At 44.3% G+C, this 72,089-nt stretch overlaps 4 protein-coding genes across 4 annotated transcripts in view; 2 read left to right on the top strand and 2 right to left on the bottom strand.

Moving 5' to 3' along the window:
- LOC134448099 (peptidyl-prolyl cis-trans isomerase FKBP8-like) overlaps positions 1 to 11,822 on the top strand; it is a 31,108-nt gene extending 19,286 nt beyond the window's left edge. Inside the window, exons 4-7 of the mRNA XM_063197856.1 lie at positions 3,462 to 3,640; positions 4,855 to 4,932; positions 10,402 to 10,539; positions 11,016 to 11,822. Of these exons, the coding sequence (XP_063053926.1) occupies positions 3,462 to 3,640; positions 4,855 to 4,932; positions 10,402 to 10,539; positions 11,016 to 11,102 (482 nt within the window). The 3' untranslated portion in view covers positions 11,103 to 11,822. The remainder of the gene's footprint in view (positions 1 to 3,461; positions 3,641 to 4,854; positions 4,933 to 10,401; positions 10,540 to 11,015) is intronic.
- Positions 11,823 to 17,984: 6,162 nt separating this feature from the next.
- LOC134448098 (apelin receptor B-like) lies at positions 17,985 to 19,243 on the bottom strand. Its single transcript, XM_063197854.1, has one exon. The coding sequence runs from the start codon at positions 19,125 to 19,127 to the stop codon at positions 17,985 to 17,987; it is 1,143 nt and encodes a 380-aa protein (XP_063053924.1). The 5' UTR covers positions 19,128 to 19,243.
- A 4,885-nt stretch (positions 19,244 to 24,128) lies between these two features.
- On the bottom strand, positions 24,129 to 25,482 carry LOC134447834 (apelin receptor B-like). Its single transcript, XM_063197506.1, has one exon. It carries the CDS (start codon positions 25,324 to 25,326, stop codon positions 24,217 to 24,219), a length of 1,110 nt encoding a protein of 369 aa, XP_063053576.1. The 5' UTR covers positions 25,327 to 25,482; the 3' UTR covers positions 24,129 to 24,216.
- Positions 25,483 to 32,038: 6,556 nt separating this feature from the next.
- On the top strand, positions 32,039 to 63,910 carry LOC134447832 (calcium-independent phospholipase A2-gamma-like). Its single transcript, XM_063197503.1, has 10 exons — positions 32,039 to 32,146; positions 32,758 to 34,048; positions 35,411 to 35,560; positions 37,839 to 37,990; positions 38,366 to 38,460; positions 41,167 to 41,338; positions 41,894 to 41,951; positions 42,250 to 42,444; positions 54,586 to 54,781; positions 61,224 to 63,910. Exons 2-10 carry the CDS (start codon positions 32,852 to 32,854, stop codon positions 61,493 to 61,495), a joined length of 2,487 nt encoding a protein of 828 aa, XP_063053573.1. The 5' UTR covers positions 32,039 to 32,146; positions 32,758 to 32,851; the 3' UTR covers positions 61,496 to 63,910.
- Positions 63,911 to 72,089: the final 8,179 nt, after the last annotated feature.

Genomic DNA, 72,089 nt, shown 5'->3' with positions numbered 1-72,089 from the left:
CCTTGGCCAGGCCCTTCCTCGTCCCTCTCGCCCAACTCGCTTCTTGTCTCTCCTCCGCTGTCCTGTCTGATAAAGCCAATATAGACTTGAAAAGCCCCAAAAACACTTGAAAAATCATGACACTTAAGCGGATGTGTGATTTTGGACGCACATAACTGGCCAACAGATCCAATTCAGCTATTAGGTCTGTGCAACAGTTTTCTGATTAGTTAGGAACATTCTCCTCACAGACGCTCCTTGGGTTTCTTTTTACTGCACGTGTGTGTGTGTGTGTGTGTGTGTGTGTGTGTGTGTGTGTGTGTGTGTGTGTGTGTGTGTGTGTGTGTGTGTGTGTTAGACCTATGATTTTTGGCCCAGGCCCGAGCCCGAACCCGAACCCGAGCCAATTTCGGGTCGGGTCGGGCCTGAAATGTCACTCATTACGTTCGGGTAGGGTCGGGTTCGGCTTCTCTATCGTTGACAGTTTTTTTTTTTTTTTTTTTTTTTTTTTAAATAAATAAATAGGCTATGTAGGCTGTGCGTTAATAATATTCCACGTCAGTTGATAATCCAGCAGTGCAGTGCCTGCTGCTAGAATGCACGCGCTTTCCCTCGCCTCTCCCTCCCATCACAGTGCGCTGAGGCATTTCGGCCGTGTATTGGCCACGAGAGACGCGTGGTCTGCAAAAAACAGAGGTCGCCTCATCAACCCGACACATACTGTAGCCTAATAAACTCTTGCAATGGCAATTCAAGAACTCCTTCATTCCTGTTCTGCTGCTCGCGTCGTTGTTCTTCTTTGTCTCGCTGTCTCTCTCTGTGAAAGTGCAGCGCTAGATTTTTAAGGTCGTACTGCTGCTGTGGCTTATGGCCCAATGATCAGCCGGTCAAAATGACGGACGCCCTTAAAATTTTCCGCCAACTCTTAAAAAAAGCGTCAATGATGGATTATCGCTTAATGTAACCTCTGTGCACTGCAGTGCAGCATACACAGAAATATAAAAGATGGCCTGCATGTTTATACAGTCTATTTAACTTAGATTTCGTAACAAAATACTTTAATGGCTTTAATTTAAGGGCTTTGATTTGTTATCATAGATCACCCCTCCTTATAAATAAAATTTGAAATTTCGGGCTTCCCTCGGGCTCGGGCCTACACATCCAATAATTAGTCGGCCTCGGGCCGGGCCCGGCCCAATTCCCATGGGCCCATGTCGGTTCGGGCTTGGATTTTTTTACCCGTTCTTACCTCTGGTGTGTGTGTGTGTGTGTGTGTGTGTGTGTGTGTGTGTGTGTGTGTGTGTGTGTGTGTGTGTGTGTGAAATGTCTTATTTATATGTTTAGTTTAACTGCACATTGGAGACTGGTCAAAAACAAATTTTCAAACTTCTGTGCTAACCTTGTTACATAACTATTTTGCAATAAAGTACACTTGACACTTGATTTGGCTTGAAAGTACACTTGACTTAATACAGGGAAGCTTATGGAAATGCTGTGGAGAGCTTATCAAAATTCTTTATCGTCTTACAAAAGTCTTTATTGTGACAATTTTCCAGTGTGAGAAATAGACTGTGGAGTGAGAAATAGACTGTGGAGTGAGAAAGTGAGAAAACTAAGTGGTAAACTAAGCCCCTCCATCAGCATAAGATAAAGTGACCATAATATGTCCCCAGCATGTTGCGCTCGGTCCCCAACAAACCATTTTTAAGTGAAAATGTATACTGATGTCCCAATTTCCCCATGGAACAATGGGACGTTTCCAATTTGCATCTGTGGTCTGTTCACTTTAGTATATAAGACCACCCATGCTATCTCGTATTGAGTCTTTTAAACAGCTTTGTGTTCGGCTGTAAAAGACATTATTCTGCCCCTGTCCAGACGTAAAGAGGGTCATTTAGGAAGTGTCCTAAACATCCTGTATAGGGGTGTCTGACAGCATAGCAACGTCACTCGCACTTCAGGAGCACTCCTCTCAGGCAGCTGCTAACGACTCCCTCCCATCCAGAGGCCTGTCACAACCGGGCAACAAAAGCAATTGCTTAGGGCCCCCAGCTGAAAAGGGCCCTCCTGGCAATGACCGCATATGTACTTGTATTTACAGAGCTTAAATGTCAGCAATGACAACTTTGAGAGTGCGCCAGCACCTCCCTAATATCAATGACCAAAAAGTGATGTGTAACAATCAACTTCTTTCTCGAGGGGGGGCCTCCCCAGTAGCTTTAAGAGGAAGAAAATGGCTTCCAAGTCCCTCTTTGCCTTGGGCCCTCAAATCCCTTGAAACGGCCCCTGGTTCGCCACTCTGCAATGCGAGAGAGGCATCTCCTCATCCCCTCCATGCTGGTTAAGGAAGAGTTTTAACCACGTCTCACCTCCTCAAAGGTGTGAAGACTTGACTGGAGGATAATGGCTTTATTGTGGATGATCTTCTTTTCCACGGTGGCAAACACACAGTTGTCACAACTACCACCTGCAAAACCCCAAACACTATGTTACATTGCTTCCTTCCCCTGGTAGCCTTTTCCTCTGTGTGTGTGTGTGTGTGTGTGTGTGTGTGTGTGTGTGTGTGTGTGTGTGTGTGTGTGTGTGTGTGTGTGTGTGTGTGTGTGTGTGTGTGTGTGTGTGTGTGTGTGTGTGTGTGTGTGTGTGTGTGTGTGTGTGTGTGTGTGTGTGTGTGTGTGTGTGTGTGTGTCACTTGCACCTCTAAAGACTAGACAGTGGAAGTTGAGTTACTCCACAACATTTTAGTGTTTTGTAAGATGTCATTTCTCTTTCACCCCCCCCCCCTCCATACCCCACTCTAACCCCAACCTCTACCCCTGTGCCTCACCCTTAAACCCCCACCCCAACCTGCCTGTTCTCGTCACCCTTCCCCATTCCCCCTCAATCTCCCGCACTGCTCTCATACCCCCGATCCCTACATTCAAACCCCACCACCACCACCACCTCAATCTCCTCCACCTGCCCTCTCACTCCCCTAAACACCCCTCAACTACCCCCAATTCCCATAACCCTCTCTTCCAACAATACCCCTTCATCTCTCCGCTCCCACCCATACTCATACACCCATACCACCCCCTCTACCCAAAATACCTCCACCATAACCCTCAATCTCCTCCACGCCACCTCTCTCCTATCCCCACACCACCCTCTATTGAAACTACCCCGCCGCCATACTCCTCAATCTCCCCTGCCCGACCTCTCTCCCGCACCCCCCTCTTCCAAAACCACCCCACCCGTCAGTGTTGCCAGATTGGGCTGGTTCCCGCCCAATTGGGCTGCTTAGGATGGTCGTTTGCGGGTAAAAATGGCATCTATCAGAAAAACCTGCCCACTTTTTGCCATAGAAATCAATAGAATTGGGCGGGATTTTGTGCTTCTAGGCGGATTTTGAACATTTTTTGGGCTGGAAATCATCAGCCTCATCTGGCAACCCTGCCACCCGTCTCGTACTTCCTCACATTCTCCCTCCTCTCTGTCCCCAGATGAGGGTGGCTGTTTGCCGGGAGAGGAGGAGGAGGTGAATGACCAGCGTGTCAAGTGTCTGAACAACCTGGCCACGGCGCAGCTGAAGCTGGAGCAGTTTCACGAGGCGCTGCACACCAGCCGAGACGTCCTCTTCATCGACCCCAGCAACGTCAAGGCCCTCTTCAGGACCGGCAAGGTCAGTTGGGTAGAGCTTCAGGCAGGGAAGCAGACAGAGGGTGGACAAAGGGGTCGGTTGTTTTCAGATTACTTTGTCCGGGGCCCGACAAAAGTGCAAAACACACACCAGAAAAGGAGGTGCTGGCAACCTGTTTGTGCTGGAACTTGTTTTGGTAACACTTGACTTGACGCCGGCGTCATACATATGACATAACAGTGTCATAGCATTGTCATAATGCAGTCATACATGTGTGTCATAAACATTATGTCAATGGCATAAGCATGTTATGACTTTGTCTTAAAGTAAAATTCGGTTATGGCAAAGACAGGCCTAACAATGTCAACTTTTCATGGCCATAAAACATTTATGACATTGATATTATGTTCATTACACTGTCAAGTCATACGTATGACGCCGTCGTCAGGTAAAGTGTTTCCCTTGTTTTTAGTCATAGTACGCACTGTCATGGGATTCCGAGAGTAGTACATGAAATAGCCTGTTACAGGAAAAAGACGAGGTCTCCATCTCCCGCCAAAGCCTGCGGTCTTTCTTTTCAGCGCTTCCCGGGTATCTTAACCAAACAGGTTAGAGGGTGTGGAAGTACTAGTGTATAGTACACGTGCACGATGTTGTGGAGCTTTCGGCTGCATGCCTTACTAGGCTATAGAGCCTATACGTTATAGGAACATTATTATCACATGCATTAGATTGTCAAGCATTTGTAGATGATCATGTCAACATAGACTAAACAGTTAAAAAAAAAAAAAAGACTTTTCAGAAAACACCTTTTTTGTCCAATGGGGCAAAGGGGCAGGTGCTTTAGCACCACTTTGTCCCTATCGGACACAACATACTCACCTATTCACCTTTATTCATGGGCACTAACACGCACTACATGTCATAGGTCCTCCACTACTTTTCTGCTCTCTATTCTAGGGCTACATTACTTGTATGCCAGTATGTTCTGTGTGCTGTGAAGTGCTGCGTTGCAATGACAATGTGGGAGTTGGAGTTTCCCAGTTGGGCTTTTAAAAGGCTTTATACTGCTGTACTCTGTACTGACCCCTTCCTCTGTACTTGCTTGAATGTGCTCCTTGTACTGTAAGTCGCTTTGGTCAAAAGTGTCTGCTAAATGTAATGTAATGTAATGTAATGTAATGTAATGTAATGTAATCTATGCACGCCTGTGGCGCTGACGCTGTGTCCCACTGTGTGTGTTTTGTTGCTGGCAGCTCCTGTCGGACCGGGGTGAGTATGAGGAGGCCATGGACCTGCTGAAGAAAGCCCTGAAACTGGAGCCCACAACCAAGGTGAGAGCGGGGACAGCTGCCGACATGCACACTCACCCACTCTCTCACTCACTGGCTAGCTAACTGTTTCCCAAACCTTTTCTGCTAGGAGCCCCATTTTGGGCTTCATAATATTTTCTGCAGTCCCCACCTCCCACCTCCAATATCCCAAACACCAACCATTTCTTGGTCTCTTAATATTGCTACATTTTAATATGAAATTCACAGGAAAAGTAAGCATTTGTTAACCACACAGGTGAACCATAGCTGTACTTCTGTGCCCCCAACCTAGGGGTCCCGACCCCCAAGTTTGGGAACCACCGCTAACTGACTGGCTAACTCACTCACCGACTGACCCTTTAAATTCTTCCACATCTGGTTTGTCAGGCGGCCTGGAATTTTCTCTCGCGGTTGCCAACACACACATTTGCCCGGGTCGTTCCACTAATGCCTAGTAAAACATTTAATTAGCATGCTGCAGTAATGTGTGGCAAGTCTCATTTTTTGTGTGCAGAAATTATTGCGAGTGCAGTAACCCTAAACGCGTACTTATAACAACAACTAAAAATATTTTGTAACCCTCAACGTTAACTTTTTCATTTGTTTCCTTGCTTCGTGTCTGTGTAAATGTTAAGGTAATTGAGAGACGTATCTGGACCTCAACTGCGCTGTTTTCATAAGTCGAGCAGTGGCAATTTTCTTTCGGAGAGGACATTGGTTTCTTGCAGGCGTTCCCTCATTTTGGTCGGGTCACATGATTTGTTTACCTTACAGAGTCCCAGAATTCTGTGTGGGTCTTTGTGGAAAATTCATTTTTAACCCTGTTTGCGAGACGCGCATGAACTTCTGTGTTTGCGTGTGTGCGCGTGTGTGTGTGTGTGTGTGTGTGTGTGTGTGTGTGTGTGTGTGTGTGTGTGTGTGTGCTTGTCTGTGTGTGTGTGTGTGTGTGTGTGTGTGTGTGTGTGTGTGTGTGTGTGTGTGTGTGTGTGTGTGTGTGTGTGTGTGTGTGTGTGTGTGTGTGTGTGTGTGTGTGTGTGTGTGTGTGTGTGTGTGTGTGTGTGTGTGTGTGATGGAGAAACACAGTTACGAGCTTCTATTTTAGTCATCCACATGGCTGCCCCTGTCACTGCATGCAAGTCTGGGGGGAAAACACGGGGACTACGATTTGCTTTTTCAAGAGCAAAACTCTTGATAGGTTCAGGTTCAGGTTACTTTATTGGTAGGCCTACCCATTGGTGTACTTCAAAAGAGAGATGGGTGTCCATACATGTATGGCACCAAGCTCATAGCACATCTACATGGAATCTAAGACGTGCAATATAAACAGTCATAAATAGTACAGACAGTACTACTGACATATAACGCATATACATGCAGAAAGTTGGGGCATGCAGCAGTACTATTTCATCTTGATGTGCCTAATCACACCTCCAGTAAGCCCAGAGGAACATGTGTTTCTCATGATGTAGCATGGTATCAACTCCAGACTTCTCATGATACACCATGGTATCAAACCCAGACGCTGGCGCCGGCACGGCCGTGGTATTGTTTGTTGGGCTGCTTGCCTGCTTGCCTGCCTGCCTCTCCAGTCTCCTCTCACTGCTGCTGTGCTGACTGGGCCAAAACCTGTATGGTCATGCCCTGTTTTAAACAGACGCCTGCCTGCCACAGTGTCTGCAGCACACCCAGTAAGACTCCAGCTCTACTACCACAGCATGTCTGCCTTAACAACAACAACCCTGCAGGCCATCATACGTACGACGTGTATGTCTTTTTTAGTGCATTTCAAGAAAATGTGATGATAATATGTCTCATTTAATACAGACTTGATGAATTGTTCAATTCAGTTTTATAAAGGGCCATGCACCTTGAGAGTCTGTAGGCAGGTGCACCTCTTCAAAGGTTTCATAGTTTGTAATGTAGAAGAAGAGTGCAGTACTACTACTGCTGCGTTACGACATCAACCTTTTCTTGGTGTGCACAACTTGATGAAACGTGATGATGATGATGATGATGATGATGATGATGATGATGATGATGATGATCTTTATTAGTCAAATACAAAGTATTCCGGACACAAAGTATTCGAAATTGTAGACCTGTCAACCCAATTGCTCATTAGGTATATATGCACAATACAGTGAGACAGGGGAAGGGTGGGGGTGGATAGACATGGACCAGGCAGGCAGACAGGTAGCGTTGAGGAAGAAAAGAGTACAGCAGTAATAATACAGGGAAAGTGGACTTCTTGAGTGATGCAGAAGTGAAGTAATCTAGTCGTCGTGCTGTTCTGCTCCTGCCCTTGGTGCCCTTCTGTGTGAGCGGTGTTTGGCAGTTATACGGCTCTAAGAATATGATTGTCAGCACCAGACTTACAGTGAATGTAATAAAAATAGCAATGGCAAGGTCAACCGCTCGCCTTGACGAGACGAGAGGAGACGAGGAGGGATCTGCTTTGATCACAAGGCCATTTGAGGCCTTCTGGGGAACATGGCCCATACACCCAGGGCCATCACATCAGTGAATTGGCACAAGACGCATCTCAGACAGGCACTTTGATTTTGCATTCGTCTTGTCCTTGTCCAAAGCACTCTTCCCAAAAAACACAGTAAGCGAATGCAAATAAAAACGAAAGAAAAGCAAAAATAACGAATTGTCAGAAACCACACAGAGTTGTGCCTTAAAAGACCGCAACTATGAATAGTCGTGTCGTGAGTATTTGGCTGTTTGACTGCTTGGCACGTGTGTGTGTGTGTGTGTGTGTGTGTGTGTGTGTGTGTGTGTGTGTGTGTGTGTGTGTGTGTGTGTGTGTGTGTGTGTGTGTGTGTGTGTGTGTGTGTGTGTGTGTGTGTGCGCGTGTGCGTGCGTGCGTGCGTGCGTGCGTGCGTGCGTGCGTGCGTGTGTGTGTCAATGAGGGAGTGAGTGAGACTCTGAGCGACCTCATCTACCCTCTCCTCCTGAGATGACCTACACACACACACACACACACACACACACACACACACACACACACACACACACACACACACACACACACACACACACACACACACACACACACACACACACACACACACACACACACACACACACACACTGCAAGTGGTGAAGTAGCGTCGTCTAGACTAAACTAAAATATCTCCTGTTGTTGTAATGACAGCCTTGTCTCCAGTGGCTCAGCACAGGAGAAAAAAAATAGAAAAATAGGCCTAGTTCTACATTCGCTCAAGACAAACTCTTTTTTCACGTTTTTTTCACGAAAAGAGGAGAAATGTTTTTCACCTTCATATAGGATTTTTATTCAATATTTAAAACCAACCATCTTACACCCTTCCTGCCTCTATACTCAGCCAAGAACTGAGGCAGAAGCTCAGAAGTCTACAATGTTAAATAAACAGTGTGTTGATGAAAAACAGGCTGAAGGTATTGTACAGTATATGGAAGGTGAAAAAGTGGATCGCACTCGGGTTCTTCTTTTCTTCTTTTTTATTTTTTATTTACATAGCAGCAGAAGTGTAGACAAACGTTTCGGCTCTTGCCTTCGTCAGTGTCTCATTGTACAGTATATGCCCATGGCTTAACAAAGACAAAGACATAACTTGAAAATCATTGGTCAATAAAGTCAGAGTGTTTTTAAGCAGCAGCAAAAAGTGCAGTTTAAGTGGCGTCAAATGACTTTTTCCTACAGGATAATTCTGGTGCAGCCCAACAACTTGACATGATTTACTACCACTGAGTGCAAACTGTATTTCGAGACTCTGCACGGTCTTTTAGGGGCTTCACGAGCAACACAATATAGCAACGAAACTGTAATAAATATTTGGTTTGAACCTCCTTCGTAGATATTGTTCTCTTTCTTTCCACAAAAAGACAAATAAAACAAAGTAGATAGAGAATCCCTTGTCCCCACAGCAACCACTATGTTGTAAAGCAGATCTCTTAAAACATGAGTCTGTTTTTTAATACAGCACTCATTTCACCATGCCGTTCCCATGTGCACAGATGGACATTGAGGAATAAACCAATAAAATATTCAGTCATTCACCTGTATCTGTATACACCCGTATGAAGGGTATACACCCATATCAATCAGTACTCAAATAAAGGGCCAGACTGTGTTTACATTATGGCAGGGTAAAGTCTGAGTAAAGAGAACATCTATCAACCCGACAAGTTCATAAAATACACACAAAAAAATGAGGAACATTGGCCCAGCCGTGGCTCAAACGACTGGGCTCTCGACTGCTACACCGGCGATGTATGTTCGATTCAGTTCTGGGTCATTTGCCGCAACTCCCCCACTTGCTTCCTGTCTCTCCCAACTATCATGTCACAAAAAGCCCCAAAAATATTTACAATAAAAAAATGAGGAACACACTGAACCTCTCTGATGATGAAACAGCAACTGTGTTTGGAGCCTCTGCCTTTGAAACAAATTGTGGCAATTCACACTATTTTAGCATGTTTTGTGTGCTACATTCGATTAGATGAAGGCTGAACTTAGTTTAAGTGCGGACACATACACAAGAAGCTGTGTGCTATGTTGCGCAATCTTTGTCAAGCTGGGGCATGCGTTCAGCTCGCCGGTGCTCCTATATGCAGTATGATGCTGCCATCTACTGGTGGAAACAAATGCATGTAAATACACAACGGAGAGCATGGGTTGATTACATGGTTTTTCATGTTTGTTATGTGTTCTGTTGCTTTCCTCTGTATATACTGTATGCTAAATTTCAAAAGGGACAAGGTAAAACCTTCTTGTTCACTTTTTTGTTAGTGCTATTTTCCAATCTGTGACCAAAGTTTGATCAGACAGTACAATGCTTCACATTATCACCAAAGCACCACCAGCATTTTTATGAAGGGCAGTCATGGGTGAGCGGTTAGGGCGTCAGACTGGCATCCCAGAGGTTGCCGGTTCGACTCCCGACCCGCCAGGTTGGTGGGGGGAGTAATCAACCAGTGCTCTCCCCCATCCTCCTCCATGACTGAGGTACCCTGAGCATGGTACCGTCCCACCGCACTGCTCCCCATGGGGCGCCACTGAGGGCTGCCCCCTTGCACGGGTGAGGCATGAATGCAATTTTGTTGTGTGCAGTGTTCACTTGTGTGCTGTGGAGTGCTGTGTCACAATGACAATGGGAGTTGGAGTTTCCCAATGGGCTTTCACTTTTTCACTTTCACTTTCTGATTTTCCCATGTATTGGCACTACTGTATGCTGTGAGGCAGTGGTATCCAAACTGGGGAATCGGGGGGACGCAGGAGGGTCACAGATAGAAGGGACTTAGCATAAATGCGGCAAAACCACATGTTAACAGTTAACAATATAATAATCTACAAATAGCATCTATGAATTACTTGTATTCACTTCTATGATTAATACATGCTTTCAGAATTGTGGTTGTAGGAAAAGGTTTGGAGCCACTAATTGAAAGTAACTGTGACACTGTGACATCTCACATGTTTGTTTGCTCTCTCGTTTGTCACAGGCCATCCATGCAGAGCTGTCCAAGCTTGTGACACGACAGTCAGGCGGAGACAACACACCCAAGTGGAAAGTGAAACCGGCTCAGGTGCTAGGGGAAAATGTGGCTCCCTTCGTGATTACCCCTAAAACGAAGCCCTCAGTAAGTGACGAATAAGCACCACACGTGGGCGCCACAGAGGACACGGGGGTCACCTTTATGGGCCTTTTGCGCGTGACGTCACACACCTTCGAAAGCATTTCGAAGCAAGGATAAGTGGCATCTGGTGGCATTGGCATATATACATACTGTGTACACGCCACTTTTTTTCTGCCTTATACATGGGTTTACCGTTTGTAAACAATCCCTGGCTGCGCGACCCTGGCTGGGCACTGTTCAACCTGTGATTGTTGGAAACTGCTGTCTGTCAAAAAATGAGCTCACGTGGTTGGCTGCTTAGCATCTTGCCCCATTCCTCACAACACGAATGTTTGTAAACGAAAAACCTATGTACACCTGCTTCGCTTCAAAGCGGAACTTGTTTGACGTCATGGCAAGAAAGGCCAATTGCCAAACAACATTGAAGCCTCTATATCTCTTGTCTTGTGTGTGTGTGTGTGTGTTTTTTGTTGTTGCAGGGAATGTCTTGGAAGTTTCTGCTTGGTGCTCTGGTGGTGGCCTTGGGCAGTTTAGTCACCTCAGTGGTCCTGACTGCAAGAAATTAACTCCCGTTCTGTACCATAAACTTCTCTCAAAACTCATCTGAGCCACTCTCTCACTCACCTCTAAAACTACACTTCCTTCTGTACCAAGCCCAGCACATCTGGCAACAGAGAGAAAGTGCACACCGTTGTATTGTCTGTCTGTGTCCTATTAACTTGTCATGTTGGCTGACTCGCATGCACCGACACATGCAACATATAGAATGTACTGTACTGACTGCACTCGTAGAGGCACAAACCAAACGTCGGGGAGCTACAGGCTTTCTGACAAGATTTTTTTTTGTTTAGTTTCTGTGCTGCCATCTTCAGTCACAAGTATGGTAGCTCATACTCACAGCTGGCAAGACACCATGTTTTTCATTCCCATCATGTTATGCAACTTCCCTTTCAAAACATTCCACTGTAGCCCGTGTCCTGTAGTAGTCTACGCAATAGAAAGCCCAGGTATGAAGATGGTCGATATAGGCAAGATGATACTTCAAAATAGCTTGCAATTGGCAAGGACCAAACAAAAGGAAATGTCAAAGTATAATTTATTGTGTTTTTTTTCTATCTGACATGTTAGATAAAGAAAACGAATCCATATAGTCTACTAAAATGAAATGTGTGTAATATTTTTTTTTTCCCAAAATTGTTTTGCTACATGTTCTCTGGACCACAATTGTGAGAATTCTGTTCTGAAATATTCTTAATAAAGTCTGGTAGATGCAATTCATATTTTAAATAAACATCACTGATGGACGTTTGTTTTGGCCATAGGTCTACTCTGTCTTCTTTTGTTCTTCCTCATTGATGAGTCTAGTAGTATAGGCCTTAGTATAGTAGTATAGTGAAGTGAAGCATACGTAGTGTAGTATACCGGTAGTCCTACAGTAAATAGCCTAAAAATACAAGCTGCCTAATAGGCCTAGCTAGAGTAGAGTAGAGTAGACTAGAGTAGAGTATCGTTTATTGATCCCAGGGGGAAATTAAGGTGTCAAGTAGCATACACACATAAATAAAGACAAAGACATTGTCCACAAGACATATCCCACATATTTACACTTAAAATAATCATATCTATACATATAACATACACTGTTGCATGCTTTTGCCAAAGGCATCTCTCACACAACACACACACACACACACTCACGCATGCACACACATACACACACACACACACACACACACACACACAAACACACACACACACACACACACACACACACACACACACACACACACACACACACACACACACACACACACACACACACACACACCAAAAATATAAAGTGTAAAGTGTCCACAGTGTTCACATGTGCCTTAGCTAAGTGGCACATAGAAGCCAAGACAAAGTGGCCATAAAGTGTCCAGGAGTGTCCANGATGTCAGCATGTTGATGAAAGACATTTCACCGAATCCAATGATTACTCTTTCAACTAGGCCTACCACTTTCAAGAATAGGCATATTGTCTAATAGCCAACTGAGATGGACAGCAAACACAACAAACAATAAAATGTTGATGCTGATGGAATTAAATTACGCATACATGTGCGACCGAGTGCACATTTGCTTCGACCGGAGCACCCTGCACTGGATGCATTATCCAGGGGGCAAATAGCCAATGGGGCTATCCATTGTTTAACTCTACCACAACCTCAACATGGTGGTTTGGATGATCCCTACTTGTGGTTTTGTCAATATTGTATGGAAAGTCAAATCTGCCAGAAATGTGTTACACGTCAAATAAGCTTAGAGCAGTGTTAAACACCTCTTCCCTCCCTCCCACACCAGCCAAAGAAGACACCCGAGGACTCCTGCAATAACATCTTCTGGTAACACTTCATTTTAATGGTTCACTATTACAGTTGTCCAGTGTAACAATATTTAATACCGTGTAATACCAGTGTAACACCATGTACCAATTTTGTACTTACATCATGTTTTTATGTGCAACTACATGGAGTAATTACAATACTTTGCCAAAGCGCTGAATACTTCCTGGTAGGCAATGGGGCTGGACTGACGCCCAGACACCTTATGCTGGACAGTGGATGAATCAATTACACTGTTACACTGGTTATTGCACTGTACCTAATGTGGTAGATCCACTGCAATAATGAACCATTAAAATAAGGTGTTACCCATCCTTTTCCAGCAGATGGATAGCTCCATTGTGCTGAAACTTACTGGAATGGAATAGGCCTACAATGGCTACGTCTATATGAGACATTTAATTCAGAATTAATTCCATTTAATTCTGAATAAAGCTTAATTCCGCTTTGAAAGCGTCATGTAAACACCTCTTAATTTCGGAATTAAAGGAAAGATCAAAGTAAACTCGATGGAACTATTTAATTCCGAATGATTAATTCCGAATTAAAAACATCATGTAAACGTAGTGATTGATGAAGTGTAGCCTGGAACCATGCCGTGTGACATGGTTCATGGTTCCAGTGATCCATATCCTTGGTCTATTCATCTCTCTTGAGACCAAGATAAATACATTTGCTTTAGACGGTATCAAGCATGTGTGGTGGTAAACAAGTGAGTTTAACAAAAACATTGTATCATCTGGAAAGTCAAGCATGGTAGTGCATGAATGCCATCAACATTGGAAATATGAATTTCACCATGTCAGCATGCACTGTGACCACTGAAGCAGATCATGATACTCTCCATAGAATTTCATTCAAATCTCACACCCATCTATTTCAGCCAGGTGCAGACTCAAAATGTAAAAGTTCAATGTAAGGCAAGGTTGAAACGCACACAGATGACCTCCCTTTTAATCCCTTTTCATTTTGAGACGTTTCGGGCCAACACAGCCCTTTCTCAGACACTCTCTACATTTTAACCTGGAGTGTACTCACTTTTGTGTGTTGTGAAACCTTAAGGGCTGTAATTTGATTTTTTGTAACAAGAAATTTTAGCGGTTATATATGTTGCTAATTGGTCACTAATCATTGTGTCAAAGTGATATTTCTTTAATGTTGTCCTGAAGAGATATAGCCTACTTACAAATCTGCAAAAATGTGAAGGGTGTACTCACTTATGAGACATACTGTACCACATCAGCATCAACTTGAAACTTCTCATGTTGAACAACTTGCATGCTTCCCATTTTAAAATGGAAATAAATTGACAGCATGCAAAAATGTACCATTTGAGTTTCTGTTTGTGATTCATTAAAAAAAGAAATACATAGGCCTAACTGAAGTATTGAAGATCACAGAACAGTCCTTACCCTTACTTGTAAGATACAGCATGTTAAAATACCATAGAATTTATTGGTAGCTGGCAGCGTTTGGTGGGTCAGTCAACAATAATTTCAGAATGTACTGTACCAATGGATCATTCAATTGCATTTTTACACATTTCTGTCCCATGCCTGATACCTTTCATTCACCACATAAGTTAACTGTGTGTGTGTGATTGTGTGTGTGTGTGTGTGCGTGCGTGCGTGCGTGCGTGCGTGTGTGTGTGTGTGTAGGACCGCTGATAGCCATGATCGGGCCTGGGATCAAAATCATCTGAAAGGGCCCCCAACATAATCCATAATAATGGAGTCTCAATTCTGGACCCCCCTTCTCCTTGGCCTGGGACAACTTACCCATTTGCCCCCATCGACGGTGTGTGTGTGTGTGTGTGTGTGTGTGTGTGTGTGTGTGTGTGTGTGTGTGTGTGTGTGTGTGTGTGTGTGTGTGTGTGTGTGTGTGTTATCAGTCAGGTCAAGTCAAGTGAACTTTATTGCCAAAAAATCTATGTAACAGGGTTAACACAGAAGTTTGAGATTGCGTTTGACCAGTCTCCAATATGCAAAACAAAACTAGAACATATAAATAAGACATTGACAATAATCTCTCTCTCACACACATACACACACCAACACACATACACAACAAACATAGCCTACTCATACAAGAATTTACAGTCTCAATCTCATTCTCAATCATACAATCTCTCTCTCAGACACATTCTCTCACAACACACACTCACACATGCGCAGTATTCAAACACAAACATTATGTAGCCTACGTATATATATTGTATATTGAGATGCCGGGCGTGGGTCCCTGCCTTTAATCCACTGTGTGGTGTGTGCGTGGGTCCTAAAAAGAGGGCATGCTTGCTGTGTGTGTGTGCATGGTTGTATGGGTTCAACTGAAATTTAACACATCTCCAGGAAGTAGCCTATCTCTAGGATATCAGGCTGTTGCGAAGGGTTTCTGGCAGAGATCATACGACAACAATTACACAACGACAATATTTACACTACAGGTCAAATGTGCAAAATGTTATGACAGCATCACATTGGATGCACAGTAACAGTCCAACATTTCTACAATAACTTATTTTGTCACTTGAAAAAGATCATATGAACATTAATATGAAAGTAAATTGAACCAAATTGTTCACACTATATTCTGAGCTTTCTGGGCATTTTCTGAGCAAACCAAAAGGGGAAAAAAAGTACATTCATGACAGATCACATTGAGGTGACAGATCAGAACAGTCACACCATATGAGCTTTTATTATTTTGGCACTACATTGTGAATAAATGTAAGATAATGTCATAACTTATTTACATGGGCATATACAACGGCACAATCCGAACAATATAACCACAGTTTTGGCCATTTTTCATATAAATGACTTACTTTGGTAAAAAAAAAAAGTCCATGTCATCATGTCAACCACCCATCATTGGTTGATGTCTTGCTTAATTATATAACATTTTGTAATAGTAATATTTAGAAATAGTGATCAACAGTGCTTGAATACATGTTATGTCTCCTTAATTAATTAATCAATTAATTAACTAATTAGAGCTGATGATAGACATGTATATTCAAACAGAAACAAATATATACACCTATGTAACATTTGACGTGGGCCTACAGGATGAGCACATCATTTGACAATATTCTGAATATAAATGCGCACAGCTGTATAAAAAAATACAAGGGCAAATATTTAATCTGGCACAAACTAATATAATCACACCCTCAACCCTGTGTCTCAATCCACGCACTTGTACACTTCGGGCACTGTGTTTCAGTGCCTAGGGTGCGCACGCTGAAAACTTTGGTTGAGTCAGTGCACTTAAAGTGCCCGGATGCCCATCCCCCAACAATGGTGGAAAATGCAGTGCTTGAATGATGGACACTGCACGCACTAAACGGCCACCATGTTGACAATAAAACAGAGGAAATGTGGTGTTCAGTTCAGTAGAAGACTTTGGTCAACAGTCTCCTAATTCTGTAAGTAATGTTGCTGAGACACCAACCTTTTGCCCTTTAGGGTGAAGGAAATGTAAATACAAGCACAAGATGCTGTGCATTGTAAACAGTAGCCAACCGATATTTTGGCGAGCTAATGCCATGCTCAGCCGTCACTTCCAGCGAGGGCACAGTGCATAGCGCTCACAGTTTGGTTAGTAAATATTAGTGCACTGACACAAGTGCGTGGAATGAGACATAGGGTCTTTCTCTCTCACACGTAGGCCTACTCAATAGGCCCTTTTTCTTCACCTTCAGTCCCCATCATGGCTACAGGGGACCTGGAGAATGACACACTACAGATTAGCTGTTAGAGCAGTCAAATGTAGTAGTCATGGGTGAGCGGTTAGGGCGTCAGACTTGCATCCCAGAAGTTGCCGGTTCGACTCCCGACCCGCCAGGTTGGTGGGGGGAGTAATCAACCAGTGCTCTCCCCCATCCTCCTCCATGACTGAGGTACCCTGAGCATGGTACCGTCCCACTGCACTGCTCCCCATGGGGCGCCACTGAGGGCTGCCCCCTTGCACGGGTGAGGCATAAATGCAATTTCGTTGTGTGCAGTGTGCAGTGTTCACTTGTGTGCTGTGGAGTGCTGTGTCACAATGACAATGGGAGTTGGAGTTTCCCAATGGGCTCTCGCTTTTCGCTTTCGCTTAGTACAAGAAGTAAAACTGCCAGAGTTTCCTTCCAATACAGTAACTACTGAGCACAGTACAGTAAAGTAACTCACTAAATAACTAGTCTACGGTGTAAGTGTACGGTACAATCAGCTGAGTCTGAGCTGGTTCGATCAAAGGGTTTTCTTTTCGGGTAACCTGTAGCCTCATAATGCACACTGTTCCGCAAGTGGAAGACTGTATAAGCACTTACTATTTTTACATACAGTATAGGCCAAAAGTTTGGACACTTTCTCATTGAATGCATTCTCTTAATTTCCGTGGCTATTTGGTACATTGTACATTTTTACAGAGGGCATCAAAACTGTGCATGAACACATATCAATTGTCAATTCTTTATTTATATCAGACACATATGCATGGTCCATATCAATAATTATGGACTTAAAAATGTGAATTCTAGCAGTTGTCCAACAGCAATGTACCTAAAACTAGGTTCAAAACGTCTAGTTCTACAAATTCTAGTGAGTTATTGGATGGCTACTGCGTTCAATTAAGATTGATCTGGCTGACTGGGTGTTTTTAATTTAAAATAGACAAATGGATAGACAGGTGGATAGACTGCTGACATCACTATGTTAGAACTACTGCTAGAATTTATATTTTTCACATATTTCTATATGTGTGCAAAAATCTGCAATGTACTGCAAATAGCCACAACAATAAAGAGAATGCATGGAATGAGAAGGTGTGTCCAAACTTTTGGCCTATACTGGATAATACTCCACAGGGTCTTTAATAACACATTCCAATTTGATCATTGCCATTTTGGTAACAGCAAAATGGCAACAGTGGCCATGTCCTAATGGGTTAATTTAAGGGATCACTGTTACTATGACTATCTACCTCATTTAGGTACTGTGGAATAGCTATTTAATACAATGCACTGGTGTACATACACATCATGGGTTTACGTCTACTGTATGTTTGACACCTCAGCTACTTGTTGCCCCTTTCCTTCCCCTGTAGTGCAATGCCATGGTTGCCAGACCTGGAGACTGGAACACCTTGCACCCCCCTTTCCTCTCCATTGCTAGTGGACCCTGAGATTGGCACACCTACTTGTTGCCTCTTCTCTCCATCTTTAGTGCCCCCATGGCTGCTGGACCCGGACACTGGAGCCTTCCTCAGGTGGACCAGAGCAAGGCACTGCGAGCGGAAGTGCGGGTCACAAAAGGCGTATAGGAAGGGGTTCATGCAGCTGTTGGCATAGGCCAGGCACTCAATGTACGGATACACTGCGCCATGGATGCTGTAGGAAAACGTGTCCATGTGGCCGAGGCGGGAGAGGGAGAACAGTAGCGTAGCCACGTGATAGGGCATCCAGCAGAGGGCAAAGACCAGCACCAGCAGAGAGATGGTCTTCAGCAGGCGCCGCATGCGCCGGACTTCCCTGGGCTCACCGTGGAAGTGGCGCGCCAGTGTGTAGGCGATGCAGCCGTAGCAGACAATCAGGGCCAGCAGTGGCACGGCAAACCCCACCACTGAGTTCATGATGTCCAGGCCGGCGTCCCACAGTAATTTAGATTTTTCGTCGGCCACCATGCTAAAATCCATGTCGCACTTGGTCCTGTTGTCCTCCTGGAAGGTGTTGTTGAACACCAGCTCAGGGATCGACAGCAGGCCAGCCAGCAGCCAGACGAAGACCAGTACGGTCTTTATACGGCGGGTGCACATCTGCAAACTGGCCCTGGAGTGTACAATGGCCAGGTAACGGTGCAAGCTCAAGCAGGCGAGGAAGAAGATGCTGGCGTACATGTTGACGAGCCACAGGTAGTTGCTGAGCTTGCACAGGGCTCTGCCAAAGACCCAGTGTTGTCCCAACGCTTCATATGTGGCCCACAGCGGCAAGTTTACAGAAAATATGAAATCGGCCACAGCCAGGCTAGCGATGTACAGGTCCAGAGCGCGCCACTTAGAGCGGGCACGCCAGACGATGAAGATGACTACACTGTTGCCCGAGAGACCCAGGATGCTGATGAGGACGTTCAGGAAGGTTAGCAGGATGCGAGATTGGGTCCATCCTTCAGGTTCATCACAGGACGAGGTCATAGTGTCGGCAGTGGTGTTGTTGGCCATCATCCTCGGTCGCTCAAGTCAGAGGTTGAGCAGTGTAAAACAGTGTAAAGGTACCGTACAAAACCAAAAAGGGTATCTGCGAGTCCACCAAAAAGAAGTACCCCCATACGGTTACCAAAGTGTCTGCGCTGGTTGCTTCCGAGTGGTCAAAGCAGCCTGATTCTGCAGAAACGATGTTGCCCCTCCCCCAGAAAGGACTAGATGACAGAGCAAGACCAGATGACATCTGTGATCTTATCTGAAATATATCCGGCATTGTGTCTGAAAGCAGGCTGTAGTGTTTAGTCAAGACTTCTCAAGCCAATTCACCAGTTAAAGGAGTAGTGTAAAGTCTTTGATAGTCTACGCCAGGAGAGTGACTACTTGTGTAACTCCATTTGATAGTTTGATAAGAAGCATCAGCTGTCATTTGTGGAGAAGCTGATGAACAGACAACTTCTGTATTCAGATTATTGCACCATAAGATAAAATAACATACTACAATAACCCATGCAGATGGGATCACCAGCAACAGGCATAAACTATGGAACAAATTAAGCAAATATTACTCTGAGGGACTTCTATGATAAATCAACACTGTGTATGCACAGTACACTTGTTACATATTTTGGCGATGCAGCCCTAGATGCACACAGGGTGAAAGGGGAAGTAAAACCTGACCCAATTAAGAGGCCTCAGGGGCTGTTTCTCAATGTGTAGTGTGCTTTGTCACGGCCCTATGTATTGCAGGGTTCCACTGGGACACTTGTCACTGTTGTTTTCTGCTGCTCAGTTTCCTTTTCCGGTGTTGCTGCTGATTTAGGGAATTGATTGCCTATCCGAGGCAGGTGGAGGCCAGCCTTTAAAAGCCCTGCTGTTTCCCTCTGTTTCTCCCTCCCTGTCTGCCCAGCTGTGAGAGCCAACCAGGGATCTACATTGTAGTCAGCTGTAGGTTTTGGCTGAGGCGGATCTGATCTGTTCTGGTCTGTTCTGTCCGTCTGTCCGACTCTGCCTGGGTTGGGAAGTTTGGGGTTAAAAATAAAACACTTCAACTGGCATCCTCTCGTCTGTCCCTTCTGTGTCATGGTCTAGACCCATGCTGTGACAGCTTGCCTTGATAGTGCCTCAGCCTTGAAGTCATGGAGTGCGTCTTAATATGCAACCTTGCCTCCTCCACTTGCCTCCTCCACTTGCTTCTGGTCATGATGACATCACAGCCAACAGCATTATATTTCAATATCTTGCAAAAGCTCAATTGTAGAGTCTTTTTCTCATTTGCAATTGGGATCGTGAATGAAAAACAGTCCCTCAAAGGTTGTTGTGGCTAGGCTGACAGCTGGGAAACGTTATCGTTTTCTCCACGGAGGAGGGGCCAGGAGGCGGGCGCAAGTGGAGGAGGCAAGGTTGCATATTAAGACGCACTCATAAACTCGTAAGAGAAAAAAAGCATAGCACCAGCTTGGAGACGTGAAGGATTCTGGGTATTTGTCACGGCAAGGATGCATCAAGACAGAGATAAGGCATTCTAGTCTATTTCTGGTATCCACTTTCTGTCGGGTGAACGCCCCTTAAGGAGACCTTCAGTTAGGAGACCTTCGGAGTCCTGAGGTTAAGAATAAATGGACTCCCCTTAGTGCTGTAGATGGCGGTAGCACTTCTCGTGCAAACACCTCAAAAATAGAAGAAGAAGGAGGGGACAACGCCCCCTTAGGAGACCCAACTTGAGCACACACTTTTGCATTGGGTGGGCGGGTTTCAAAGTCTCTTTATTACTCCACCCTCTTTGATCAAGTGTAGTCTTGGAAATTCTACAAATCAAGTGTGTGGGACTTCGTAGATTTTGAAGCATGCTTCACTTTGGAACTGAACTTGGCCAGTCGTGATGACGTCAAAATGGACGTTACCCATCAAGGCCAGGATCCTTCACATTGAGAAATAGCCAGGGTAACTGGATAATGAGGACGGGGGGTTGAGGTCTGTGGACATTTATTGCAGTTAGATGTACCATAATGGCCAGAATATGGTGCTTAGAATATGCGGGCCATTGTAACCTTGCTGATAAAATGCCATGTGTTAATTTGCCCCTTAATATAACATACATTCACCCACATGGTGAAATTGACCTGTGTGAAGTTGGCACCCCATATGTTGAAAATCTGAATAAAAGCATTTTCGCTCGTTTGTGCATCGTTTGTGCACGATTGTGCAGGCAAAATTAGCGTTTGTGCACAAACCCTCTTTAAGATATTTACATTATAAGAAGTTGGTGACCTTAGGTCACTCATCACCCCATTAACATCAAAATGACTCAAAAATGGTTGGAATTCAAAGGTAACATTAGTGAATGGGCAGGATGGATTCTGGAAATAAACAACTAAAAATCTCACACAGTGTACCTTTAACTTTTAATTTTTTGAAAGTAGGTCACTCAGCACCCCGTCAACATCTAAATGACTCAACAATGGTTGGAATCGTTTGTGCTTTGTTTGTGCACGTTTGTGCAGGAAAAATTAACATTTGTGCACAAACCATTTTTAAGATATTTAACTTTTAAGAGGTTGGTGACCTTAGGTCACTCAGCACCCCATTAACATCCAAATGACTCAAAAATGGTTGAAATCGTTTCTGCTTTGTTTGTGCACGTTTGTGCAGGCAAAATGAATGTTTGTGCAGGCAAAATTAATGTTTGTGCACAAACCATTTTTTTATTATTTAACTTTTAATTTTTTGAAAGTAGGTCACTCAGCACCCCATTAACATCCAAATGACTCGAAAATGGTTGGAATCGTTTGTGCACGTTTGTGCAGGCAAAATTAACGTTTGTGCACAAATCGTTTTTATGCTATTTAACTTTTAATTTTTTGAAAGTAGGTCACTCAGCCCCCCGTCAACATCTAAATGACTCAAAAATGGTTGGAATCGTTTGTACTTCGTTTGTGCTTCGTTTGTGCTTCGTTTGCGCACGTTTGTGCAGGAAAAATTAACGTTTGTGCACAAACCGTTTTTATGTTATTTAACTTTTAATTTTTTGAAAGTAGGTAACTCAGCAAGGTAATACTGGGTAATACTGCCAATTACACCATTTTTGAGGGAAAATTGTCACACCAAATAAGACACTAAGATGGAACTGTAACAGGACTCCCTGATGAACTTGACTTTTGTGACACCACGGAAAGAAATGTCACCTTGTGAGTTTTAATTTCTCTTCTTAAGTATTGTTTGAGGTTGAGGTTGGTCCTACAAAGAGAAGGAAGACATCGATTCTTCCAAGGTCTTCAAGAAATTTCCCATTTTAAAAATGGATATGGCATCACAACATATGATATCAAATTTTGGGACAAAATATTTCAGTTAATGGTGGCTTTGCTTAACCTTTCACTAAGTAGACTCAAAAATGCAGGTCTGGGTTATGATTACATGATTGAATAAACAGAAAAAGAGTACATTTTTCAGTCTTTATTCAAAATCAAGCATTGAGACAATTCATTGCACAATCAATTAATTGAAAATAGTCGAACATCGTGATTTAATCGTGATATCGAAATTGGTATTTCAATCGGGATTTAATCGTGGCAATAGTGACTTGCCTTCGAGCGTCCTTGAAGCCTTAACATACGTAAGTTTCATGCTATCGCCTTTACATAATCATTACGATTCAATTTTCTGATGAATTTTTCTGATGTTGACACAAATCAACGTGATTATCATTTTTTCCATAATCATGTAGCCCTATTGAGATGTGTGATGAGTCACACCATGTGAGCTTTTTATACTTCTCCACTTAATTGTGAAAACATGGAGGGATTTTTGTAAAAAAAAAATTGGCCTTACTATTTGAAACCAATAAGACATATTATGTGCAATGAAACAGAAAAAGTATGCACCTATACACAATTTGACATACTGGAAGAGCACAAAGTTTGACAATTTTCAGAATATAAATGCACACAGCGGTATAAAAAAATACATGGGCAAATATTTAACCAGGCACAAGTTCATAACTAATACAGTCACACCCTCACCAGCAAAACTCTCTCTCTCACCTACTCAATAGGCCCCTTTTAACAGCACAAAAAGGGAGATTTGTGTCCATGTGGACGCCACTAATCGTCCACGGAATTGCATAACTTTTGTGCGATTGTTGGCGCTTTCTTCACCTTCAGTCCTCATCATGGCTAGACGTGACCTGGAGACTGGCACACTCTAGTATAGCTGTCAGAGCTAGAGATGGGATTTATGGCTCTTTGACGGGATCCGGATCTTAATGGCTTGTTCCTTTCAAAGAGTCGTTCAAAAAACTGGCTCTTTTGGCTCTTTTTTAAATCATTTATTCAGTGTTTACAATGTAATATTTTGACTACACCTCAGGTCATTTTGTCCAAACAACAACTGATTATTCTCCTGCTTCTAAATACCGTTTTTGCCACTCTTTAAGGCAAACAATTGTGTTTTTTCCTAAATTTAATTACTCTGGTCAAGGTCACGTGCTTAAAATTAATTAAAAATGAACGAAATAACGGTGGAGTGGCTCCCCCAGCTGTGATCCGGTTCCCATCGTTCACTTCAGGGAGCCGTTCAAAAGAACCGGCTCGTTTGTGAACGACACACCTCTAGTCAGAGCAGTCAAATGTACAAGAAGTTGAGCTATTAAGAAAAAAAAACTGCCACCGTATATCACACAGGGCCTTTAGTAATGCCTTCCAATTTGGTCATTGCCATTTTGGTAACAGCAAATTCGTAACAGGGGCCATGTCCTAATGGGTTAATTTCAGGGATACAGTGTATCTGCCACATCTAGGTCCTGTGGAATAACAATTTTATACTAAGTACTGGTGTACATACAATACAATACAACATGTATGGTATTTATATGGCGCAGTATCACAGCTATGAAGTTGACTCAAAGTGCTTTCAAAAAACACACACGCACATTCTGACATTCAAAGATCAGTTGTGGAGGCTGCCGTACGGCGCCAGTTGTTCACATAAGGAAGTGCACACTCATACGCACAAATATACGCAGTAATATTTGTCCTAATAAATGTCCTAAAAAATAAATGAGTCAGGAAGCGCAACATTATGGCAGTATCCAGTAACACCGTACTTGACATCATCAATTTATGTCTAGATCTGGAGACTGCACACCTACTTCTACCCCCTTTTCCTCACCATTGCTAGTGGACCCTGAGATTGGCACACCTACTTGTTGCCTCCTCTCTCCATCTTTAGTGCCCCCATGGCTGCTGGACCCGGACACTGGAGCCTTCCTCAGGTGGAGCAGAAGGAGGCACTGCGTGCGGAAGTTCGGGTCACAAAAGGCATATAGGAAGGGGTTCATGCAGTTGTTGGCATAAGCCAGGCACTCAATGTACGGATAGGCCATGCTGTGAAAGCTGCAGGCTGACGTGTCCACGTGGCTGAGGCGGGAAATGGAGATCAGCAGTGTGTCCACATGATAGGGCGTCCAGCAGATGGAGAAGACCAGCACCAGCAGGCAGATGATCTTCAGAAGGCGTCGCATGCGCCGGACCTCCCTGGGCTCGCCATAGAAGTGGCGCGCCAGTGTGTAGGCGATGCAGCCGTAGCAGACAATCAGGGCCAGCAGTGGCACGGCAAACCCCACCACGAAGTTCATGATGTCCAGGCCGGCTTCCCACTGCAATTTAGATTTTTCTTCTGCGACTATGCTAAAATCCATGTCGCACTTGGTCCTGTTGTCCTCCTGGAAGGTGTTGTTGAACACCAGCTCGGGGATCGACAGCAGGCCAGCCAGTAGCCAGACGAAGACCAGTAAGGTCTTTGTATGGCGGGTGCACAGCTGCAAACTGGCCCTGGAGTGTACGATGGCCAGGTAACGGTGCAAGCTCAAGCTGGCAAGGAAGAAGATGCTGGCGTACATGTTGACGAGCCACAGGTAGTTGCTGAGCTTGCACAGGGCACTACCAAAGACCCAATGATCTGCCAACGCTTCATATGTGGCCCACAGCGGCAAGTTTACCAAAAAGATGAAATCGGCCACAGCCAAGCTGACAATGTACAGGTCCAGAGCACGCCACTTAGAGCGGGCACGCCAGACGATGAAGATGACCACACTGTTGCCCGAGAGACCCAGGATGCAGATGAGGATGTACAGGAAGGTTATGATGTTGTGAGATTGGATCCACCATTCAGGTTCATCACAGGACGAGGTCATAGTGTCGGCAGTGGTGTTGTTGGCCATCATCCTCGTTCGCTCAAGTCAGAGGTTGAGCAATCAGTGCAAAGGTAAAAATTAAAAGTACAGTCCAAAACCAAACATAAGTACCTCAATAAGGTTACCGAAGTGTCTGCGCTGGCTGTGTCTGTGTGGTCGAAGCAGCCCGATTCTGCAGAAAGGATGTTGCTCCTCCCCCAGAAAGGACTTGATGACAAAGCAGGACCAGATGACATCTGCAATCTTATCTGAAACATATCAAACATTGTGTTTGAAAGTAGGCTGTAGTGTTGAGTCAAGACTCCTCAAGCATATTCAGTAGTTAAAGGAGTAGACCACTGTAAAGTATTTGCCAGTCTACACCAGGAGAGTGACTACTTGTTTCACTCCGTTTGATAGGCCTACTTTGAAGCATCAGCTGTCTATTGTGGGGAAGCCAGTGAACTGGCAACGTCTGTGTTCTGATTCTTGCGCCATAAGATAAAATAACATAATACAATAACTCATGCAGATGGGATAGCTGGCAACAGGCTCTAACTATGGAACTAATAATCAAGAAAATATATTGCTCTGATGAGGTTATTTGACAAATCAACACTGTTTATGCATATACACTTGTTACATACTTTGGCGATGCAGGCCTAGATGCACCCAGGGTGAAAGGGGAAGTAAAACCTGACCCCATTAAGAGGCCTCAGGGTACCAGTAACTGGATAATGAGGATGGGGGGTTGAGGTCTGTGGGCATCTATTGCAGTTAGATGTGCCGTAATGGTCAGGATATGGGGGTTAGAATATGTGGAATATATGGGCCACTGTAACCTGTCTGGCAAAATTGTACACTCTAAAAAGTAATGTGTCAGAAATTACACAAAATGTGTGTGCTCAGGGACAACACGTTTTAATGTGTGTGCTCAGGGACAACACACGTTGTGTCACTTGTAGAGGTGTGTAAGAAAGGGGTAATAAAAGTGTAAGAACAAGGAATCAAAGAAATAAAAACTATTTTTGTGTAATATTCAAACAGTCACAGTCACAGTCCTGGTTTGTGATGAGTATTTGGCTACATTTAAAGTAAATTTAAAATACATTTAGGATAACAATTATTACTGTTCAATTTTTTACACAAAATGTGTCAAAACAGCATTTTAACCTAATAATACACATGTTGTGTCATATTCCACACACTATGTGTTAAAATCACCTCAACACAATATATGTGTCAAAAATGACACATTCCTTCTTAGAGTGTACAGTATATGTGTTCATTTGCCCCTTAAAGGTCCACTGTGTAGGATGTGGCCAGAGTAGGTATTGCCACTACACTGCTCATTGGAACTGTGCTGTCTACTGCCAAATTTGATCTTTTCATTAATATTTACTAAATAATGAACCAATATTTACTAGTATGACCAAAGTACAGTAAGTTTTGCAGCTAAAAAAATGTCAATTTCTGGAAATTCAAAATGGCGGACCATGGAGAAGATCCACTTTTCGTGTAAAGTGCAATTATCCCAGTCATAATGAATGCTTAGAATTGATGGTGTGGTAAGTATTAAAAAGGTAAAACTTGTGAATGGGTTGCATGAATTCTGGAAATGAACTACTACAAATATTTCACAGTGCACCTTTCACTGATTCTTGAGAAAGTGGCTAAAACAGGTTAGAATCTTGAAAGAAAAAAACGAAGTGAATTACAAAATAATATGGTATATCCTCGTAGACAAAGGTCTTGGCTTTTCAGAAATGCACAAGGCCAATCTCCCCATTTTGATTTTTTCAGAAATCAGGTTTTTATGGTTGCATATGTATCTGGAGGTTTTAAGTGGTTATGTGTGTTTTTTGGTTCACACATACGCCTTTAAATGTTGAAAATTCACTTTCATTCTAGTTTAATACCGTTTCATGTGTTCTAATTTTAAAATATGTGCTGTCAGACAATGCTTACTTAATGCCTAAATAGACCAAACAATTTTTTGCAATTTCACAAATATTCGAGTAGGCTTAAATTTGCTATTACTTTGATAATTCAACAACTACAAAGGAAAGTTTTGTAAGCACATTCATTTAAAATGTCCAAAACTCCGTCTTACGGTGGTGACTTTAAGAACTGACGGTGGTGACAGTAATCGTAGGGTGGTGAAAGTGACCTAATTATTACCTACATTTAGCAAAATAAATAGCCATCTCAAGTCAATGACATCTAGCATAACCACTTTATTTTTGTGTGTGCACAGTATGTTTGTGCGTGTGTTTTTTCTTCATTTGTTAGATACTCTAGGAAGTAGGCCAAGATTATTGAAAATGTGGCATAAACAGGTTTTAAGTTGTTCAAATCCAAAATATAGAGGTGTTTTATCATAGATGAAGGTCTTGGCTGATTGTATTGGTCAAGCTCCCCATGTTTTACATTTTTCATAAAATGGGCTCTTTCTTGGTTTTGTCAACAGCGTCAGACAGAATTAGAAGTAAAAAAAAGTTTACTGTATTTAAGTGAATTACTTTTACAATTCAACATAATTGTAGATACTAATTGTAGATTGGAAGCATCTTCTTAAAACTTGTCAAAAACATGTAAAACACATGCTCTTTTGTGAACTACATCAGATGTCACCACCGTCAGGTTTTGTGACAAAAACCCCTCAAAATGCACCTTAGTGGAGTATAAGTTTGGGTCACAATGATTACTAACATGTCTGGTAATGTTTCATTAACCAGCACAATTTAGTAAAATATGGAACAAGATGATGAGCGGAACAAAATCTGACGATGGTGACATCTGACGGTGTGAGACAAAAAAACACTCTTTTACATATTATGCATTTTTTGCTCACATCAGCCACTTTGTTTTCGCTCTGTTTCTAAGGGGCTTCATGCCGCTTCTGAAAAAGTATATATAATTAACATTAATGTAACATAATACTATTAAAACCCCCGACGGTGTTGACAGTTTATAGTTGGGACTGTACCAGTGTCCAAGCAAATTACCAAATTGAGGAGAAAATAGTAAACTAGTAGGTTTGAAAATGGGTCCTGAGTAATGACAATGACCTTGTGCATACCTGATTTTATTGTCTTTTAAAAAAAATCTGACGGTGGTGACTAATATGCTGGAAACACTTTCAATAATATCAGTGATTTTTACATTTTAAGTCAATTGAAATGATGATTTCTGTCCTTGGGACAGCTGTTTTTACAGGGTGTGGGCAGGTTTATAGCCATGAAAAGTAATAAAATTACACTTAAATATTTCAAACGACTGTACATTTGTGTAACAGACCCCTGGGTCTTTACCTGGATTCATTTTGTTCATGAAAATGTAGTTTATTTTCAACAGAGTTGGCAGTTTATTGCTGAGACATGTTTTAGCCACTTTCTCAAGAATCAGTGCTTTAACATAGAGTCACCCCCATGATGATATTGAATGTTTCACAGTTTATAAAATTAAACATTGTTTATGTGCACTCTCTATGCGTTTGGCTGTCTGCCTGATGGTGTGCTATGCAAAGGGAAACGCGCTGTGCTTGTAGAAGTGTAAATAGGACATTTACACAGAAAAAGGACACCTACTGTACCGAGTAATTGGAACTGTTTGGGGTTTGAGGTCTGTGGCTTATCTATAGCAGGTAACCAGGCCATGTTCAGTTCAGCTCTGTGGTTCTGTTTGGAGGCTAATGACCGTGTAAGATCATAGACATTTGCAAGTGCAGGCCGTGCAACAAAAATACAGTTTTTGAACATTTTTTTTTACCATTAGGGCGTGTACTTGTTAGGTGCTATGGCTCTTCTGGCCACTAGATATCGCTGTGGGACACTTGTCTTCTTGCTTTGTTTTGATTGTGTGATTTTCTGAAATACTACTGCATAGGGTTGTACTTAAACTTGTGTGATTTATCAGCGTCAATATAATCCGTCAAAATGACAGACAGGCTTCAGAATTTTCCATCATCCTTCAAAAAAATCTGTCAATGACGGACAAATGCCGGTTAACGTGACCTATGGTGTCCTATGACATGTTCCTCTGTTCCACATGTTCCACATCCTCCACACTCCAGCCCTGCCATTGCACTTTACCATGCTGCCAGTACTGACGTAGAAGAAGAAGTGACTCCACTCCAGAAGTGACTCCACTCGTGGCCATGCTGTGCTATGCTCTTACGTCAGTAAGCCGTGTTCTCTAAATAGCCAGCATGGTTAGTAGTCATTCTATACCACACTGCATGGACAAACTTAAACACTGGCCACTAACACCCACCTCTCTGTCCCCACCAGAACGGCTGACGCTACTGGGGGAGACACACTGTGGACTGTGCTGGCCTGTAGGGGCTTTGTAGGGTCCTGCTAAGGCCAACTCACTGACTGCTGTGGTCGAGATCTGTTGGGCTGCTGGCCTCCTGGGCCCCTGGCCATGGTTCTGATCTGACTGTAGGGTAAATTTGCCTTGCCTTCATTGGGGCTGCTGTGACTCTAGCTACCACTGCTAACTTGCCTTTGGATTATCTGTGGAACACTGTGGACTTTATGTGGAATATCGTGTGAATATCCTATGGAATATCGTGTGCCATTAGTGGACTGTTGGACTTACCCATAGAATAGACTGGACTTGACGGGGGGTTGTGGGTCTGTAACACTGCAAAATAATGCAATAGAAAATACTGCAAAAGACTGTTTTATCCAATTCAAGAGAATAAAGAAACTGACTTGAACTTCTTGTTGGGTGTTGTTTGAGTGCACTGTTTGGCTCCCCAAGGTAAGCACCTTGGCTGCACTATAACGCCCTCTACCTGTGACATACTGTATCTCCTTTTAGATTTCTTTCATTCTGGACACCTTATACATTGAACGATATACCATCTTCAATATTTATATATTAGATAGGCTATTGGTAGATTCAGCAGAATCTCACCTTTCCATCAATCTAGACAATACTCTGTGTGCATGAGACATTCCCTGACAAAGCCATTACAAAGTAAAATATGACATTCTGTAGGCCTGTACTGTAGGCCTATATTTTTCCATTTTAGATGTGATAGGCCTGTAACTACAGTACATCAAGATATCCACATCTAACCTGTTCTAGATTACATACAGTTGGCCTCTGTGCAAATGTCAAAGCTCTCTGAGCCTCTGTTCATTTTCTGCATGGATTTTTATGTCTCAAGTAGGCCTACCGTAGAGGTCATATTTTTTGGGGTTTATTTGTTTTGTTTGGAGGTTCATATGAAAATGTGTAAAAGTTTTCAGCTTAGCATTAAAATCATCAATTAATTTCATAATCATCAATTTCATGTATTTGTAATAGAGGCCAACTTGCAGAGTGTGGCGTGGAACGTTAGTAAACCTCCCTCCCAAAGCCTCAATACAGTGTGGTAGCATTGGGCTATCGGACTGGCCCTTTAGCACAGTGCGCTCGTACTGTGACTCCCATTGCCGAACTGATGTAGTTGACGAGGTGGTAGGTTCGCACCCCAAAGGGGTCGGACTGTGCAGGAACACCTCCGTCACATATGGGAGACCTAAGAGATGAGGAAAAACATTGATGGGTTTGGTTTACCTCCGGCAGGAGTAGGCCTATCTAAAAAAAAACAAGGGGACACAGAGCTTTTGTGAAGATTTTGGATAAGTAGGGGGCCTATCTAGCCAACACTGGATCCCACTTGTGATTAGGTCTGATGGTAACGAGGCAACTGGAATACTGGCCTGACTAAGGATTCATGAAATGTAGGCCCTATCACGTGTTAGCCTACCCATAGGCTATTATCTGATTTCGCTGACAGCAGTGCCCTAGATTAATTTGTTGCCTTGAGGTTATCTAAAGTAATATTTTTTAAAAGAAGTTGTTTTTTAGATTATAGCATTTCAGGTGCACTGTGTAGAATGTGGCCAGAATGGGAACTGCAATGCTGCTCAATGAGCACAAAGATCACATTTGAGCAGTGCTCATTGAAACTGTGCTGCCTATTACTAAATGTGATCTTTTTATGAATATTTACTAAATAATAAACCAATATTTAGTTTTAGTAGTAGGCCTATAACCAAAGTACAGCAAGAAGTTTTGCAGCTAAAAAGTCTATTTCTGGAAATTCAAAATGGCGGACCATGAAGCTCATGTATGAAAAGTGCAATGTTCCCAGTCATAATGAATAGCCTACTTAAAAATTGGTGATGGTGGTAAGTATTCATGAAAAAGGTAACATTTTGGAATGGGGAGCAGCATGAATTCTGGAAATAAACTTTTAAAACATTACAAGGCGCACCTTTAAATCCACCTCATGCAGGCCCATCAGGTCCTCACTTTCATGGACTTCACAAAATGTTGTTCTCTAGTCAGCATTAGGCTACATCTCACAACTCACTTACGGTCTGGATTGGCAGTAGAACTCCAGAACTAGTGTCTGGCTTTCTGTGGTTTGCTGAGATTCCAGGCTTTCAGAAAATGTAGCCTTTGTCACCTTTTGGTAACGGTTTCCAATGGAACTTTCCATATTTTATGGCCCTATAGCTGTCAGTAGCCAGTAGGCCTACAGGCAGAGATTCTAGGAGTAATGGTACAGGTGGGCCCCTGGCCTGAAGTAGCCCGTTTTCAGAGAAATAGCTTGGTAGGCAGGTCTAAACAAAGCTGTGCTTGTTTTCAACCAATCAACGGATGGAATTTAGGGGCAGACTTTCAACCTCCAATTGAAACTCGAAGTCTTCATCACGTGATAAATGTTTTTCTGTACTTCACGGAAAGAATTCTTGCCGCTGCAATGACCTACTGCGACCGACTAGAAACACAACAGCCGGTGTTGTTTGGAAATATTAGTTGAGTTTGTAATATTTTGAATTTTGAAGTCCGAACAAATCTTTTGGTATGTAATTGAATTAAAATTTCCATTTGCCAATACTAAGGTATCCGCGGAAGCTGGTTCTTGATCTTTTAACTCTTGTCAGCTAACTGCATGCTAACTATACGGTGCAACTTTAGCATTTGTTTTGCGATATTGCCGCTGTAACCACATCTGTGACATTTGTCTTTTCTCAATGTTTCAAGGGTGATCTATTTAAACATACACGAACACTACTTCAACCTATTTACCTATTTACCGAACGAGTCTGTGTCAGCCCCCTGTGTTATTGCTCCTAGCTGTCCAGCTAGCATTGCGGTCGGACGTCAGTGTGGTTATATTTGTGATAGTGTGAACTTGTTTCTCACTAACGTCCATATGCGTTAATTATGGTTGCTGCTATTTAATGTGTCATGGCATCAACGTTCTTAGATAGAATGGTGTCTAGTCATGTAACCAGACACCGACATTAATGCATAACGTGGACTGGATGGAAAATAAGTACTTTTTAATGGGAGGTGTGTTCATGTTCATTTCAACTTACGTCACCTTGGTGGCTGGTGACACCACCATGCACATGTTTATAAAATGATCAGTCATGCTGGTGTGCTGATGTTGTTCACTCTTTACCACAGATGGATGAACCAGCGAGCCCAACGATGATCCAATGATGTTTGTTTATGATCGACCAATAGCACTTTCCACACTGCCCTTGCAAGACCATGAGCCATGACTCTTAGATGGGTTCCAGATACTTGTGTGTTTTCCCTAAACAAGGCTGTTCACTTGTGGCACGTACAAGGCCAGAGGCCTGCGTCCATTGTTGTTTTGCGTGCCCACCAGGGCCCGTTTCATAAGCCCTATGCCAGATACCATGCTCCATGCCGCATGAGCTGGAAGCACACCCAGAGCCTGAGATCCCGAGGCCGCAAGCTATGGCTGTGCAAAGCTAGCAGCAAACGGCACAGACTGGGCCTCCACCCTTGCATCTCCCCCTTCAGCACTTCTGGGTTCACGGGTTCTGCCGATATAAGTCACCGCATGTCGCGTCTTCGGAGCACTTTGGAGTCGGTCTCGAAAGCGGTCAGCGGGACCCAGGCTGAGATCCTTTCCAGGATAGCCCAACTCAGGGCGGTCCGAGTGGAGAAGGAGGTTACGGCCAATGAGGAGGAGCGGGTGACCGAGAAGGAGCCCACAGCATCCGCAATCCCAGCAGACTCTGTAGTGCCTCCTGCAGCCTCCGCTCATCTCCAACCTCCCTCTCCTCCTCCACCAGCAGCCACAGTTTTAGCTTCAGTGGTCAAAGATGCGAAGGAGAAGAGGCAGCGTAGGCCTGGAGATTCACCCTCTCAGGCTAGAAGAGAAATCAAGACTCCTCAGAGTAAGACCAGCACCAGCCCCACCCTAGTCGTCTCCAAACCAGCCACTCCACTCTTCCACCCGGGCTCCTTCACCGTCAACCTGGATGAGACCTACAACTACGTGGCCAATCACATCAACACATACTTCAGTAGCAACAAGAAGGGAGCACCTGAAGCTGAGGAGAAAAAGCATCGTCTTGAAGACGACGGTGACAGTACTACTGAGAGGCAGCAAGACCAAAACAGAGACCAGGCACCACCGCTGTCCACCTCAACCTCTTTGACCACCACTGTCCCTCAGGCCAGTCCACCTCCCACCAGCCCCCCGCCTTCCCCGAAGAAGGGGCTCAGCCACTACCTTTCCTACGGGGCACCCGTTCAGGCGTTCGTGGGGAGCTATATCGCTCCTCTCGTTCCCAAGTTTCGTTCAGAGGCTAAACCTGTCATCGTCGAGAAGTCGGCTGTCACTCCAGAAGATGCTGTTCAGGAGAAGATAGTTGTGGAGAACAAGGAGAAGAAAGCTGCTGAGGAGAAGGCTAAGAGACTGCTCCTGCAGAGAGAGAGGGTAAGGCATGCAGGTCAAAATACTGACCATGAAATATATGTACTTAACAATGAACACTGGCAAGGGTATGTGACCTGCTTGTGCACTGGGCTCTGAAGGTAGTATAGCTATTCTGCATTCATCATGGTGATAAGAAGGAGCTTAACTGAGCTTCATGTGCCAAACAAGTGTCAAACACTGACTTTGTTGGTACTTGGGCTGTACAATGAAAATACAGCCACATCACAACAGCATTATCATAAAGTGTATATTGCTGCTAGTACACTTGATGTTTTTACGTTGTGATGATCCATATACTAATCATATTTTGACACAAGCATTGCTGCCATTGATCCCCTCTCTCATTGCACAGGTGCAAATGGTAATAAGCATATGTGGCAGATGGTACGCTACGCTTAATACTGTATATTGAGTGAGTACATTGATTTACACACAAACTAGGGCTGTAACGATATGGTATCGAACTGAGAAATCGTGATACGCAGAGTCACAATACTGTATCATGGTGTAAGAAGGTAGTATCGTGATGCGCCCTTTCAAAGTTCTGTTACCCTTCAGTCCAGAAAACAAAAGCAAAAAGCAAATTAATTAATTGTAAAAGATACGTTTAAAGAAATCGTTGGTTATATCGAACTGTAGGACAAAACCGTTAAATTAACCGAATCGTGAGTTGAGTGTATCGTTACTGCCCTAACAAAAACATAAAGTACTGCTGGTCACTGGCCATATTCAGATATGACATTGCCATAGTCAAATCACGTATTGCATCATGCTTCCTTAGTAATAGACAGCTCTACAAAAGTTATTACACCTATGGTAAAAAAAAATTGTGTTAATGACATGACATACTTGACATGAGCGTAACTTTACAAGCGTATGTCCCCGAGCTTAAGTGTGTTGTGGATTCTAGTGGTGGTGACATGTTGGTGAAGGCTTGTCAAGGAGAGTTAGTCATATGATCCTCACGTGCCCAGGCCAGGCATATGTTTGGGCATTCGTGTACCAGTTCATTTAATCTCTTTAAAAATAAACCAGACACGTCACGCTTACTTCTTGGAACCTATATTTAGAGAAAGTATTGTGGAAACTCTTTCGTTTCTGGTAAGATAATATTGTCCACTCAGAAAGAAACCATTGCACTCTCAAACAAACAAATGCGTAAAACCATAGCATTCTCAATCAAACAATGACAGAAGGACTCCTGTGGTGTTGCCTTAAAATACCAGACATGACTTTGGCCCACACTGCACAGTTGCATAAAGTCCCCTTACTAATTAAGCATTGTAAACAAGCAAAGAGACGGCCTACTTCCACATGTTTCTCTCTGTGTTGTAATGTCTCAATTGTATTCACCCTTGACAGATCATTGCCAGGGTGAGCGTGGACAATCGGACCCGGGCTCTGGTTCGGGCACTCCACCGGGCCACCGACGTGCGGATCTACGTCAGCCGGGTGGAGGACCTCAACTACCACCTGCTGGAGTTCCCAGACACCAGGGTGGTGGCAGTTAAGGTAAGACCAACATTTTTTTTTGTTTCATGTATAACATTGTTCCTACTGGTTATACTACAATGCAGAGAGGTTTTGGTTTCTCGCTGTAATGTACAACATTCTAGAATGCAATGAGCCCTCTTTAGTCTGGTGGTGGCTCGGCGTCGGCTCTAGGAGTGAAGATAATCAGTTTTCACACTTCTTAAAACTTAACGTTATTTATTTTTATGGAAGTGGTCATGGAAATTCTGTGTTTTGGGTCTGGAAAGTCATGGAAAATCATGGAATTTTATATCTGAATTAGAGTGGGAACCCTGTATGATGTAACCCTCGTCAGTCATACGGCACTCTACACACCTGGGCAGCCTGTCACGACAGGCCTAGAAGCTAGACATGGTCGTAGAATAGATGTGCTTTAGTCAGCTGGAGCACTGGACACCTGGACGACCTTTCATAGCAGCCCTAGAGGGTGCAACTAGTAGTAGAGTAGAGAAAGGATGTAACTTTGTTCTACTCTTCACTACTTTATTGATCCTGAGATGTAAAAGAAGTCAGGAAAGTGGGCATACAGTACATACACGTAGAGTCTACCTTCTGAACTGTCGTCATGTATTATGTCTATGTGAAACATCTTGTAGCGAGTGTGTTTTATATATAAATATACATATAAAAAATGACTGAAATGCATTTATATTCTGCTCTTTTCTCCTGCAAGCACTCAGAGTGCTTTACATTGTATGGCTCACTTTCACCCTTAATCTTACTGACTTAATCATTAAGTCTTAATCAGGGGTCATGATTGTGTGACTCAGTGGTTTTGTTGTTAGTGTTTTGTGTGGTTGTCACTGCATTGTGTTTATGGTGAGTGAAGAGCAGGAGTACACTATGTGTCCCTGTTATATTTATGCCTTGCGGCGTGACTCCATAGTCATACACCTTCTCAAATGTCAGGCCTGCCTGCCATGGGCACAGATGGGAGGCCACCCCTATCTGCACGTCTGCAACACAAGTACCTTTTGTTCTGCTTCAAGTGGCATGGCTGCCCTTGACCATGCAGTTGAGAACATGTCATTTGAGAACATGGCTTTTAAAGAACAAATCATTTTGAGAATAACAGTAGTACATTAGGCTAACTAAGTGAGTATTATTTTCATTGAATAAATACCTTGTTCTGTCAAGTCATTTCATGGTTGAAGTCTGATATGGAACTGTATGTAATAACACATGAAATACAAAAAAACCCTCATGATTGTACAGAATTGTTTGAGAAAAAGAAATCCCTCCACAGTGTGATTTGAGGTGATGCTGGTTATGCTATCGGTTGCTACGTTTACATGACATTTTTAATTCCAAATTAATCATTCAGAATTAAATACAGCAGTTCCGTCGAGTTTACTTTTATTTTTACTTCTACTTTACTACATTTATTTCCGAATTTGAAGTGAATTCAGCTTTATTCAGAATTAAAGGGAGTTCATTCTGAATTAAATGTCTTACTGTATGTAATGTAAACATAGGCAATGTCTCATTCATTAGAATGTACTGGTTGGTAATGTGTCTTTAAGCCTGACCTCCTTTATCTCGGGTGTGTGCTTATAGTTCATCACACCTCCTGTAGGACTACATTTAGCCTTGCGCGTCACTGATAACATTGCTGAAGTATGTTACACAGTCCATCTGTAAATAATTTGTGAGGCTTATCAGACTATTCATGAGAAGCAGTGCACTGTAGTCCATCTTACAGGATAATCGGTAAACAACATAATATAGTATTAGTAAGCCTGAATTAAAAACCTTGGAAACGGATATACTATTTATTGCTGGTGTCCGATGTATGATATGCAAGTAAACACTGTGTTAGTCATTGCTGACGGCACTGTAGTCAAACTGAAAATGATGGTTATTAAAACTGCCACACCACCCTGTTCTGGGTAGTGAAGGAGACCTCTTGCCTACATTAGTCAGCATAGTATAGTTGACTGTAGTGTGATTTTAAACGGTATTAAATCCAGTATTAAATTGTCCAGGGGTACTCAGTGAGCGTGAGCCTGTGCCAGTTCTATGAACTCATTACGTTGCAAATTGACCACGTGAGTGTGTGACATAAAGTAGTTATATGTGCGTAATGGAGCAGAGGTCTTAACTATACTGTATATTACTATGTATATTATATTTCATATGAAACTGCAAAAAGTAGCCTTTTCCGTCATGGTGTATACTACATCTCTCTGATACCAACTAACCCTTCGAACACTTCCACTGACAACTTTTCTGTGGGAACCACTGCCCACTCTTCCAGGAGAAGGCCATCCCATGTCTGCTGCGTCTCCGCCAGGCCTCTGATCCTGCGCTGCAGGCCGCCGTGAGGCAGGCCCTGGCCCTGGTGGGCTATGTGGACCCAGTCAAGGGACGCGGCATACGGGTCCTGTCCATAGATGGCGGAGGCACCAGGTACAGGACATTGCATTGTATGCTATGATGACTGACACTGTACATTGTTTAAGTTGGTTTATACAGTATACAGTATATCCATGTTTTTACGTGTGTTTAATTTGCTTCCATACTTAGTTTGTGTCTGTGTGACTCTGTATCTTTATCTCTGTCTCTGTTTGTCTCTGTCTCTGTCTCTCTCTCTGTCTCTGTCTCTGTCTCTGTCTCTGTCTCTGTCTCTCTCTGTCTCTGTCTCTGTCTCTCTCTGTCTCTGTCTCTGTCTCTGTCTCTGTGTCTCTGTGTCTCTGTGTCTCTGTGTCTCTGTCTCTGTCTCTGTCTCTGTCTCTCTCTCTCTCTCTGTCTCTGTCTCTCTCTCTCTCTGTCTGCCTTCCTCAGGGGGCTGATTGCCCTTCAGACGATAAAGAAGCTCGAGGCCCTCACAGGAAAGCCAATTTACCAGCTGTTTGATTACATCTGTGGAGTCAGCACAGGTGTGGCACACATTTGGACACACACACACACACACACACACACACACACACACACGCACTTTAACAAAATTGCACACCTGCACGGTTACAGACACGCGTAACACACACGCACGCACGCGCGCGCACACACGCACACACGCACACAGACTGGCAAAAGGTTGTGACAGGCTGTAGAGGAATTGGACCTTGTCCATGCAGCATAGGTGGCCAGCGCAGTGTGTCACGTCAGCACTGATCTGACGCCCTAATCCCTCATTCGGCACGTGCTGCCCTGCACCGCGTAGTTGTTTGACTACCAAAGCCCACTAAAGCCATTGGCAATCCATCGCACCGCAGCTGGGTTGGCTTTTTGGTGTCACGAGATGCCAATGCTGGCAAATTTCACAGTATACTATTATATTCTACTGGTGTTTTTAATTCATTTTAAGTAAATAGTAAAAAAGTAAATAGTAGAGGAAAAATCATACAGATTGTAGAGAATAGTTGTATAAAATGCCAATGGACCTTCCCGGACACATGCCCTAAAACAATCAGTTAACCAATCAACAAAATGCTCACTATTCTAATTCAGTCACTGTGAAATAACCTCACCATAGAGATGAATGGGATTTGTACATCTGATGGCAGATATCCAACAAGTTTGGAGGCTTGGGAGTGAGATTGTCCCCATTTCTGAAACCCACAATGAAAAGTGCAATGCGTGGATTCAAACAATAGCCCAATATTGACTGCCATAAGGTACCAGTGCTTTACTGGGCTGGTGGCCTACTGTTTTTTTTCTCACTGAGGTTAAATACTAGCCTGGATGGACAGACAATTCTGTGGATACAATAAATAATAAATGTGGATGACCTCGCTGGCAGGTAAATGTCCAGAAGTAAAACGGCTGTTGTTTGTTCTGAGATAGCCATGATGGCTAGCAACAATAACTGCCAGCTTTCCACAATGGACCGGTCTACCAGCTGTCACTCATATTTCATGCAACGTTATAAATATAGCCTACACATAGTTTGTTATTATGCACGAGCGTTAATATAGGTCCTGAAAACCAACTTACCCTGCTGTCAAGAAGATGCCGACCCAACATCAAACAATAGCTACAGCCACCAAACATTTCCACCTAACTTAGTGTTTGTCCATATTCACAAGTACACGAGCACTTTTCAATCATATCATGTCCATAAACGTTTCTATAACATTTGAAATGGTCTCTGTCAAATGTTGTCATTCCCATGTTTCTCATTTTATGACACTATAAGTTATGCTGTGTATGTGGTTTTCAAATGCATACAGCAGTCATTTCTGCCCACTAATCTCTAATGTATGTAGACTTTTCACCATTATATCATTTCTGTCTGCAAAGAACGACTAAATACCCATAAAATGTGACTTCTAAAATACCCTAATTTGTATTCATTTCAATGGGGAGAACCATGGCCTTGACTGGCAGAGCAGAAATTCCCTGGTTGTAAACTAAATGCATTTTCGCATTTGCTTCAATTAGCCACATGGGGGCACTGTGTATTTTCTTTTCAACCGCCTCTGCTTTCAGTGAGTTACAATCGGCTCCTCAAAGAGATGGTGAGAAATAAGCGGTTGCTACTACTGAAGGCTGCCTCATATATGAAAGCTGTGATTTGAACCCAGTGCAACTCCAGTTGGCATGTCAAAGACTATCTCCCGAAAGACCCGGAAAGAACTCTCCTGTAATCCTGTTGTGGAGAAATATTGTACATCTGGGACACAGCTGTCTGACTGGGTGATATTATCCGGGTGAATTTTCTATCTTCATCTGTCTGTTTCTCTCCCTAGCATACTTGTAGTGTTTGCCTCTATGTATCTTTCCCTTTTTCTACTCATCTTTTCACGCTGGCTATCTGTATGAGTCAGGCATTTGAGCTTCTGCTGGCTCAGTCAGAGGTCTTGTCGTCACTCCCTCTACATAACACATGCCATCACCCGGACATCTGACCTCGAAGAAAATGTTTCACACAGGATTCATATTTTTACAGTCTTTCGCAATTCCTTATTGTAAACCAGCCAAGGAAAAGTGTGGGGATGGTGGAGGGAATGGAAGGGAATTGCATTGTGGATTACTGTGCCGACACAGTTGATAGTCTGTGGCGATCCATACCGAGCCGGGCGACCGTGACACGACAGGCCGAGCCAGTGTGATGGATGATTCATGTGTCGCGTTCACGCTGCCGGTCGGCCGATTGGGCGGGGGGAGACCTTAACTCATTCCACTCCAACGCTAAAAGGTCATGACTATTTCAAAGTGTGATGTTCTGTACAATAAGGGTGGTGGAGTGGTTTGAAATAGCCAGTCCTTGGTTGGTTTGGTGCCTATTGTTGTTGAGAGCAGCAACAGCCACTTTGTGTGTGTGATAAGATAATGGGTTTTATTCTGCTTGTTGAGGCGGGCTATGGTGTGGAATTGCTGTTTTCTGCACAGCTTGTACAGGAGACAATTAGAGGTTTCCTGTTGCTCTGTAGTTGTCAGCCTGCAGCTCTCGTTCCTGGTGGTTGATTGGACAGGTGGTAAATGGCGAGGCTGTTTTTATCGGTGTGTGTTTTTTGAGTGAGTTATTATTGAGATTATATATTATATTTGTGTGCGTGTGCGTATGTTCATTTGTCCCTCTTCAAGAAATGTTTCTCAATCATTCTGCGTGTGTGTGTGTGTTGGTGTGCGTCTGCTCCTAGGTGCGATCCTGGCCTTTATGCTTGCGGTGGTTCGGGTTCCCCTGAGCGAGTGCGAGGAGCTCTATTTGAAACTGGGCTCCGACGTCTTCAAGCAGAACGTCGTCGTGGGGACTGTCAAAATGGGCTGGAGCCATGCCTACTACGAAGCCGAGATCTGGGAGAACATCCTCAAGTGAGTGGATTCTTGGCCTTATACCGTGGCTCTAACGGTAGGGCACTGGGCTGGTACGCCGGCGACCCGGGCCCAAATCCTTCCCCTTCTCTCTCCCCAGAAAAGATTCCTTCTGTCTCTCTCAACTGTCTTGTCACTAATAAAGTCTAAAAGACGGACCAAAAAAATATCTTTAAAAAAAGTGGAGTGGATTCCTTTAGCCCTGGCCTTGGTCATCTCAATAACTAAAATCTTCGGTCAGCAAGGCTGTCAAACACCAGGCCCATAGTCCTGGCGTCATTTCATGTGGCTCGCGAGATCTCGTACATTATTGTATGAAGTTCAGATAATCAAGTGATTTTCTAAACTAGGTGTATATGCGTCTTTTTTTTCAGATGCTTTGAACCCTATTGCTAAAAGCATGATTTATCGAATTTATGGATTTTTACCAGCTAAAAAAATGAACTTCTGAGGCATCATTACATTAAGAATTCAAACTCTGCCAAAGCATGGAAGCAGATGTAGACATGAGAAATTTAACACCGTTTCTGTTGTCATACTGTTCTCTTTTCACAGAGAAAAATTGGGCTTGGATCTCATGGTGGAGACATCAAGAAACCCTGAGTGCCCCAAGGTGAGCATTATTGATGAAGGAACCTGCACATTTGTCTTTGAAGTTTTCTGTTAATCGTGCAGAAGAACAAAAGAGAGTTGTGCATCCATTATTAGACCTCACATGTACTCATGCATCCTCCTGGTAAAATAAACACACAATGCGGTCCCCACCCCCCAGAGGTATAAATCTAAGCAGCCTGAAACCATTACTGACGTGTCTGTGTGTGTGTGTGTGTCTCTGTGTGTGTGTCTGTGTGTGTGTGTCTCTGTGTGTGTGTCTCTGTGTGTGTGTCTCTGTGTGTGTGTATGTCCTGCAGCTGGCTGCGGTGAGCACGGTGGTGAACCGCGGCACGCCCCTGAAGGCCTACGTGTTCCGCAACTACAGCATGCCTCCCGGCGTGCGCTCCCACTACCGGGGGGGCTGCCAGCACAAGCTCTGGCAGGCCGTGCGCGCCTCCTCCGCCGCCCCCGGCTACTTCAAGGAGTTTGGCCTGGACGGGGACCTGCATCAGGTACGCTACTGCAGCCTCCTCTCTTCATTTATTGTTGTTTTAGAAAATGCATCTTTATCGATTGTTAGGGGAATAAGATAACATTTTTGGGTATTGCACTATTGGTTTTCTAAAATCACTTAACAGTTAAAGCATCCACCTTCACAACAAATACCCATCAAAGATTTTGTATTGTGAATTTAATTTCTATGGTTGCAACTTGCTTAACCTAAAATTAGGCAATATATTTATTTGTGGTCGTTCATATGAAACTGTAGAAGATGGTCATGCCATGATGGTCACAGGGTTCCGACTTACCCCACACTGCCTTGACAAACAACTGACTTGCTAGAAACACTGACCACACCACTGTAAAATGTGACCGTGTAAGCCAGCAGGTTAATTTCCAACTGTAGGCCAGGATGTGGCATGCATCATGGTGTTTAATTTGCTATTGACTGGCCAGTTGTATAAAAGGCCAGTCGGAAGAAAAAGCCAATACTGAGGGCCCTGCTTGACCCGCAGCTCATTGTAAAGCCATCAGGATTGTGATGACCTTGGTGACTGGGGAATGAATGATTAAAATGTGGGTGGCCCAATTTCATGCCTGCTTGGCAAATCATTTGTACAGTCCTTGCATTGGTAACTTCCCTTGTCTGCCCTCGGTTTTGAAATAGTGTTTAGGCACTCAGTAGGGATGCTCGATATTGGAAAATGTATAATAAGGTCAGTATGACCCAAGACAAAGAAACATATATTTTGAAATGTACAGTTTCCCAGTTTTTTTCCATCACTGACTGGACCATAAATGATTATTGTCCTCCAGTGGGCATGATGGTAGAAAACTTCCACATGCTGTTGTCCGATGATAATATCAATTGTACATTTTATTTGAATAGCTTTTTATGGTACCTGCACATAGTAATATAGACGCCACACACCAAAATACATCTTCTGGCAGAATAGCACTCTAGATACTTATAAATGTATGAGACCAGTTGAAGGGAGAAGTACATGACAAATCTTTATTACAACACCACTCAAAAACAACACCTTGTCTGCTGCCGGTACGTTATTTGACAGGAGACCGTCATAAGAGAGCCGTCTTTGAGATCTGCAAGTCTGTAGCAGATTGTCTCCCCACTGTATGCTGCTGCTTCATTACCTGGCCTCCAGGCTCGGGCCAGATATTGCAGTGACCCTGTCTGGCTGTTTGTTTGTTTGTCTACCCGCAATGTCTGTGGTTGTCTCCTGGGGGCGCCAAACACACAACATCCCTAGAACCTTTTTTGTTGTTGTTTGTTTTTTGGTTCCTTACACTTTATTATGGACAGGACAGTACGAGAGGTAGACAGGAAGCGAACAGGGAGAGAGACGGGGAGGGGTCGGCAAAGGACCCGGGCAGGGAATCGAACACGGGTCAGCCATGGCAGGCAAGTGCCCCACCGGATGACCACGGCCGGGCCCCTAGAGCCATATTTAAAGACCCATACTGAGTATGGATGGTTGATGTTTAAGGCCGTAACACACTTAAAGGAGGAAACATATTCCAATTCCTGAAAAAATGGGTGGAAAAACTGGGGGGAAAAAATGGAAAAAAATGGGGATGTCAGTGGTCCGTGGAATTTCGCCTAATTTTTCCATTTTTGGGAAAATGTGTCCTGTGGTGTGACATCATTGGTGTAAGATACAATAAAATGATGAATATTCTGCACAGACATATCCCCAATGCTCTTTCTGCTATTGTTCCTTCCTTTTTTTCCTGTCTAGGTCATATAGGACATTTTACCAGTTTTATCTTTCACATTAGTAAACCACCGGTAGCTTTTAACTGAAGTGCTAAAGCACTATTTTTTTAAAAACAACATTGTATATTTGTATATGTGGTCGTATAAAATGCATGTTGCTATACTTTCAGTAAATGGCCCGAATCTAATGGTTGTAGTAAAACAAAAGGGTTAGTTGCATATAGTTAGATTTTCTATTATTGGCCCTGATGATGTTTCCCATATTGTGTTCTCTTCAAAACTGCTGACGCTCCGCAAGTTCTGTCTTTCTGTGACTCATTACCAGTCAGACATGACCGCCATGTCCATCAGCTGAGTGAAAGTAATGGAACCCTGGGTTATGCAATCAGCAGCGTAGTCAGGAAGCTCCCTCTACCTGCTCAGGGAATAAGTGGAGTCACGCGCTTAATCCTCCCGTCCCTTAATTAACCAATTGGCAGGGGCTTGCCACTCGGATGCTTTTTACAGATCAATATCGGCTCACAAATTATTTACTGGCAGGAAACTACCATGGCTCAGTGTGTGGGAAAACATGAGGGAAAATGTGGAACTTTTGAGTGCTTGTAAATGTGAATTTTTGAGTGCTTTTTGATTGGTGCTCATCTGCACTCCACTTCGCTGCCTGAAAACTGTGGGATACTTGGTTTTGTTTGTTTTTCCCCTGTGCCACTGGACGAGAAGTTACCAAAGCCCATCATATCCTGTCAATCAAGTCACCTTCGTCAGGGACAGGATGTGTTAATTACTGGTTGTGCTGTGCCTCTGTTGCCGAAGAGTGTGTGGCACTTCAAAGGATGACGGGGGATGCTGCGTGCCTGTGCTGTGCCTTTTTAATTGGCTAGTGCACATGTCTAAACGAGAGTTCTGTCTGAAAGAATGAAAGAGAATGCCTGATGCTGAGATTCCCTGGTGAAAGGGAGGGGGACTATCTCCCAGTGTGCGCTTGAGAATCTCATTGTTTCAAGTTCTGCCAGAAATGCATACATTAACGGTAATAACTGCGGCTCCCTTTTAAAATCTACGGTTGATCGACTTCTATTGGGTTGGTTACATTTTTCTGCTCAGCTGAAGTTGAAATGCCGTTTGTCAAGAATGATGGCTTTTCAACAGGGGGAGCGTTAACTGGGATGAAATGCAGAGCTCTTGCAGTCTTGAAGTTAAATTTCCATTTAGCCAGAACTCAAAAATGTTGAGACTGTGACAGACCTGTTATCCTCCTGAACGTGGAAAAGCTCCTTAGTGTCATGTGAGGATTCACTCGTTTTTCACTCATCGTCTTGTTCACCAGACAAAAACAAGTATAGGAGGAAAGTGGCAACAACAGACACACAAACAACATCCCCAGCAAACCCGTTCCCAGGAATTTCTCTTGCTGTCCTCCGGACCCCCTCCCCTGGTACGGTGTCCTCTGCCAGGGCTGGTTTCCCCCACCTCCTCTCCTCCCCCTCTCCTCCTCTTCTCATTCAGGGTGCTTAGGCTGGCATGTCAGCCGGCTGTTTGAGTGCCCCCCTCTTCCCACGCCATGTACCCCCCCCCTCCTTTGCCCGGGCCCTTTTTTTTGCTCAGTGGTGTAGGCAGGCATCCCTGAAAGACACTCAAGTTTCCTTTGGAGAAGCAAAGCCTCCATATCCTCTGCATCCAGTGTCCTCTTAACGCTACCCTCCCACCCCCTTGGAAAAATGGCAGCGCTCCAGCCGACCATAGGCATATCGTTGGTTCAGTGATGTAAGGATTCCTCTGTGGAAGCATTAGGGCTGTAACGATATTGTATCAAACCGAGAAATCGTGATACATAGAGTCACGATACTGTATCGTGATACAAGGAGGCAGTATCGTGATGCGCCCTTTCAAAGCTTTATTACCCATTAGTCCAGAAAACAACCTTATGATTTGATGTGATAGTGTTTCCAAACTTCAGTGGAGACACATTTCAGAAATCGTGGGGTGTATCGAACCGTAGGTCAAAAATCGTGATACGAACCGAATCGTGAGTTGAGTGTATCGTTACAGCCCTAGGAAGCAGTCATCGTGGCCTTTTCCACCAACGCCTACAGAGTCCACGGCCTCCATCTAGCCCTTCCAATAATGGGCCATTTGTGGCCTCCGAGAGTAAAAAGCTTGTTTTCAACATCTGAGGTCCAGCAAAAATGGTAAGTTGAACCTTTTCAGTGTGCACATTAAGGATGGGGCACGAAGCTGTCTTCTGACACGTTTCTGAGCGGTGGGCTGTCAGCGGTGTGTTTGCCGCAGTAAAACACCATTTTTCCGCATTTGTTGTTCAGTATCCTCCCCCCTTGACAAAAACATCTTTCACTGCCTCACAAGTGTGTGTGATTTTGAATAATGAATTGAGCCTTCTCACCAATGGCCTGGCCAGCGGTTCGAGGAAGTGAAAGCACTGAACCCTTGCCAGGGCCCGCCATGGTTGGAGCCTGGTTCTCAATAGTTGCCATGGTGCTTGCCAAGGCAACTGGGAGGAATCAGGACGGCTCCGTTCCCCCACCACGCTCCAATGTGGAGACTGGAGAGTGAGGGCGAACAGGTTGTCGTGTGGCCCCAGGCTCGTCTCTCTGCTCATCAGTAGATCACACACGTAACACGTTGGCTCTCATCTCGTTATGTCAGAGGGAGCCGTCAGAGGAGAGCCAAGTGGTCAAAGCTGTTCATGTGGTTTTTTTTTTTATTGGATGGGCTGGAGGTACATGAAGGGACACGTCCATCTGGGTGACCTGCTTGTCACTCAGGCAGCCAGCTGCAAGGTCACAAGCTGGCAGCTGGACTTGGCATCTGTGTCCCACTAACTTGGACCCGATTTTGTTTTTGTTTTGCTCTGTGTAATGTGTTCGGATACTTTGAGTCAGTGGAAAGCTTCTCTGTGATTCTCAAGTTTTCTGAGATAATTTTTCTTTTCAAACTTTTTAAGGATTGACTCCATACTTCAGATCCAGCATGCTCACAATTATTGGCACCCCTTGTTGAGATTTGCTTTTATGCTTCTAATAACTTTGCGTCTCGTAAAATGTCTAATAATGGCTTGCTTAAATAATAAGGGCTGTAATGCAAAAAAATGAACTAACTCGATGTTTTAACTCAAGTGCATTTACTCAGTGGGAAATGCATTAGGGATATTTTGCTTTCCCGTGACCTCCTGTGAGCCAAATTGTATTGGCACACCTGATGTTATTACTTTATAGAACCTCCATTTGCCAACAGTATGACACTTTTTTTTATTTCCTATAAGATGTCACAAGAGGGTATGTATAGAGGGATTTTGATCATTCCTCGTAGCACACTCTCTAAATTGTTCTATGCCCTTTTCTCTGCACTCTCCTTTTCAACTCTCCCCTACAGTTGTTAAATTGGGTTGAGGTCCTCACGACTGCAGTGGCCCTGGGAAACAGCTTGACACTATATTTGAACCAATGTTAAGTAGATTTGGCCACATGTTTTGGAGGCCATTATCTCGCTGAAAGACCCACCAGTATCCATCTTCCGCTTTCGGGCAGAGGCCACCAAATTTTGATTTAAAATGCATCCTCATGCATTTCTTGGTTCCCACCCAGCTGTGTGTGTGCGTGTCTGCTAACAAGATGGCTACAGGCCTCTGGGATTATGACTTTTCTCAGTGAGCCGAGTGGCACAGCAGCACAGCCTAGAAATGATTTACTGCCTTAATATTGTACTGTATGAACCGAGAGTCTTCCATGGTGGCCACAGCACAACACAACACGACACAGTCCACTATTGCTTTCCCTCCGCCCGGGGGGAGATTATGTGTGTATGGCTGCAGTCTCCTGCAGAAGGGACCTGCTCCTCCTCTGTGTGGCCTGCCTGACAACTTGAACCTCATTATCAGCCTGTGGCAAGCAGGGGTCAGAGGTCATGTGGGAGAAGGACTTTGGGGGTAATTGCATAACGTGGCATGGAGACCTCCGGTCATGTGAAGACCCTGAGACTGCGATGTCTATCATACTTTAGTACGCTGGTATTTGAGAGGAGGGAAACGCTAAATGGCTTTTGTATTGATTTCTTGTAAAAAAAAACTAAAATAAAAATGTTTTGGGGAACTAAGCTTTTGGAGAATGTACTGCCGTTGAGATTTAACCTGATCCTGAACCTGATTCTGTCTTGTGTTGACCGACTGAGGAATAAACCACTTCTGGTCCCCTTTATTTTGTACGTAAATCTTTCATTACGCATTACGCTGCATTATGTAAAGCCGTTCCTGGGAATGGTCATTTAGCATTGAAAGCCCTTTTAGTAAATCATGGCAGCCGTCTGGTCTTCAGTTGCCAAACCCAGCCCAAAGGCATGCTGGGAAAAAGGAAGGGTTAGGCGCTAATTGCTAACGGAGGCTCTGTTTGATACGGTTCAAGTCAGGCAAGCAGCGCTGGTGTGGCTATGAGAAGAGCGCTGTCCTTTGTGCCATAATTGGTTCTCCTCAAAGATCCCCAGGCCTCGAAAAGGGCCTCTCTGTATATGAGGGAGAAGGCAAACATAGAGTGGGAGAGAGGGAGACAGAGAGATGAGCGGGACATGGAGAAACGGAGGAAAAGGTAGATGCAGAGAGCGAAATGGGGAGAGACGGAGAGAGAGAGATAGACAGACAGACGACTTCTAGACAGAGGGAGAAGACTGGGAGAGAGAGAGAGAGAGAGGGACTGAGAGACATAGAGAAAGACTGAGAGACAGACAGAAAGAAGACTGAAAAAGGGGGACAGCAGGGTTGAGGAGGTTGTGGCTTCATTTCTAGGCTTGGCTAGCTATTGGGGTCTTGCTGGCGATTATGTACCCTGAGCCATGAAATGGCTTTCATTAGTGACTGCCTGCCACAGTGATAGCATCACCTGTCCTTCCATCTTTATCACAGACCCAACCCAGGCCCCCCCACTCACTTCATTCAAGGGTTCACAGCCTCACCAAATTTTGCTGAAGTATGCTCCAGTGAGTAAAGAGGCAATGGTTTTGTTTTATTGTCTACTGGCTTTTATTTTTTATTTTTATGAAGGGATTTTGGTCAGAATGATCTGTTGTGAACTGCTGGTCGAATCTCTTGCAGAGGAGTGCCAGCCTAGATAGTGTTGGCTGATCTGATGTCTGCAAACGGAATCTGTTGGTTGGAATACAGTAACGCATACATACAGCTTAATGACTTGAGGCTTCCTGCTGTTACTACCCAGGTCCCATAGGTGTAGTGTGGAGGCAGCCTAATTAATCGAAACCACGGTTTAGTGGCACCGGAGGAAATGAAAGGGGCTGATTAGTGAACCATTGGTAAGTGCCTGAGGGGGCTAGGCCAAGGATCTGTCCGTGGCACGCTAGCAATTAGTTCCAAGTAAGGAATTTAGTGGGATAAATGTGGCAATTTTCCTTTTTTTTGCTGCCCTAATTTTTCTTCTGTGAGAGGGTTATGTGCTGTTTGTCATTACGTTTGCACTGCATCAGAGGCCATGCATCGGAGACTAATGCTACTTGCTCCAAAAACGGCGCGGCGAGATGGTGCCAAGATGTCTCAGTAGGGTCTCCTAATGTGTTTTCAGGCATATTGACCCACAAACGTACCAGGTTTTGGCGCTGCAGGCTTAACCGTTTTGAGCGAGAGTGGCATTACGATTGCAAATCCTCTTAAGAGGAAGTCACCTATGACCCGTGTCATGCTGGGAGTTTGATGGGCAACTTGGGATGGGCTTTCTTTGTGTACGGATCATCCCAGCAGATTACGGCAAGTAGATCATTGTTTTACAGTTAGCCCTCAGCCACTAAACTCTCCCTCTGTCTCTGACCAAATGCGCCTCAGTGTGAGAAGGGAAGTTTCTGGGGCGAGGAAGGAGCAACTCTCTAGTGATGGAAACTAGACGGCTGTGTAAAATGTGCCAAAAAGCACACAGTGTTATGAGTCTGGCCTTTCTGAGCTCTGTCAAAGTCACAGCGTAAAATCTCCGGCACCATGTTTTGTCTCGCCTGGTTGACACCAAAGGATCTCACAAGTGAGATGGTATGCACTTTCTCGTAGGAAGGGTGTGATTTACGATTGCCCATGGCCGTTTATTGGTTGTCACGAATGTGTCATTTGAACATAGCCCATCGCCAATCGTATCAGTTGTGTCTATTCAAACAAACTGCAGTCATTGCCTTTCCACCCTTTCCCGCTCTCTGATTGGAGCCCAAGATCTGGAACCCTTGCTGAGGGATAGAATCTAGACTGTCTTTCCGGTCGGAATGATGGTGTAAAGCAGTATGGGATTTCCCTGGCTAGTTTCTGTCACTTATTTGTTCTCGCGTCACTCTCTCACACAGAGCCATGCTTGAACCTCAGAGCAGCCGAGAAATGACCAGCACAAAAGAGTAAGTGATGTCATTGGATGTGCTTCACAAGCAAGCATTAAAAAATGAAATCAAGTCCTCTTGCTTGCTTTGCAAGTTGTAGACAAAGTCTCAGCTATTTGCACTGCAGAATGCTTGGCTGTATTCACTACAGAACCTCAGAGAGACTAGGGGCTATCTCCTGTCGACGGGTCACTCCACTGCCCTCCTCACCCTGAAGGGCACTGGTGATTCCTCGGGCGAGTGGCCCCAAGTTTGTCCTATACATCACTGCCAGAGAGCACCCCATTCATTTATACTGCACCATGATCAGAAGGGGCCAGCACAGGAGCAAGAGAGGCAAGCAAGCTCTTGTCATTGACAGAGCAGGTTGCCTGAGCACAGTTGCCCTCGACTCTCTACCCTCATGAATCACCTGGAAACCAAGCGGCGGCCCATCTGGCGAGGTAGCCTAGACGTTCAGAGAAAGATGCAGAGTCACAGGAGTGCTGGGTTTGGTTTGGTTGGTCTGGGCTGTGAGGGCTGGAGGGGGGCCACAAATGCCAACTCAGCAGCACTACACTGCACTGCCTCGCCTCCATGGCTGTTCCTAAGGCCACTGATGGGTTTGGCTGGGCCTGCGACAAAATCATCTGAAAGGCCCCCCACCCCACTCTCAATGCATAAATGGAATGGGGACCCAATTCTGGGCCCTCTCTCTACCTAGGCTTGGAATGACTGACCCGTTTGCCCCCCTCCCCCTATCGGCAGGCCTGACTGTTCCCATGGCTGCTGACCCTTCGGGCAGTCTACAGTTCTAATGACTCTCTGTGTGCATGACGGAGGCATTTTTTTTTCTTTTTTTCTTTCTTTCTCTCTTTTAATACGCTGCAGTAATTTCCCTCTATTTAAATGACTGAGCAGTGCAGTAGTGTGATAAATATTTTACATGCAATGGCAAGCGCGTGCTGTGCGTCACGATGGCGAGCTCTGCATTTTTGTTTTCACATAAGCTGCAGAAGTCTGTGCACAAAAATTCATTAGCCCACTTATTTCAGATTTGTTTGCTAATCAAACATTCATTAAGCCTCATGGATTTTAATATGTTGCTGAAATTTCATTTCTGCAATCTGAAGATGATGTGTATTAATTTCGCAATAAGACACATCACTGAATCCTGAAGCCATTCCTGCACACACAGAACTAGCATAACAGATCAATGAGGGCTTTTGATTGTCTCTTAACTTAGTTGGATGTCATTAGTGAGAATCCGATAGCATGTACGATGTATGCAGCCTCTACTGAAAGAGGCAGACAAACTCCAGAGGCAGCCCAGTTCCATGAGGACCACATTCATTCATTCATTCATTCATTCATTCATTCATTCATTCATTCATTCATTCATTCATTCAGCCCTTGATGTCATTGAGGGAGGAGGAGTTGTGGCAAGGTTACTCAATAATATTCTCCCCGCACTGGTTCGCTCAACCGCTGGTCAGGGGCATCGTTTTCAACCCACCCTGTCTCCCTCATCCTCTTCACCTCTCCGCCACCTCCTGTCCAGCCCTTCAGGCAATGGCCCTGTGCTTCTCCAGACAGCCGCTCTCTCTCTCTTGCGTGATGAAGAGCCCTTCGGCCATGCCACGCTATCCTGAGAGCCGCAGCCCGGCTCACCACCCCAGACATCGATCTATGCATGAAGCCCCCCTGTCATTATGCTCAAGAAGGGAAGGGTTTAGATAGGGGGCAGGATCCCCTTAAGGCATCTCCCTGCTCCTCTCTTCTCCACTCCAATCATCACTCTCTCTCTCTGCTCCCTCTCTTCTCTCCAATTCTCTCCCCTCGCCTCCCATCCCTTTTTCCTTTCCTCTCCCCTCCCATATTTTGCTTTTCTCGTTTATTCCCTCCCCTCTCCTCTCCTCCTTTTCTCTGTCTGCCTGTTCCTGGCTGTCTCTTGCTGCCCAGCCTCTTACACACTCCTCTCACACTCTTCCATTACGTAACCCTACTGTCAGTCGCCTCTCTCTCCCCACCTGTCGCTGTCATGGGTCAGTCCATGTCAATTAACCAAATGCTTCTCACCCTTGCACTTAAGGCAGTATTTTTAAGCAAGTCTTGAACTCTAATATACTAGGCTATTCATCTCATTAGACAAATTATTTTTTGTTATCAAATGTGGTATGCATGACTTGCAGTGGAGCTAATCATGTATAACGGCACCAGTATTGTTTTTTTGGCTTTGAGATATGCAGCCAGTAGCTGCACAGGTGCATCCTCCAGCATGACACACCTAATGATCTGTCAGACTTAAGCTACACGGTTGAAATTGTTGATGCCATAGCAACTGACATGTGAAATAAAGGCGCTTGAGTAGCTTTGTAGATAGATAGCCCTGCTCCCACTCCCTCTGAGAAGCACTAAAGGTTTTTCAAGACGGAAAGACATGTGTATTTCCTTGATGTTCATATTTTTTGACATTTTCATATTTTCAGTACCCTAGAGGGTTTTGCGATTATTTAGGCTAATTGTTTTATGTTTTATTGATATGCGAGTTCCCATGGTAAATCAAGCAATGTCAGACCAGGGATAACCTAGCAAGCAGGGTTGCCAGATGAGGCTGATGATTTCCAGCCCAATAAATGCTCAAAACCCGCCTAGAAGCACAAAATCCCGCCCAATTCTATTGATTTCTATGGCAAAAATTGGGCTGGTTTTTCTGCTAAATGCCATTTTTACCCGCACAAGGCCATCCTAAGCAGCCCAATTGGGCGGGAAACAGCCCAATCTGGCAACACTGCTAGCAAGCAGGCAAGCAAGCACCACCACCACCACAACAACCAACGACACTACACCACATGCCTTACATCTGCACACCCTCACCTCTCCTGTATCCTCAGCCAGCCCTAGAAGTCTAGAGGCTGCGAAGGCTTCCTAGCTGCCTTTTGAGGTCTCTCTGATCACGGCCTCCTCGACATGATTCCCAGCAGGAGGGCGGCTCTCTCTTCAGGATATGCAGTGCCAGATATTTCAATGCTGATGGGAAGTGCAGTGCGTTTCATGTTTAATGCCAGGGAGCTTCTTACACACACACACACACACACACACACACACACACACACACACACACACACACACACACACACACACACACACACACACACACACACACACACACACACACACACACACACACACACACACACACACACACACACACGCACACACACACACACACACACACACACACAAGCTGCTCAGTGTGAGTGTGCGTGTGTGCAACAGATTGTCAACAGTCTCTTCTGTCAGTACTACCAAGGCTGCATGCAACAATATTGCATCCAGTTTCTCTCGTGCCATTGGATTTCTTTCTTTCTCCATCTGTATGGAGAAATGCTGAGGGTGAGATGTAAACCTTTAGAGCATAATCAAGCGTGAGGAAAGAGGCCTGTTGGGCTGCTCCTCAGTCTCCACAGCTGAATGTGTGACCTGCTTTTGTTATTGTTATGATGGGGTTTTTTATACTTTATATTAAATGTATATTTCACTGACAAGCCAAGCATATTTTTTGTGTATTTTGCCTCTGGGCTACAATCCTCCATGTAGCATATTTATAGTTCTTTAATGTGGGTTGGAATGAGGTTCAGGGGAGAGACTGAGAATGGTGACTTGTATGTAATTACTTTATATTACGCCCTTGTATTGCCCTTTACTGTTTTAATATTGGTTCACTCCCTAGCACTGCCTAGCAACTACAGGTGGAAAACCACAGTGTCTGTCAAGAAGACTTGTTGTAAAACATCTCCTGTATAGTCACTGTAAAAAAGAAATAAAGTAAAATGTAGGCCTTTGTTACCATTTTGACGGGTGCATTTTGGTAAAGCTTGCAAGTTCAGTAAAGCTTTGCCTAAAAAAAGACTTGAAGTGTGTGGATGGTCACCTTTTTTTGTACAGAAACTTAAAATTCTTTTTTTAGGGAGCCAAACTTCAGTTTACGTGTAAACACTTAAACAGATGCGTTTCAAAAAAACACCCATAAACAGGCTCTTAATTTGAATGTTTTTTTTCTGTGCAGGACGGCGGTCTGCTGATGAACAACCCTACGGCGCTGGCGGTGCACGAGTGCCGGTGCCTGTGGCCCAAGACGCCGCTGCAGTGTGTGGTGTCCCTGGGAACGGGCCGCTTTGAGACGGTGGGCAAGCTCAACGCCACCCACACCAGCCTCAAGACCAAGCTCACCAACATCATCAGCAGTGCCACCGACACCGAAGGTGGGCATTTCACAAAGTCACCACCATTACATCACATTTCATGGCATCTAGTGGATGAGTGACACTTTTCGTGGTGTTTCATGGTTCATGACGTGGGCACACACTCAACATGCACAACTCAACATGCACAAGACCAAATTAATACAGAATGTAGAAATTAAATCCCAAAATAATATGGAAGGAAAATAAACCAAAACAGAAACTGCTTATGGCTAGTACAGCGTGTTTTGAAGATGGCCACTAGGAGATATAGCACTCCTGGTCCTAATCAAAGCCCAGTAGCCCTAACGAGGCCACAATAACAGGGTTGGGGGTGTGAACATATTAACATCATATAGATATCATGCTATATAGTGTATAATGAATATGAATGGTATTACTCCCTTAAAAGCTAAACCTTGTTCCCCTCATTGATAAATAGGTAATGTACACTCTGAATAAGGGTCTAAGCAGAATGACATTAAGCAGAGTGACTCAGTGAGCGAACCACATGATATACTGGTATGATATGCTGTCCTTGAGCACCTTTTAGTGGTTAAGTGCTTTGCTCAGGGGGCACCCTGATGGCTGACTGGCCCCTGGGATTGAACTCACAACTTGCAGCCATCTGCTATTCAGTTCTTGCTGCTACTCTTGATCACTGATCACCGCAAGACCGCTAGCCCCCCACCCACCCCACCCCCACCTCCTAACTCAGGGCCAGGGTAGTCGTGGATTTCTGTGTTTCTGTCTCCAGACGCCATGCTAATTTTGTGGAGATGTGTGTGAAGCGAAGCGCCCTTTGTGCATTTAGATTTTGGCTGTGCCTGCTGCCTCGATTGCATTACCACCTGTCCTTGCACTCCCCCTCAAAAGAAAACAAGATTTTGACCCAATGGTTAGTGTGTGTGTGTGTGTGTGTGTGTGTGTGTGTGTGTGTGTGTGTGTGTGTGTGTGTGTGTGTGTGTGTGTGTGTGTGTGTGTGTGTGTGTGTGTGTGTGTGTGTGTGTGTGTGTGTGTGTGTGTGTGTGTGTGTGTGTGTGTGTGTGCGTGTGCGCGCACGTGTCCACGTGTCCACGTGTCCACGCGCCTCTTCAGCTCAGACCTCCTGAGTTTGGGATTAATCTGGTCCCCCGCCACGTAATCGCAGGAGTTATTTATAAATTGCGGCTTACCGCACTCCCAAGCCACACTGGGCCTCCCTCTCCCTGCAGATGTGGCTGCCCTGCCTCTGCACAGGTCTCTCTCTCTCTCTCTCTCTCTCTCTCTCTCTCTCTCTCTCTCTCTCTCTCTCTCTCTCTCTCTCTCTCTCTCTCTCTCTCTCTCTCTCTCTCTTTCTCTTTCTTTCTTTCTCGCTCTTTGATTTCTTTGACTCTGCTTCCCTCATTCTCATTCCGTCCTCTCGTTGTTCGTCTTTTTCCGTCCCTCCCTCTTTTTGTCTCTCTTTCTGTCTCTGCTCTCCTCGCTCATCTCTCAGCTCTCCTGCCCTCGTCTTATAACCCTGGAAAAGGGGGCTTGCAGGCCCAACATCCCATAGCAGTGCAAGTGACTGGATATCACTGCTCCTTTCTTTGCAGACATCCTCTCTCTCTCTCTTGCGCTCTCTTGCTCTCTTGCTCTGACACACACACTCTCGCTTTCTCTCTTCTGTTCTTGCTCTTCCTCTTATGCTCTCTACCTCTCATGCACTTTCTCTCTCCATGTATCTCTCCTTCTCTTTCTCTCTACTGTATGCCCCAACTCAGGAGTGGGAGCTGGGGCATGTGTAGGCCCAGGAGCCTGCACCAGAGCAGAGAAGAGCAGGACCACACAGCACTCTGACTGCAGTGCAGTGCAGAGGCTTCCTGCTCATTTCCACTTCACAGCTCCAGCGCTGGAAGGAGATCTCTCTCTCTCTCTCTCTCTCTCTCTCTCTCACTCTCGCTCGCTCTCTCTCTCTCACTCTCGCTCGCTCTCTCTCTCTCACTCTCGCTCTCTCTCTCTCTCTCACTCTCGCTCTCTCCCCCCCAGCCCCCAAAGCCTCTCCTATCTGTAGCTTGACACCCACAGATCCAGCCGCACTCTTTCTCTCTCTTTCAATCCGTCCATCTCCTCTACCTCACGTCTCTCTGGCTTGACGGTGATGTGAAGCAGCAGAGCTTAAAACGTTAATTGAGCTGGCGATGTAACCAATCCATATGTCTTTCAAGATGAGAGGAGGGTATGCAGGTTGTAATCAAGCAGCAATTACTAGACATGCGATGCCTGGGGCAAACTTGGGCCTTGGGACGGAGCCCTTTCAACTGCCAGAGAGGGGAGTTGGACTTGGAGAAGAGTTAGCTTCCTGTTCCTGCTGTCGAGGGTCATTTGGCACGTGATTAGCCTGGAGATTTTTTTGGATGGGTAGGAGGGCATGGGCAACCAGTTGTGGTCATTTCGCTACGGGTGACCCTGCTATGATTGCTGGAGTTGACCCCAGAGGTAAGGTGAGAGGAGGTGTGTGCGCGTGTGCGTGTGCGTGTGCGTGTGCGTTTACTGACCTACTCTAGACTGCATTACTGTGTGGATGGTCTCAGTTCAGTGCCCCCCCCCCCCCACACACACACACACACACACACACACACACACTTGAGATCGTGCAGATAACTCAAATGTTTCTGTGTGGTCCAAAAAATATCACGCAAGCGTGCGTCTCAAATTAATAACTGAAAACCAGTTAAAACTTAGATCTTTTGGCCTTTCTGTTTGCTTTTAGTTTGATACCATTAAAACTTTTACTTGACAGAATCTGTTTATTCAAAATGATTATAACTTGAGGACCTTAATTAACACTGAATACTTTTCTTAGATTGTTTTCAGTGTCCAGGGAATCACTAATTTGTTAGATTTATTTGCTTTCTGTCTTTCTGTATGTCAGACTGTGCTATGATGAAGAGCTTTTTATCTGTGGGCTGTAAAATGAAGCCGTTAATCAGATAAAGCAACACAGCGTGAAAGTCTCGATATGACAGCTGGCCCTGTGGATGGAAATATGTCTTTCTGAGAAACCTTGTCATTATGAGTGGAAAACACCTGAAGTTTTCTGGTTTCTTTCATCCATAGTTTTGTGCTGTCCTTACTCATTTGATTCTTTACCTTTGTCTATGTTGTCCTTACTCATGACTTGCCAACTCCATGTGCCATATGCTCCCATCTGTTGACTTTGTATACTGTATGCCAGGGGTATTCAATTATATTTCAACGAGGGCCATTTTTTCAAATTCCTCCCAGTAAAGGAGCCGAATTGTGTGTATGTATTATGGTTGCCGACTGTTAATGAAAAAAATATGGGACACTTCATTGAAGTGGAGGGCTTTGGGTCCTCCCCCATAAAATTTAGCATTTCTTAGATGTAATTTCCTGCATTTTAACGTCCCGTGTCCCGTTTCAGCACGATAACGGAGCTCATACTTTTATCTCTAAATTCCAAAAAACGATTTTGTATTTGAAGTGGCTTGTGGGGGGGCAAAACCTTGCTGTCCAAGGGCCGCATCTGGCCCCAGGGCCGCCATTTGAATAGCCCTGCTGTATGCCGTACCTCTTACTCCTTCACCTGCTCCACTGTCATCCTCATTTATGCATCCAACACTGTGCGATCTGGTTCTTAATTGTGATTGGCTGATAGTCGTTGTGAATCATGCATAAACACATACCATTCTAAAAGAAGATTGTAAGTGCCGGTAACTTATACGCTTACGAAGTTGATAACAATCTGGATCAGTTGGGGTTCGCTTCGCGTCGTGCTACAACTCCCCTTACCCATTATAAGTACAACACCACTGCCTCTCGTGGCTCATTGCTTAACTTTTTAGCTACCGCCTCTCCTCCCTGTACATAGCATGATGGGCCAACTGCTTTGCCTTCAGTCTGTCTTTAAACTATGTTGTTTAAAGCTTTTATGTACCTCAGCCATGCCTGTCTGTTTTTCTTTTCTTTTCTTTTTTTGGGGGGGGCTTTTTTCGCCTTTATTATGACAGGACAGTAGACGGGGAACAATTGTGAGAGATGGGGTAGGGCTGGGAAATTACCCCGGCCGGACTCGAACCAGGGTCCCTTGGGCATGTACTGTAAGCCCAAATGTGGGGGGCTTAGCGCGCTGCGCCACAGCGCCCCCCTACCTGTCTGTTTTTCTTACTCATGTACCTCTCTGTTGTTCTTACCAATGACTTTGAAGGTGAAAAAGTGGATCGCACTCGGGTTCTTCTTTTCTTCTTTTTTATTTTTTTATTTACATAGCAGCAGAAGTGTAGACAAACGTTTCGGCTGTTGCCTTCGTCAGTGTCTTAGCTTACTAAGCTACTTCCTGAGTTTTATCTAGGCGTCTCCTTAGCTCACCTGTTGCTGATTGGGGATGACGCAGTGCGCGCTCCAAAGCATCAGGCCTGAAAGCCGTTCATTAATTGGAGCGCCCACTGTGCCACCCCCTGGATCAGCACAGATAAGTCTACAAAAACAATAGAGATGTATTTTTAACAATTAGCAACATGCGAACAAAAAGCCATACATATACATATGGTTAAGTCAACAAGGCTAAATCTCATAACACATAAAAACAGAAGCAGGCACCGGAAAGAACATGAAAAAACATTAGAGGAAAGGTGATAAATCAAAGTCTTCATTCATGCCCCCTGGCGACATGGATTGGAGACAATGTATCCAAAATGCCTCTCTCTTGAGAAGCATTCTGTCTACATTGCCCCCTCTCCGAGGTGTTTGAATTTGTTCAATCCCTATACATGTCAAGTCTCCAAGGGTATGATTATGTTCAATAAAATGTCTTGCGACCGGGGACGTTATGTCTCCCCGTCGTATGGCGGATTTATGCCTCACTAAGTCTTGTTTTTTAAAGCTCGCATAGTTTTCCCTACGTAAGACAGATGACAGGGGCATTGCAAAATGTATATTACTCTCTGTGAAGAGCATGTTATTAAAGAGTGAATTTTATGTTCCTTTCCTGTGTGGTTGTGTTTTAAATTTGTTAACTTTCTGGATATGAGGACAGGCCGCGCAATTCCTGCATGGAAAGCACCCTTTGATAAAGGATGGCTTCTTTTGACGCACTATGTCAGACCTTACCAGCAGGTTGCTCAGGTTGCTAGCTCTTTTATAGGTAAAAAGAGGGCGGTGCGCAAACGTATTCTTAAGCAAGGGGTCCGTCGCCAAAATGTACCAATGTGAATTGACTATCGTTTTAATGCGTCCCGATATGTTGTTAAATGTGAGTGCGTAATTGACTGAAAACGGGCGCTTCTGTTTTTTAGAGCCAGCCAATAGGCGTGATCTCTGCGATGCTTTGGCCTTATTATACGCTGTGGAGAGCCACTCCTCGGGATAGCCCCGTGAACGAAATCGATCCAGTAGGGCTTTAGACTGTATGTCAAATTCATCATCGGTATCGCATATACGTCGGATTCTATATAACTGACTCAGCGGCAATGAGCGTTTTAATGGCGTGGGGTGATGACTGTCAGCGCTCAATAATGTATTCTTATCTGTCTCTTTATGAAACACTGTAGATGAAATACGCAGATTTTGTTTTTTTAGAGATTCAGCACGTCCAAAAAGTGTATCTCATTTTGGTTCTTCTCCATTGTAGGCTAAATGTGATTGTGTCTAGTCGAGAGTTTAGGAAGGTGATGAACTCTAGTAACTCCTTCTCGTTACCCCCCCAGATCATAAAACAGTCATCTATGTATCTCAACCAGTACTTTATAAGGTGACTAAATGGGTTGTTGTAAACAAAATCCCGTTCGAATTTCCCCATGAATAAATTTGCGTAACTTGGTGCCAGTGGGGTACCCATGGCAGTGCCTTGGATTTGTAAATAGTAATCATTTTCAAACAGAAAGTAATTGTGTGTAAGGATGAATTTAGTCAAGTTTGTAATCAAGTGATGGGGTATCTCGGAAGGTGTTTCACTGATGAAGTAATCTAAGGCATTTAAACCATCTCTGTGGGGAATGGAGGCTATACAGGGAAGACACATCCAGAGTCACCAGCCAATCTTTCGCATCGACATTCTTTAGAGTTCTTAGTTTGTTCAGCAAATCGGTAGTGTCTTTTAAGTATGATGGCAGGCTTCTCACAAGAGGTTGTAGATGATAGTCCACGAAAACGGATGCTTTTTCAGTTAGAGAGTCAATGCCAGATACTACTTACCAATGACTCCCTAATGCCTTACCCATGATCCTCTGCCATACCCCACCTATTCATCTGTGTCACTTCTTCCCCAGCATAGATGTTGACACACTATCTGAGACTAGCTGTATTCGTCCCATACCTGTAATCGCTCAAACCTCCATGTAAACAGTATGCTTTGAAGCCTTTGATGTCTTTTTGGTGTCCATATCCGTGTCTTTCTGTTGCCTGTTCCCTGTTGTCTTCCGGTTGCCTCCTCTGTCCATCTCACTTATGCCTCTATCACCTCTCCTTCTCTCCCCCACAGAGGTGCACACCATGCTGGACCAGCTGCTGCCGGCCAACACCTACTTTCGCTTCAACCCCCACATGCCGGAGGAGATCGGCCTGGACGAGAGCCGGCAGGAGAAGCTGAACTTCCTGCAGGCCGAGGGCATGCGCTACCTGGAGCGCAACGAGGAGAAGCTGCGCAAGGCCGCCCGCATCCTCACCCAGGAAAAGACCGCCGTGCACCGCCTCAGCGACTGGGCCAAGCTCAAGCTGGACATGCACGACGCCACCACCTTCAACAGACTCTAGGAACACTGGCTCTTCTCTGGAGTCCAATAATGAACCTTCTCCAGAGTCCAGACTATAGGAATGCTCTTCTCTAGACTCCAAGAATGAACCCTCTCCTGATCCTTCTCCTAGAACCTTCACCAGATTAGCACCGTCTTCAAGACTCCTCAGGCTCTTCCCTACTGTGGACTCCTTATCCCAAATTTGGATCATTCTTCAGACTCAAGGTCCTTCATCAGCATCACAGGTTTTGCTTTCTGGACTCCAGATAACCTTCTCCCAATGCCTGTAGGGACTTTTTCGGCTGTAGGACCTCAGGTTTTGGTATACGGCTCTACATGTGCCACAGGTTTCTTCTGTAGCCTTCAAGAGCATTCTCCCAACGAGTCTAGAACCCTCTGCAGAATCTAAGCGTTTCTCCAGACTGCAGATTCCTTCTCCAGCACAGTGCCCTTCTTAGGACGTTGTTCTCACAAAAATAAGCTCAAGTACTGTCACCACCTCCAGCACCATTGTTACTACGCCACAGTTTTTTCTGCACGGAGCATGATGCCCCCCCAGGTGATGCGAAATGAAAGCAGTGTAATCTCACATTTAGCATTTATGGGATACAGCGCATGCTGTTTTTCATGTTGGTTTCTCTCTGCTGCGGTGAAAACCGTTCATTTGCCCCCCCCACCTTAAGGACTCAAACCATGTGTTAAGTTTCATTTACCTTAGCAGGTAATGTTTTATATATATATTTTCATGACTACAACTGTGCTGAATGGAGAATTTAGCGCCAGCCTGTCCACATCATTGTCTCGCAGTGCTGTGACCTCTGCAAGGCTATGTCTGCCTGCATATACTGATGGACTTGAATCTCGGCGGCAGCTCTAAAAGATTTGACAATAGCGGGCGACAGGGAGCACTTCTTTTACTGGGTTGATTCTTGATCTAATGTACATGTCATGTTCGCAATCTAACAATCTATCAAGGTACTATTATAAGAGGTGTGCCAAGCACTTTTAAAAAGCATTCTCATCCAGACAACATAACCACAACCACTGTAACCTCAACTCCATATTTATTTTTATTTTCATTGTTTTTCCTTTATTTTAGGATCTGGTGTGAGAAATAGCTGTAGGTACTTTTTCGATGTCATAACTGAGTGCCGGATATTTACTTGAAAATGTCAAGTATGTCAACCTCCGATGACAGGAGGAGATGGGAAAGAAAGTTCGTAGGGGAAGGTCATACTTAACTCCGGGGGCCATGTTTGTGAAAGATTGAGAATACACAAATATGTACACTGTTCTTAAGTGTAGGATAGAGCTTTGGAGTCAATCTAATCAGCTTTGACTTAACCAAAGATGAAGCTATGGATCCGCTATCCTTACAATTCAAGGCTAGTTATATATTGTGAATTTGTTTCAGCGCCACTAATTTATTTGAAGATTTGTTTGTAGATAAATTGATAAGCGATAATGTTGCACTGTCAGACTAGGCAGTTGTTTTAAACTACTCGAGGGATTTTTTTCCCCCACAATTGCATGGATATGCAATCTGTACAAAACTTTCCTTTTAACAAAATGAAGATTATATTATATGATGACAAGTATACGTTCTCATTCAGCCCTTTGTTATGCGTGTGTGTGACTTGTGTGGCCATTTTGATTCATGCAGTTCAGATGGGTAGGTATGAACATGGTGGGCTGGACTGCAACACCAGGACACAAGGACTGCTATGGAGAGCTCCAGTATTTCTGATGCAGCGTGCGAACATAGGATGCAGTGATTTGTGTTATTAGTATTTCCACTGTACCCAAAAATGGCATTACGCACAGAATTTATTTTTTGAAATGTAAATTAATATTGGCAGATATTTATTATTATTTGGCTGTGTTCTTCATTTCCTAAATTTCTACACTACTAAAAAAACAATGGTTCTTTCTTTCCTTCTTACTCTGCTATTTGTTGGATATGCTATTTTGGGTGCAATAAAGGAAGATATAGTAGAGAGATTTAATTGTAGAAATATCTTAGGGAATATTTTAGCAAGCACTTTTTCCCCTCGATGGATGCCTCTTGTGCCCTCTGAACCTTCAACCAGTAGTGCAGTTTGTCTCGTTGTGTGCAACACTTGCCTCTGAAACAAGCTGGGATATTGCTGCTACCTATTGTTGTTGTATGGTTTTGAACGAAACAGAAAGTCAGGGACTGCAACTTTTAACTTGTGTAGAAAAAAATGAAATGCACAAAATGTAAATGGATTAATTTGGCACAAAGTTGTTCTGCTGTTTTTAATGATGATATCTTGGTGAAGTGAGATGCAATACAGTGGTGATCTTGTGAAAGGCTTGTTTCAGTTTCTCCAGCCAAACTGATTTTTCCAATCTCCTTCACCTGCCATATGATGAGTGTGTGTCATTAAAATTTTACCCTTTGATCCTCAGACCTTGAATCCAGTTTAATTGCATTAATTTATGCTTTCTTACTTACCCCTATGAAAGCCAATGGCACGTAATGTATATCTCTCTCAGATTCCTTGTCGAATGAGATTATGAATGTCTGTCTGAGTCTGTACAGAGTGTTTACTTTTTTTAGACCTCTTGACAGTGAAAAGGGAATCAGAGGGAACGCTTTTGGAGCTGTTGGAGCTAAAAATGATTGCAAAGCCATTCCTGGCAAGAATAAATAACGTCTGAATTATTTGACAGTGCTTAAGCAGCAGTTCATATTTTATCAACAGAAGCGATAACCTCAGTGTGCGTGCGTGCGCGTGTGCGTGTGTGTGTGTAGAGTAGAGTAGAGTAGAGAAACTTTATTGATCCCCAGGGGGAAATTCAGGTGTCAAGTAGCTACATAAAAACAAACACAGACACACACAGACACAGACACACACAGACACAGACACAGACACACACACATGCCAAGAGGTTCCAGATCTGGGCCAGCTCTGGCATCTCAGGCAGTCCAATCCCCAATAATGATGTCTTTCTTAGTGTCCTTCTGTATACTGTTAAACAGTTGAATGGCCCAAGGGACAAAGGACCTCCTTAGCCTGTCTGTCCTGCAGGTGAAAGCACGGAGTCTGTGACTGAACAGACTCAGTTGGTTAGTGAAGGTGGCGTTAAGGGGGTGATGATGATTATCCATAATAGAGTCCAGTCTGCTCAGTGTTCTGCTCTCAGCTGTTGAACTGAGTGACTGCAGCTCCATGCCCACCACTGAACCCGCCTTCCTCACCAGTCTGTCAAGGCGTCCAGCATCTCTCTTCCTAATGCTTCCACCCCAGCAAGTCACAGCGTAGAAGAGCACACTGGCCATGACAGACTGGTAGAACATAAGCAGAAGTTGGCTGCAGACATTGAAGGACCTCAACCTTCTGAGGAAATAGAGCCTGCTTTGGCCTTTCCTGTAAAGTGCATCAGAATTTGTGGACCAGTCCAGCTTATTGTCAAGGTGCACTCCTAAGTACTTATAAGTACAGACAGTCTCCACATTCTCTCCCCCAATAGAAACAGGCACCAAGGGCGGGGTGGAGCGCCTGAAATCGATGACCATTTCCTTGGTTTTGGTGGTGTTCAGGTGCAGCTGATTGTTTTGGCACCATCCTACAAAGTCATCCACCAGTCCCCTGTACTCCTCTTCCTGACCGTCTCTTATACACCCCACAATTGCAGTGTCGTCTGAGAACTTCTGCATGTGGCATGTCTCAGAATTATAGCTGAAGTCTGTCGTATACAGGGTGAAGAGCACGGGGGAGAGAACCGTTCCTTGTGGCGCTCCTGTGCTGCTAATCACTGTCTCCGATGTTATGTCACCCATCCTTACAAACTGGGGCCGCTCTGTGAGGTAATCAGTGATCCAGGTTACCAGGCTAGGCTGCACTCCAATCCGCACCAATTTCTCTCTCAGCAGCAGTGGTTGTATGGTGTTGAATGCGCTGGAGAAGTCAAAAAACATGATTCTCACAGCACAGCCACCCTTATCCAAGTGAGCGTGTACCCTGTGAAGAAGATACAGGATAGCATCCTCCACTCCCACGTTCTCTTGGTAGGCGAACTGCAGAGGATCCAGTGAGTGGCGTTACCTGAGGTTTGAGAAAAATTGCGCCAGCAGCACTCGTTCAAAACTTTTCATTAGGTGTGAGGTGAGGGGAAGGGGTCTGTAATCATTAAGTTCTTTGGGGTGAGTTTTCTTTGGAACAGGTACCAGGCATGACGTTTTCCACAAGATAGGAACTTTGCCTTCTTGTAGACTCCTATTAAAAAGGTGATGAAGGGGCTCAGCTAATTCCTCAGCACATGTCTTTAGCAGTCTTGCACAGATGCCATCAGGGCCGGCCGCCTTGGACTTAAGTCTTTTCAGTGTCCTTCTAACTTGGTCAGTGGTGATTGTCGGCTGTGGGAGTGCTGGGTTGGGGTAAGGGGGGGGTGAGAAAGGGGTGGGTGGTGGGTTTGTTCCAAGTCGCATAAGTGAGGAGCAGGGGAGGGGGATAGAGGTAGTGGGGATTTGTGAGCCTGCTGTGTCCATTGGTGGAGGTACTGCTGCATTGTTGATGATGGTGGGAGTAGTGACCATAGGCAGAGTAGGAGGGTGTGGGGATGAAGTGTCCCTGTTAGTGAAGCTGGGTGAAGTAGTAACAGGAGTGGGGGGTTGTGAGTGGGGGAGATGGGAGCCTGCTGAAGAGTGGTTGTCAAGTGTGGGCTGGGGGGATGTGCCAGAGTTTCCAAACCGGTTGTAAAAATTGTTTAAATCATTGGCCATTGATACATCACCCTCTGCCATACATCTCTTCTTTCCACACCCAGTGATTTTTTTAATCCCCTGTGTGTGAGAGCGAATGTTAGCAATAAATGAAATGTGAAGTCTTACTTCCCCTCTTCAGGCAGACTCATTCGTTTTCTGGCTGACACAACAGACTCCAAATCTATGTTTGCTGCTGTGAGCATCCCAGATTTCCACAATCCCTTTCAGGGGCTCAGACTCCTCTTAAAATAGGACATCACTAGACCCAAATACAAAAACCCTTTGTATTTGCCTTTCAGGTGAGTATGGAAAGAGAGAGCTCACCACCAGAGCGGCACCCAAATAACAAGATCTACACACAGGCTTAGGAGTCTAGACATGGACAGTATATGCTGACCTGCTCTGAGTCAATTACTCTGAACTGGTCAGAGAGGCATAATTATTCCTAAGTAACCAAACGATAAGCACAATACATCATAACATAACACCCATCAATAAACACCAATCTAGTTAGCATCGATGGATACGTAAGGCAGGCATGGGTAATGGGTATATTAGAAAACGGTTGCAATCAGGCCTTAAGTCGGCCTATGAGTGTTATGCTCTTCCTTCGCAAGCTCTTAATTAAGACGGTGATGCCGTACTTGTGTAGAAAATGGCATGCCTAAGTACCATCTGCGATTGGGAGATTTGTCAAAAGCGCTCAGTGGCAGCTGTTTATTTTTTATGATGCAAACTGACGCAGGCTGTCAAAGTGATCTATAACTGCTGACTTGATGCCTTTGAAAGCACTCCGTGCTGATTGGCTCTAAGTGCTGCCCTGGCAGTATTGCAGCAGCGTTGCAAAGAAGGGGACTGTGTGCGTGTGCGTGCGTGAGTGCGTGCGTACGTGTGTCTGTGCCTCTGTGCCTGTGCGCTCTATGCCCTATTGACTTAAGTGCTCCAATCCATATGGGCAGAAATAATGAGGTGGAACACACAGAGCATTCTGTGAGGGCGTGTAATGAAAGTATTTGAGGAAATGCAGTCTCTTATACTTTCTCTCTCTGGCACTCTCCAGCTTGCCCCCCATCCCATTGATCGCTGCATTTGTTCCATATCAAACTACAGCAGCAGAGGTCAGGGCTGGAGTTCCAGGTAGAACTTCTCAAGAACTTGGTCCACCTTGGTTCTTTTCCATACATTGGTTTACCCAATAACAACCACTGTTGAGGTTATATTGCCTTGTTGCTTCTCATAATGAAAGTTATGAGTACCATATATGGATATCAAGACTTTTTTTAATGTACTGTATTGAGGTTGTCTTTTCGTTCATGTAGCCATTCTTGTATAACATTTGTCAATGTTTCCAACAGTCTCTGGCTGCTCCCTAATGCTTGCCTACATGAGATATGTCATAATAGAGCAGAAACATTCTAGCCCATTCTGCAGACTGGAGGTCAGTCACTGGTCCATTCAATGATATGTTTCAAAAGCTTCCATGAGGGGGAAAAAACAATATCTATATCAAACCTCTCTTTGGATAAAAATCTCATTTCAGACGAGTGGCCACTCTAAAGTCTTCCATTACTTTAGTGTCCTTCAGCATGTGATAAAAATCTGTCACCGCACCTTCAAATTGAAACGAACCCTCAATCATGGTTTCACTGTAAAGGGGGTCATTGGTGGCAGGCTGTAATAATGTGTGTGTGTGTGTGCGTGTGCGTGTGCGTGTGCGTGCGGGCGCGTGTGTCTGCGTCTGCGTCTGCGTATCTGTGTGATCTCAGGGATTGATTTGTGGTGATCCAGACTGGTACATCCCAAGCCTCCCGAGTCCGTTCTGTTCCATATCGGAATGGAATCTCTTATGCAAGTCTATTCATGCGACCCATTCTGAGTGCCGTTCTAGTTCGATCTTGCCTTCCATGAGTTCATTTGGACAGAGGGCTCTCATTTATTCATCCAGGGCTTAATTGCTTTCTAGGGGGACGGCAAGCTTTTTGTCTTGTGTCAGCAGTGATTAAACTGCCCAACTGTGATTTACATGTTTTTTTTCTCCTACTACCCTGACGTACACATGCAGATGCCAGCGCTGGACTCGGAGACTCGGAGACTCGGTCTCGGTCAGGTCGGTAGGGCGAATCCAGTCATTGTTTTTTCCCCTTCCCCATATGCCCTTGTTATGTGCCGTGTTTTCATTTAACACACTGTGGCACTGTGGTCCCCATTAGGTAATTGTTCTCTGGTCGTGGCACTCGGCAGAGCATCAAGCTATTTAATGGCTGAGTAGGCCTTTTAATGTGGCATTGCTGAACAATTGGGAGGCGTCCAGACTGAGTAGACAGAGAACCACACACTACCTCATTCACTACCACCACACGTGTCATCACTGCCAGGGAAGGCGACAGGGGGGGCACAAAGGGGTGAGTTGCCCCAGGCCCAAGGAGAGGTGAAGCCCAGAATTGAGTTCTCCTTACATTGTATGTATTGGGTGGGGGGCCCATTCACATGACTTTGTCCCAGGCCCAGTCAAAGCTGTCAGTGGCCCTGACCACCATGCTGTCGCGGGGTTGTCTTCAGTCTCGTGTTATGGTGGCTTAACTGTGAAGTGACAACTCTGACTAAAATGTGGTTTAGTTATAAGGAGCGGGACTTCTTCTTGGAGCTTGAAGACCTCCTCATCCAAGGCACATCACTTACACTTCATTTTACATTAATTAGGTAGAGTGGAACAATGTAATAACATGCAACATTTTGTACTTGCGCTGTACCAGAGTTAGGGTTATTATTGCTGGGTATGTATACAGCGTAAGTACATAATATTACACGTTGATACATGTTACACTAAAACAACACTAAAATATAGTGTTACCACACTTCATCAGTTTTGGTTGATGAAATGGTTTGATAAAAGATTGCTCGGATGAGGAACAAAACGTCTTGAAGCTCCTAGAAATCGTCCAATTGCTTACAATAAACCCCCTTTTGGACAACATGGACCTGCATGAAGGTGAATTGTCACAGACATCTTGACAAATCTGTCATTTTCACATTTCACAGTTAGTACTAACTTGCAACACTCCACTGTGTTCATGCAATGTCCCCGTAAGGTGTAAGCAGGTGTAAGCACGTGTAATCGCTTGCAACATGATGACTGCATACATAATTGCCATTGAGAGTAAATACTATTCATTATGTATGGATTCACCCCATGTGTGCCACCAGACTACTGATAAATTGAGTTGCATCATGTCTTACTTAGGCCTACTTGCATGCACCATGTTTAAATTGAAGAGGGAAAGTGGGATGTTTATTTAATTGAGTCATGCATTAATGAAAGCTCAAAATTTAAACAGTCTGACCATGTTTCTAAATGTGTTGGGTACGTAATGAAGTTGGGGATTTGTAGTAGGTCTACTGCACTGACTGGTTTATGTAAAGGAGACAAAAGGTGATCACATGGCAAGCTGAACTGTTCAGCTCAGATGACATGAGAAGTTGTTCCATATAAATCTTATCTTTTAAGGTCTTTGAACATAGATTTTGCTGGATTTGTATTGTGGACCAATGTGCTGGTATAACTGACATCCTAATTGCACTTCTCTCAGCATGCAAAATGAATCGGACCCCAAATTAATAATTATATGTGCCCTGAATTAATCTGCATGTGTGTACCCAAAATTTGAACCCTCCACAAAACTGCAGACGAAAGTTTGTCGGGGTAATATGCATGTCAAGGCCGAGATTAATATTTTAATTGGATTCAAACAAAAACACAGACATGACTCTAGGCTGTCTGAGATAAAACACTTTGGATAATTACCAAGCTTCCTGTGGCAGTGCTGGGACAAAATATGGAAGAAGGCTTTCCCAGAATTCCTTGCTGCTGATAATGAGAGGAGCCCGAGGGGGTGGCGACTATGAGTTGCCAACACATCAGAAATTGGTGTGATATTTGGGGTCGGGAAAGGTCTGAGAACAGACAGAGCTGCTGTTTTTTTGGGTTTTTTTGCAAAAACCAACCACTTCTCACTTCCGATGTGTTTTTCGGTGTCCTCATGATCACTATCCATCTGACCTCTTCTGCTTCAGTCATGCAGTGCATTGCAATGCATACAACAAAGAGGGAGAAGGAGCCATACACACACAGACAGAGAGGGAGAGAGACAGGGAGAGACACAGACAGCGAGGGAGAGCTGGTGGTGTTATGAGGGGGTTGGCATGGGGGTTGATTCCAACATTCATTTTATCAGCTGCGCCTCTGAGGAAATATATCACAGACGGCAATCAGATTTACGAAATGAAATTACAATTGAATCAAACCAGGACCTCCACAAGGTCGCTTTTTATTCTGTCATGCTGGCTACAACCGATGACTACAAGGCTGACTGTGATTGAGCTGGTGTCACACACGAGTGTGTGCGGGCCAATTCATGACATGCCTTACAGGTAATGTAAGGTATTATACTGTATAGGACATATGTGGTTGATGTATCATAATTAGAGATGTACAGGATCCAAGATCCGGTTCCGGATCCGGCAGGGTAATAGGTTTTTTCAGACTATCCGGATCCGGATCCGGATCCAGGATCCAGGATCCGGTAGCCGAGGCTTTTAAGTCAAAATAGTTTGAGCCAACGTGATAAAAAGGGCCCACGTGTGTGAGTAGGCTATGTGTTTCAACCCTTTCGTAGGATCCGGTATCCGGTTCCGGATCCGGCAGGATCTTAAGCAGTGGATCCGGTATCCGGCAGGATCCTAAAAATAAGGATCCGGTGCATCTCTAATCATAATAACTTCTGGACTGTAAGATGTACCTGAATATAAGCTGCACCTATTGCTATATTTAATAAGAAAAAAACACATCGTACATATAGGCCGCTGCCATATTGCCACTGTACAGTATAGTACTGTTTATGCACTGTTTTGATTATGGATTCATCATTGTGTAAGCTGCATGGTTCAAAAAAAAAGAAAAGTGGCTTATAGTCTAGAAGTTATAGCCTAATTTTCCGTACACATTGTGTACTCCGTGTATTTTAATGATGACATGAGAAGCATTATGCGAGTATTGTAGAATCTGATATCTTTGGCTTTATGTGGTATATTCCATGCTTTTGGCCAAAATATCCCCATACACCTGACTGACAACCATTGATCGAGGCACAGTGCCGATGTGTGGAAGCATAATGGTCCTGAAGTGAGCTGGACCGGTGCCCACTGATCCAGTCTCAAATGCCGTGACCTCAAATGGTCTGTGACATTTTCTAGTTCATTGAATTTGGTATAAACATGCAGGTGAAACATCTACAGTACACGAGGCTGTGTCTGCAGTAAAGAAAGCTGAAGAATCCCACAAAATCAATAAAAATGCATCAAGAATACAGATGATGGTCTTCACTCTCATAGGGACCAAACACTCCTATAGACTAGTGAATTCTGGACATGCGAAGACCAAATAGAATCAGTCAATATGTCAAACTGTCAACATGCATTCCATGTCAGTTGCCATAAAACATTTGTTGTTTCTGTGGGAATAAAGTAATATTGTGAAATGCTTGTTTGCTTAAAGTAATTGAATGGCCACCCTTTTTTATGGCCAGAAGCCTTCTTTTTTCACATGTTAAAGTAGCACAAATATAGGCTACAAACATGTCAATACAGTATGTCTAACACTACACTTCATACTCCACAAACTACCACACATTTTTGATAAGTGATCACTACGTGTGTGTGTGTGTGTGTGTGTGTGTGTGTGTGTGTGTGTGTGTGTGTGTGTGTGTGTGTGTGTGTGTGTGTGTGTGTGTGTGTGTGTGTGTGTGTGTGTGTGTGTGTGTGTGTGTGTGTGTGTGTGTGTGTGTGTTTGGTGGTGGTGGTGGTGGTGGTGGTGGTGGGGGTAAGA

This window comes from Engraulis encrasicolus, chromosome 4 (assembly GCF_034702125.1).
Source record: "Engraulis encrasicolus isolate BLACKSEA-1 chromosome 4, IST_EnEncr_1.0, whole genome shotgun sequence".
NCBI classification, from domain to species: domain Eukaryota; kingdom Metazoa; phylum Chordata; class Actinopteri; order Clupeiformes; family Engraulidae; genus Engraulis; species Engraulis encrasicolus.
Note: the sequence above shows the minus strand (reverse complement) of the source record. Positions and strands in the feature narration are given on the sequence as shown.

What these genes read in the sequence shown, in the direction of transcription:
- LOC134448098 (XM_063197854.1), bottom strand. Translation starts at nt 19,127, where the DNA reads ATGATGGCCAACAACACCACTGCCGACACTATGACCTCGTCCTGTGAT.
- LOC134447834 (XM_063197506.1), bottom strand. Translation starts at nt 25,326, where the DNA reads ATGATGGCCAACAACACCACTGCCGACACTATGACCTCGTCCTGTGAT.
- LOC134447832 (XM_063197503.1), top strand. Translation starts at nt 32,852, where the DNA reads ATGACTCTTAGATGGGTTCCAGATACTTGTGTGTTTTCCCTAAACAAG. An exon ending in ATCTGGGAGAACATCCTCAA is followed by an intron (nt 41,339 to 41,893) that starts GTGAGTGGATTC and finishes CTCTTTTCACAG; the next exon opens with AGAAAAATTGGGCTTGGATC. An exon ending in TGGACGGGGACCTGCATCAG is followed by an intron (nt 42,445 to 54,585) that starts GTACGCTACTGC and finishes TTTTCTGTGCAG; the next exon opens with GACGGCGGTCTGCTGATGAA.